At 36.3% G+C, this 72,089-nt stretch overlaps 2 protein-coding genes, 1 long non-coding RNA gene and 1 pseudogene across 3 annotated transcripts; 1 reads left to right on the top strand and 3 right to left on the bottom strand.

The window, feature by feature from the left end:
• Window positions 1-18,597: 18,597 nt before the first annotated feature.
• LOC144441001 (uncharacterized) lies at window positions 18,598-26,374 on the bottom strand. The gene is made up of 4 exons (XR_013481222.1): window positions 26,267-26,374; window positions 21,914-22,344; window positions 20,941-21,084; window positions 18,598-20,477 (listed from the first exon to the last, which is right to left on the bottom strand). It is a non-coding gene; the product is annotated as an uncharacterized LOC144441001 (long non-coding RNA).
• LOC144440746 (perlucin-like protein) lies at window positions 22,283-39,878 on the bottom strand. Its single transcript, XM_078130126.1, has 3 exons — window positions 39,526-39,878; window positions 38,672-38,763; window positions 22,283-22,344 (listed from the first exon to the last, which is right to left on the bottom strand). The coding sequence occupies exons 1-3, from the start codon at window positions 39,876-39,878 to the stop codon at window positions 22,283-22,285; spliced, it is 507 nt and encodes a 168-aa protein (XP_077986252.1).
• A 6,399-nt stretch (window positions 39,879-46,277) lies between these two features.
• On the top strand, window positions 46,278-53,967 carry LOC144440745 (collectin-12-like). Its single transcript, XM_078130125.1, has 4 exons — window positions 46,278-46,325; window positions 52,825-52,877; window positions 53,219-53,240; window positions 53,597-53,967. The coding sequence occupies exons 2-4, from the start codon at window positions 52,830-52,832 to the stop codon at window positions 53,965-53,967; spliced, it is 441 nt and encodes a 146-aa protein (XP_077986251.1). The 5' UTR covers window positions 46,278-46,325; window positions 52,825-52,829.
• Window positions 53,968-56,335: 2,368 nt separating this feature from the next.
• LOC144440744 (peptidyl-prolyl cis-trans isomerase-like) lies at window positions 56,336-60,038 on the bottom strand (annotated as a pseudogene).
• Between the last annotated feature and the right edge of the window lie 12,051 nt (window positions 60,039-72,089).

The raw sequence follows: 72,089 nt of genomic DNA, 5'->3' as shown, positions 1-72,089 counted from the left end.
GTATGTCTGTCTGTCTTTTTGTCTGTATTTCCTGTAAAGACATGTGTTCTAGCAATCAGAAAAATGTATTAGTATGCTCCTAAGATGCTGAATAAAAAGCACAGAAGAAAATAGTTTACCTCTACCCCCTACTGTCAGTATTTCAAAATAATAGCGTATAGTCTTGGTTTTAATGGGGGGGGGAATCATTAATAACCCTCAAAATATTCAATGTCAACATACGTTTTCTTGTTCAGCTCATCCAACTGAATACAAACCCCACCCGTTATATGTATCAGATCATGTTATTTAACAAAGAATGGAACCTTTATGTCATTTTCCGGAAAAAATCGGGAATTTAAAGCCTCCACATATATTAGCATTTATTTTCACATAATTTGCTGAATATTCGAAGTGAACTCAAGGTTTTTTTTGTTAAGAAATATATTCTAACAATCACAAAACCATGTTACTGTATTGATTACATGTGTAGGTGTTGTGTACTAAGCACATTCTTGCCCCTAACCTGTTCACCTTCTACAATCTTTGGATATTTTCCTGAAATCTGACATTTTTAACATGTATATCAAAATTACAAGCTATTTATTAAGAGAAAGAATATTTCCTGTAAAGATATATGCTCTAGCAATCAGAAAAATGTATTAGTATGCTCCTAAGATGCTGAATAAAAAAGCACAGAAGAAGATAATTTACCCCTACCCCTACCTTTGGTATTTCAAAATAACTTAGAGTCTAGTCTTGGTTTTAATGGGGGGAAATCATTAATAACCCTTACTAATTTCAATTTTAACATACATTTTCTTATTCAGCTCATTCAACTGAATAAATAAATTCCCTTTATGTGTATCAGAAAGTTTTAACGTAATTTTGCGGAAAAATTGTCGATTTTTCAAAAATCGGCAACTTGAAGCCTCCAAAATTTTTATTTCTTGGCATGTGTATGGCAAACATTATGTCATTAGAAAGGAAATTTCTTAAGCTTTCCAAATATATATTGGATGATAAAGTCCGTGCTTGCATGTGTTGTATGGAAGACAATGTGTTACCCCTACCCTCAACCTTTTGACGCCATTCCGTGACGCACATGTAATTTGAAATCGAGGCCAAACAGGTAGTGTATCGCAAAATTTTCACTGTTAACATTTTGTTTCTCATTCAGTTAACTCCAATGAACAAAAAATGCCTATGTTGGAGGTTTGGGGGGGGGAGGGGTGCACGGTAACCCCCTCTGTCTCATGGACTATACAGTATCCGGTCATTTCAACCATTTTCCAAGGATGACGTTGGTGGCGCTCTTTACAAAATCTACTGATTTTAATATTGAAATAACAAGAAATGTGACAATTGTTGGCACTATATGTTACATTAAATAAGCTTTATACGTGGAATGGAATACTCATTACATACTTCTATCATTTTTATTCAATTGAATGAGTTTCATGCCAAGAAAATCTCTTCCGGAATCGTACATAGTCAGAAACAAATCGTCCATCCTAACACATTTCATATAATTTTACGAAGTATTAATTGACCGCGTTCAACAGTTAGATGCTATTCCCCAATGTTTTTCTTCGTTCCCCAAGAGGCCTTCTTCACCTGTTTTATGTACATAAAAATATTTCTCGACGAAAATGATCCACCCCGAAAATGATCGGGCAGTAAAAAAGTACTTCTAGCATATCTCGTGTTAATCTGTACGCATACAGAATTTGTAGTGTCGAAAAATGTCAATTTTCATTATCGAACCTCGTAAACTCAAGGTTTATTGGAGTAACGAGAAACTCACGAAATACAATGACGACCCCCAAAGAAAAAACATAAACAAACAAACAAACAACCGGCAAACACACACACACACACACACACACACACACACACACACACACACTTAACGTTTTACTTATTGGACATAACATTTCTTATACACAAGCAGATACTTTCAACTGCATAACAAACAATTATAGCGAGGCCACGTGCACTTTAGATGTAGAAGCAGACGATTAATAATAATACATATTTGTAGACAAGTAAGCAACCATAATGCAGTCATTGAAATCATTGAAGTCCATATGTAAACTTTACAATACTAGCATATTCTTCTACACTGTTAAAGAATAGCAATGCTTGTCATTTTTCAAAGTGGTAAGAAATCCTGCCTGCTGTGTGTCTATTTCTGTGTAAAGCAACATCGGATCCCATGAATTTCTTGGCATTTCACCCTGTATTTGTTAGACTTTTGCTTAATGCTGTTTTGCTTTTTTAAAATATAGAAGAAAAAATTAATTATATATCTCGAGTATAGAAAATTGAAAATTTTTTTAAGAATAAAAAGTTGAAGCAGATGGCATGTGGTACTCCAGCCAAGTAACCGCGCCAAATGCCTAAATTCGGTATCAGACGAGAACAACCGTTTGTAGCACAACTGAACTGCTTTAGGCTTGCCAAAGTGTGTGTGTGTGTGTGTGTGTGTGTGTGTGTGTGTGTGTGTGTGTGTGTGCGCGCGCGCTCTGTACACACAGAGGGGTCAGTGTCTGTGCCTAGAATGCACATGTTAAAACTCTTTTGTTGATGCCATTTAGTCTTACAAGTAAACTGGTCAATAAGCTTATATCTTTCCATTATTTAGTGATAAAAGTACTGTTTCAAAACCCAAAATCTAATAAAATGAGTGACGTCATCTCACGCACCGCACCATATGGAAATCGATTGTGAGCCATTGCACTACACATTACCCACCCTCATCGATGATGGCTCACTTCATTTCTGTCCGCTTACTACGCATATAAACTTGCGCACGTCATGTTGATTAGATAAACTTAATGTCCAATTTGTCTCACCTTTATTTATTAGTTGCTGAACATGATAAAAGTTACACATTAGAAGATAAATCAATACCCAAAAATAATAAAAGTGAACAATAATTGTTTCAAATTTCAATCATGAATGTTTAGTAGATTCTTTCACAGACTTTTCGGTTCAGCTTCTCATCACAAATATCTTATTTCTCTCTCCATATTTTCTTTTCTCGAATTGTCAGTGAATGCCGGAAATGGCAAATACATATGAGAAGAAAGGTGTTCAGAGAATAGGGAGCGCGCGCGCGCGCGGGTGTGTGTGTGTGTGTGTGTGTGTGTGTGTGTGTGTGTGTGTGTGTGTGTGTGTGTGTGTGTGTCATATATACACACGTTATTGGCATGTTGCAACACTGTCAGGAATCGGAATTGCATGAATTCTATGCGGTTGTTTTACTGTTACGTTCTGGGGTTGCATAATGTTAAATTTTGGTGTCTAAGTAGTTATATAACTATCTTTCTAGTGTACCAGGATCTAACCAATCTGATTAAAATCTGATTTTGGGAATGTGGCTGGATGTCTTTATTTACCTCTATTCCCATCGTACTGTGACATTTATTTTGTTCCAGGTGATCACCGCCTTCTAACATCTGATCGTGTGTAATATAGACAATCCATTTAAATCTCAAGAATCTTGTAAGGTTTCTACAACCAATCATTACGCCTCTTTCAAAATCATTCAGAGAGTCTCCGTACATGTACGTGTTGACCTTCATATGTGTTGAGTAAGCTTAAAGGGAGTTCGATTGCCAATTTTTCCAGTGTGCACAGCTGCCAATGTGAAGCTCACCCGGTTTAGCTACTCAAAAGCACACATCACAACACGATGGAAATAGGGGTAAATAATGACATCTAGCCGCTTTCACAACATCACATTTTAATCAGATTGGGATCTAACGAACTTGTCTCAGTTAGGAATTCGCCCCACCGGTATCGTCACTCATACCACAGACAAGTCAAGACCTTCTTACTTGTCTGTGGCTCAAACGTACGCTTTTACACCCAGGCAGAGACACCGCACACCAACTGTTGGGTTGTAAATCAAAATCTAAAGTGTCTTTATTTCTCCAGGTCCCTAACAGAGAAGTTCTAGTTGTCACCTTGACATTATACTGATGTCATCATTCTAAATATAATTTGCCATAAATAAATTATCTCTCACCTAGATTCATTGTTTTAGAAGACACGGTAAACTTTCCACAGAATATTTTAAGATTGAGATTCAAGATCATGCCATATGTAAATTTTCCAAGTGTAAGACAAGCACTATTGGAAAATTGGATAATAATCTGAATTAGATAATCAACAAGTTATCTTGTTTACAAGTACTCATCTATGCTGTTTAATCAAAACACTTGACATTTCTTAACTACTAGAGATAAGTATAATTAATCTAGGATTAGTAGATAAATCAACATATAAGTAAAACACGCTGTTGTTAGCTCCTGTTTGTAAGTAAGTAGCACAAAGGTAAACTACATGTTAATTGGTGGGGGGGTGCCAAAATTCCAAATATCATATTTGTGGATCGTAACATTAACATGAGCTAGCGCCCCAGTAACGAAGTAAAACTACCTCCAAAATTACCTCCACTCCTTTGCATCACTTTATCTGAAATAGACAATTATATATGAAACCATTACAGATGAGGAGTACTTGAAAATATATCTTTGGGGAGGGGTTACTTTTAAAAAGTGGTGTAAGATAAAGGGGCATATGATATAAAGGCATTCAGAGTGGGGACAGAAATCTATCAATTTTGAATCAAGATTGAAAAATTTGTTTACATAGTGTGGCTGGTTGGCTATAATATAACATGTCAACACACAATAATGTGGGAAGGCATGGGGAATACTTCCACTTATTTTAGAAATCAAGAATGGAGTATATTTTAGAACATGGTGTGTGTGTGTGTGTGTGTGTGTGTGTGTGTGTGCACGCGTGCGTGAGTGCGAGTGGGGATGTATTAATAAAAGGGTGTCATGACACAACGTCTCCTTCATTTCATGTTTGTGAATGCAGTCTAAGAAACCATACTTGGTGGTGACATATAAGATTTCTCATGGATTTAAAGAGATTATAGTTAGTCATGAAAGGGGTTATATTTATTAATTATATATTTTTGGTGGAAGGGAGGGGCAGAAGTAAAATTGAATCGTCAACTTCTTTCGTGTTTGCTTTACTTCATTTCATCTTCTAGTTGGCTTGTTTTGTTCAATTTCGTTGTATTCCATTCCATTACGTTTCGTTTCGTTTCTATCCGCTAAATAACATAAGCCATGCCTCCGACAATGTACAGTATCAAAATAACGATATTTAGAGGCAAGAACTAAGTTTATATCCACAAGGATTTGATAATAAACACTGATCTCCTGTATTATTTTGATTCCCAGGATACTGTTCAGCGTGTTTACAATTTGAGAAAAAATATAATCCCCTCGCACAACGCATGATAAACCTACGTTATTTTTTCCGATCCGCAAAATCGCGATCTATAATGAAACTACTCTTACCCTTGTCAGCTGGTTTGGAGGCGGGACAGTCTGCACCATAACAGTCACGTTTCCAAAGTGGTAGCGGCATTAATCCAATTTCTATGGATTTTGAAGAAAACACAAACACAACATTAGCTACATTCTCGCACGCCAGAGCACATACAGTGAATTTCACAATAGCGTGCAGCTTTTCGCTTTGATACAAACACGCAGAAACCAATGAGAAACTGGGTATACTGTAGTTTAAGGGACAAATTCACAATGTAGCACGAGCTCAATAAAAGAAATTCATTCGTTTGAGGCAAAACCCCTCCTCCTCCACCTAAACGAACGTTCACAAGTATGACGTCACAAGTTTATATATGCAGTGAACCACCACTGCAATCTATGCAATTGGGTAAATGCATGATGGTAAAGATGAAGTTCTAACCTTATGAACCTGTGTACTGTCGGTAAACACATCAAATTTCTACCGTAAACCCAGCACTGTATGTCACATTAGAAGTAATTTTTTATCACCTTATCAACACCTCAGTAGTAAATACAGAAACTGTTATCATTGAAGGAGTGAAAGTTTTCGAAACTTGGTTAGAATTGCGAAAATGAAGTTCAGCGCTCGCATTGAAGCCAGACCCCCCTCCCAAAACGAAGGAACTTCGCTTGTTGAGCTCGTGATATGATACGATCGTCCGTAAGATAGTACAGTTTCTTGCTACATTTTGTCTGAGTCAAAAGAACATTTTACGCACCCTTCATGTGTTTGATACTAAGAAATACATTGGTGCCCCAAATGTCGACATGGAGTTGCAGTACATTTAAACTATTTATTTCATTTAGACTAAATGTGGCACAAAATAATAGTCTTGTTACTGAGGTATGGCAAATGTAGTTCTTGTTTTTTCTGTGTGGTTGTATCAAACAAAAAACTGAATGGTGTTGTGAAATTCACTGTATTTCTGCTGAAGCAGCGAAATACCTCTTGTAAGTAATTGTAAAATTACACCAACAGCCATATAAAACCCAGCTTGTGACCGTTTAATAGATACAATTGTTTAACTTTTAATTCGGTTGATTACTCATTTGACATTATCAACTTGATCGTTTCATATTGTTGTCAACTGTAAACGTTGCAGTTGTAAATGTTATAAATGTAAACACGAACGCCTAAAAAGATATTCAATAGAAAACCATAGATAGTTGTCCATGAGTTTATATAAAATTATATTTCCAATTACCCATGCATACTTATTTATTTGTTAATTTCTTTATTTATAACACGGCCGGCTCCCTATGCTTTTATTAGTGCAGGCATAAGACTAGTCTAGCTGCTGGATCTTCGGGCTTTCTTCCGATACGACAAGCGACTGAAGTTCGCTTTATCGAGGGCAGAAGAAATCCCGAAGGTCTAGCAGCAAGACTAGCTTGAGACAGGCGTCATGTTAACGCTTTTAACTTGGAGTCTCAGAGCTTACCTCTGCCAGACGGAGACAAATCTCTGCCCTGCGGAGGCATAGATTCCTTTTCCTCGGCAATCGAACGTCCAGCATTGCAAAGAACAAGGATTACAATAAGAACAGTCTCCACCTTATAACATTTCATCTTTACGGTCGGTCAAGCTATAGCTATCGACAGGTACATGTATGTCTTCTCTGAAATCAAATAAATCAAATTTTGTTACTTAACCGTCATTATGTGTGACAAATTTGTTTCGCTTATGATTGTTGTTGTTGTTGATGATGATGATGATGATGATGATGATGATGACGATGATGATGATGATGATGATGATGATGATGATGACGATGATGATGATGATGATGATGATGATGATGACGATGATGATGATGACCATAATGTTGTTGTTGTTGTTGTTGTTGTTGTTCAGATTTTCCTTTACTAATTTAAAGGGATTTAGGCTGAGTTTGTGTGGTGCTGGAGATGGGGTAATTTTTGCTGCATAAAAAGCTACCAGTATTACACATATGTGTCGTACGTATGAACAACAGGCAGGTCCCGCTAGTAGAAGATTGATTGGGCATTCTGATAGCTGAAGGCACAAATGTGTTTCGAAATCTGTTTGTGCGACATCGAATTGAGTGGTATCTGATGCCGGTCCTAGTCTTAATACAATTGTATGCAATGGATGAGTATTGTCATATCATATAAGTACAGCTTTGTTTCTCATGGATTTCATATACAGATCGTCAACTCCAGTCAATAGTGTACTTCTTATTAATGGATTTCATATACAGATCATCAACTCCAGACAATAGTGTACTTCTTGTTATTTTTCTTGGTACTCTTTAATTACTCGATTTATTTGATTTTGATTCGACTAGGTGATGCTACCACCCCAGCAAGAAATACAACAGCCACTAATAGACTCGACAGTGGCCAGTGGGTCTGTAAAACATATATAACATTTTCTCTGATACACCAAACCTAATATGTAACTTACTCAAGAACTACATTCTTTGCTGACATTTGCGAATTAACATGTTAATGTGGCCACCCCAGGTGACAGTATTTGTTAACAACATACCAAGATATTTGTAACTATCTACTCTTTCAACTTCCTCTCCATTTATCTCTCGCATAGGCGAATGTGAAGTATTCTTTCGAAAATCTAAAATCATTTCTTTTGTTCTCTTGACACTTAATATCAAATTGTTACTGTCACTAATCTATCAACTTCTTGTCTGTAAGTTGTGTCCTGATGCGCAGTGACAAGGCAGTACCGTAGCCTGCGGGGGGGGGGGGCAAGGGGGGCAGCTGCCCCTCTGAGATTTTTGGGGAAAAAGCAAGAAAAAAGGCTACTTTTTGAATACATAGCGATGTTATTAAAATCGTTATTTACGTGACGATTCCTAACATGCGCGATTTAAATTGATGGTTATTGACTGTACACTGACTCCTCGCTATTATGTATCTTATATCGCTATTGTACTCTGGCTTAACTTTGAATTAAAATGTGTCCAGGTGAAAATTGTAACTTTTTGCAGCAAATTAAAAATTCTTTGTGCGGGAAAGTAGTCTTGGTGCAATCATGTATTTAATATTTAGAAAAGTGGCTAATTTACATAAATTTGCATACAATTTACATAATATATATTTTAGCATACGCAATTAAATATCATATGTAAGGCTAGAAAAAATAAACAAGCTGGTCAACGGGCAACCTAACCCATCATATTGGGTAAGTAGGTAGAATTTAATTTTTTCACAATGCTTGACAACGATAAAACAAACCATATAATGATAGCAAAATATTTCAGGTCGAGTTTAGATAGAACTTATTCAGTCATCTTGATACTATCTCTTGCAATTTGTCTGCATAGCTACAGTTAGGAAATGTACACAATTTACGGTTAAACAAATGTTGTATCTCCTCTCACCCTCTCTTCTCAAAAAATGTTAAGCACCGCCAAATGAAACTCAAGCATTATTTTAGCCACCCCTTATGTCACCTACACAAAAGTGGAAATATAAAATTATGTGGTACAATATGATACATTAAAATAACAGTGATAGCCAACAACAATAATACTCTGAATGAGATTAGTTTCCACAGTATGTGGATTTCACACGCATACGGAGATGTCTCTAATTAGGCTCTAACCTATACAGGGAGGTACTTAGCCAGACACCATCCATCCTGTTTTGGGGAGAAAGACAATTATCACCTTGATTGCTACTGATTGGAGTATATAGTGCTCAATCGGGGGTTCAATTGTTTTTATTTTTCGCTTTCGCTACGTAGCGGATGGTAGCGAAGGTAGCAAAGTGAAATGATTGTCAAATTACATTGCCTGGGATATTAATGCGCCATAGATGTCGTAGGAACTACTTTTGCACACATGGGGTATTCTTTAATAGAATTTGTTTCGTGTACTTCAATAATTGTTATTCATATGGCACCTTGAACAGATAGTAAGTGATTTTTTCATTATTAATGAAGTGACCTGTTAAAAGCAATATTTTCTCTCAAAATCTAGTCAACTAGCATGGTGGATGTAGCGTAAGGTAAAGGTAGCGATTTTTTTTTCCAGCAAAAATATTGAAATGTGGTAGCGAAGGTAGCGGTAGGTAGCGAATTTTTTTTCCAGCAAAAATATTGAAATGTGGTAGCGAGGGTAGCGGTAGGTAGCGAATTTTTTTTTCCAGCAAAAATATTGAAATGTGGTAGCGAGGGTAGCGGTAGGTAGCGAATTTTTTTTTTCCAGCGAAAATATTGAAATGTGGTAGCGAAGGTACCGGTAGGTAGCGGATTTTTTTTTCCAGCAAAAGCGCTGAGATTTGGTAGCGAAGGTAGCGGAGGGTAGCGGATTTTTTTTCCAGCAAAAATATTGAAATGTGGTAGCGAAGGTAGCGGTAGGTAGAGGGTAGCGAATTTTTTTTTCAGCAAAAGCGCTGAGATTTGGTAGCGCAGGTAGCGGAGGGTAGCGGATTTTTTTTCCAGCAAAAATATTGAAATGTGGTAGCGAAGGTAGCGGTAGGTAGCGGAGGGTAGCGGATTTTTTTTCCAGCAAAAATATAGAAATGTGGTAGCGAAGGTAGCAGTAGGTAGCGGAGGGTAGCGGATTTTTTTTCCACCAAAAGCGCTGAGATTTGGTAGCGAAGGTAGCGGATTTTGTTTCCAGCAAAATTATTGAAATGTGGTAGCGAAGGTAGCGGTAGGTAGCGGAGGGTAGCGAATTTTTTTTTTTCAGCAAAAGCGCTGAGATTTGGTAGCGAAGGTAGCGGATGGTAGCGGATTTTTTTCCAGCAAAAGGATTGAAATGTGGTAGCGAAGGTAGCGGTAGGTAGCGGATTTTTTTTCCAGCAAAAATATTGAAATGTGGTAGCGAAGGTAGCGGTAGGTAGCGGAGGGTAGCGGATTTTTTTTCCAGCAAAAATATAGAAATGTGGTAGCGAAGGTAGCGGTAGGTAGCGGAGGGTAGCGGATTTTTTTTCCAGCAAAAGCGTTGAGATTTGGTAGCGCAGGTAGCGGAGGGTAGCGGATTTTTTTTCCAGCAAAAGTATTGAAATAAGGTAGCGGAGGGTAGCGGATTTTTTTTCCAGCAAAAGCGCTGAGATTTGGTAGCGACGGTAGCGGTAGGTAGCGGAGGGTAGCGATTTTTTTTCCAGCAAAAGCACTGAAATGTGGTAGCGAAGGTAGCGGTAGGTAGCGGAGGGTAGGGAATTTTTTTTTTCAGCAAAAAGCGCTGAGATTTGGTAGCGAAAGTAGCGGTAGGCAGCGGAGGGTAGCGGATTTTTTTCCAGCAAAAGGATTGAAATGTGGTAGCGAAGGTAGCGGTAGGTAGCGGAGGGTAGCGGATTTTTTTCCAGCAAAAGGATTGAAATGTGGTAGCGAAGGTAGCGGTAGGTAGCGGAGGGTAGCGGATTTTTTTTCCAGCAAAAGGATTGAAATGTGGTAGCGAAGGTAGCGGTAGGTAGCGGAGGGTAGCGGATTTTTTTTCCAGCAAAAGCGCTGAGATTTGGTAGCGAAGGTAGCGGTAGGTAGCGGATTTTTTTTTTCAGCAAAAGCGCTGAGATTTGGTAGCGAAGGTAGCGGATGGTAGCGGATTTTTTTCCATCAAAAGGATTGGAATGTGGTAGCGAAGGTAGCGGAGGGTAGCGGATTTTTTTTCCAGCAAAAGCGCTGAGATTTGGTAGCGAAGGTAGCGGTAGGTAGCGGAGGGTAGCGGATTTTTTTTTCCAGCAAAAGCGCTGAGATTTGGTAGCGACGGTAGCGGTAGGTAGCGGAGGGTAGCGATTTTTTTTCCAGCAAAAGCACTGAAATGTGGTAGCGAAGGTAGCGGTAGGTAGCGGAGGGTAGCGGATTTTTTTTCCAGCAAAAGCGCTGAGATTTGGTAGCGAAGGTAGCGGTAGGTAGCGGATTTTTTTTTTCAGCAAAAGCGCTGAGATTTGGTAGCGAAGGTAGCGGATGGTAGCGGATTTTTTTCCATCAAAAGGATTGGAATGTGGTAGCGAAGGTAGCGGTAGGTAGCGGAGGGTAGCGGATTTTTTTTCCAGCAAAAGGATTGAAATGTGGTAGCGAAGGTAGCGGTAGGTAGCGGAGGGTAGCGGATTTTTTTTCCAGCAAAAGCGTTGAGATTTGGTAGCGCAGGTAGCGGAGGGTAGCGGATTTTTTTTTCCAGCAAAAGTATTGAAATGTGGTAGCGGAGGGTAGCGGATTTTTTTTCCAGCAAAAGCGCTGAGATTTGGTAGCGACGGTAGCGGTAGGTAGCGGAGGGTAGCGATTTTTTTTCCAGCAAAAGCACTGAAATGTGGTAGCGAAGGTAGCGATAGGTAGCGGAGGGTAGCGAATTTTTTTTTCAGCAAAAGCGCTGAGATTTGGTAGCGAAGGTAGCGGTAGGTAGCGGAGGGTAGCGGATTTTTTTTTTCAGCAAAAGCGCTGAGATTTGGTAGCGAAGGTAGCGGTAGGTAGCGGAGGGTAGCGGATTTTTTTCCAGCAAAAGGATTGAAATGTGGTAGCGAAGATAGCGGTAGGTAGCGGAGGGTAGCGGATTTTTTTTCCAGCAAAAGGATTGAAATGTGGTAGCGAAGGTAGCGGTAGGTAGCGGAGGGTAGCGGATTTTTTTTTCCAGCAAAAGCGCTGAGATTTGGTAGCGAAGGTAGCGGTAGGTAGCGGAGGGTAGCGGATTTTTTTTTTCAGCAAAAGCGCTGAGATTTGGTAGCGGATGGTAGCGGATTTTTTTCCAGCAAAAGGATTGAAATGTGGTAGCGGTAGGTAGCGGATTTTTTTTCCAGCAAAAGTATTGAAATGTGGTAGCGAAGGTAGCGGTAGGTAGCGGAGGGTATCGGATTTTTTTCCAGCAAAAGTATTGAAATGTGGTAGCGAAGGTAGCGGTAGGTAGCGGAGGGTAGCGGATTTTTTTTCCAGCAAAAGCGTTGAGATTTGGTAGCGGAGGTAGCGGAGGGTAGCGGATTTTTTTCCAGCAAAAGGATTGAAATGTGGTAGCGAAGGTAGCGGTAGGTAGCGGATTTTTTTTCCAGAAAAGGATTGAAATGTGGTAGCGAAGGTAGCGGTAGGTAGCGGAGGGTAGCGGATTTTTTTTTTCAGCAAAAGCGCTGAGATTTGGTAGCGGATGGTAGCGGATTTTTTTCCAGCAAAAGGATTGAAATGTGGTAGCGGTAGGTAGCGGATTTTTTTTCCAGCAAAAGTATTGAAATGTGGTAGCGAAGGTAGCGGTAGGTAGCGGAGGGTATCGGATTTTTTTCCAGCAAAAGTATTGAAATGTGGTAGCGAAGGTAGCGGTAGGTAGCGGAGGGTAGCGGATTTTTTTTCCAGCAAAAGCGTTGAGATTTGGTAGCGGAGGTAGCGGAGGGTAGCGGATTTTTTTCCAGCAAAAGGATTGAAATGTGGTAGCGAAGGTAGCGGTAGGTAGCGGATTTTTTTTCCAGCAAAAGGATTGAAATGTGGTAGCGAAGGTAGCGGTAGGTAGCGGAGGGTAGCGGATTTTTTTTTTCAGCAAAAGCGCTGAGATTTGGTAGCGGATGGTAGCGGATTTTTTTCCAGCAAAAGGATTGAAATGTGGTAGCGGTAGGTAGCGGATTTTTTTTCCAGCAAAAGTATTGAAATGTGGTAGCGGAGGGTATCGGATTTTTTTCCAGCAAAAGTATTGAAATGTGGTAGCGAAGGTAGCGGTAGGTAGCGGAGGGTAGCGGATTTTTTTTCCAGCAAAAGCGTTGAGATTTGGTAGCGGAGGTAGCGGAGGGTAGCGGATTTTTTTCCAGCAAAAGGATTGAAATGTGGTAGCGAAGGTAGCGGTAGGTAGCGGATTTTTTTTCCAGAAAAGGATTGAAATGTGGTAGCGAAGGTAGCGGTAGGTAGCGGAGGGTAGCGGATTTTTTTTTTCAGCAAAAGCGCTGAGATTTGGTAGCGGATGGTAGCGGATTTTTTTCCAGCAAAAGGATTGAAATGTGGTAGCGGTAGGTAGCGGATTTTTTTTCCAGCAAAAGTATTGAAATGTGGTAGCGAAGGTAGCGGTAGGTAGCGGAGGGTATCGGATTTTTTTCCAGCAAAAGTATTGAAATGTGGTAGCGAAGGTAGCGGTAGGTAGCGGAGGGTAGCGGATTTTTTTTCCAGCAAAAGCGTTGAGATTTGGTAGCGGAGGTAGCGGAGGGTAGCGGATTTTTTTCCAGCAAAAGGATTGAAATGTGGTAGCGAAGGTAGCGGTAGGTAGCGGATTTTTTTTCCAGCAAAAGGATTGAAATGTGGTAGCGAAGGTAGCGGTAGGTAGCGGAGGGTAGCGGATTTTTTTTTTCAGCAAAAGCGCTGAGATTTGGTAGCGGATGGTAGCGGATTTTTTTCCAGCAAAAGGATTGAAATGTGGTAGCGGTAGGTAGCGGATTTTTTTTCCAGCAAAAGTATTGAAATGTGGTAGCGGAGGGTATCGGATTTTTTTCCAGCAAAAGTATTGAAATGTGGTAGCGAAGGTAGCGGTAGGTAGCGGAGGGTAGCGGATTTTTTTTCCAGCAAAAGCGTTGAGATTAGGTAGCGGAGGGTAGCGGATTTTTTTCCAGCAAAAGGATTGAAATGTGGTAGCGAAGGTAGCGGTAGGTAGCGGATTTTTTTTCCAGCAAAAGGATTGAAATGTGGTAGCGAAGGTAGCGGTAGGTAGCGGAGGGTAGCGGATTTTTTTTCCAGCAAAAGCGCTGAGATTTGGTAGCGAAGGTAGCGATTTTTTTTCAGCAAAAGCACTGAAATGTGGTAGCGTAGGTAGCGGAAGGTAATAATAATAATATAATAATAATATTCTTTATTGCCAATCGATAGAATCGAGAGGAATGTGCCTTGGCGTTGCTCAAAAAAACACTCAAATACAGAAAAAGACACCACAAAAGCACCATAAAATCACAAACGACTGATAAAAATGCAGTATTATGACACAAAAATACAATCTTAAAACGCTACATTCAAATGCGACAGTTTTGAACTGCTTTTGGAAAGAAACTGTGTAAAAAAAAAAACGTTTCCCTGAGGGAAGGAGTTCGTAAAAGTGATGCGCCGGGTGTGTTGTATCCTTTTTAATCGTGTCGGATCTCCGTACAAGGCGACCAGCATAAACAGAATCAACCGATGGAACCTCGCACCCGATTATTCTTGAAGCGGTCTTAGCTATTCTTTCAAGACTAATTCTATCCTTCTGTGTCGCATTACCGTACCAGACAGTAATAGAAAATGTAATAATACTCTCAATGATTGCTCTGTAAAAACGAATGAGAATATGTTGACTTAACCCAAATTTCTTAAGTTGCCTCAGGAAAAACAAACGTTGTTGTGCCTTTACCAAAATTGCGTGTATGTGGGTATCCCATCTCAATGTATTTGTATTGTTGAATCTAAGAAGGTAAACGATTCCACCTGGTCAACATGTTGATCATTGATTTTAAGTGGGGCAATTAAACCTGGTTTTCTGCGAAAGTCGATGAGCATTTCCTTTGTTTTCTTAATATTCAGCTCAAGGTTATTATTTGAGCACCAGTCAACTAGCCAGGCCACCTCGGAACGGTAGATGACTTCGTTGCCATTTTTAATCAGCCCAATAACTGTAGTGTCATCTGCAAATTTTACGAGTTTTACAGACTCAGTATGGGAGACACAATCGTTGGTAAACAAGGAATATAACAACGGTGATAGGACACAACCTTGAGGTGCGCCAGTACTAAGAGTGATGGAATATGATGTTTTATCCCCAAGCCTAATGGTCTGTGGCCTATTCAACAAAAAGTCCAAAAGCCAAAAACACAGGGACGTATTAAAATCGAATGATTTGAGCTTCTCAAACAATTGCTTTGGAACGATCGTATTAAATGCTGAACTATAATCTATGAAAAGAATACGTGCATATGTACCAGGTGATTCTAGATGTTGTAGAACAAAGTGGAAACCAAGAGCAACAGCGTCATCAACTGACCTGTTCGCTCGATATGCAAACTGGAATGGGTCAAGAAATGGCTCGGTAGCAGATTTAAGGTATCTTAGACCTTCATGATTACGGAAGTTAGAGCTACAGGTCATGATAATCGTTCAAACATGATCGATATTTTCCTTCTCTTTGGAACTGGAACTATTATGGAGGACTTGAAACATGCGTTTCAAGGTAGCGGAGGGTAGCGGAATATTGTTTTACCCGGCGACCGAAAGTACACCAACACAGAATCAAAAAGCCTCCACCAACATATGTGGTAAAGCCGGATATTAAAACTAGTCCTACAAAAATACATTTGAATTCAATGGAGAATTCTAGAAGTATATATCTATGGTTGTAGTATGGGTTCAGTGGCATCATGGTACAGCTGACATTACATTCGATGAATTTGAGCAAAGAATACTCGAACCACACAATAAGAATATTATATTCTTGGACCTTTTCAGAGATGATATTGTTATGCTATTGGACGAAACAAAAGATAACTTTAAAGTGTGGGTCAAAATTAATAACGATTTACACTGAACTTTTAAGTTTTCGTTTTAAAGTTCGTAAGGGGTGGACCATTTGATATCCTGAGGAGGACTTGGAAGATTTCGGGGGGAAAAACAGATGCCAAATGGAGTTTCTTGAAAAAAATCCGGACCTGAGTGGGTGATGGAAAAAAATGTCTTGGCAGGGAAATGATGCACAAGTTCGAGTGTACAGTTCAACCTGCTAGTACCTCTCCAAATAGGACACTTGTCAGATCATGACTAACATTTTCAAACACATGTCAGGGACCAGTCAGTTTCGTTGGCCTGTGGTACATATATATATTTGTTCTTGTCACTATTTCTTTCATAATTTTTTTAAATATTACTTCATGTAAGGTTCAAACATAACTATACATAAAATTATACATATACATGTATTACGTAGCTACCACACTAGTTTAAGTTCACAAATGATGTTTAAGTTCACAAATCAAGTTTCCGATTTGCATTTTCAGTGTGTCATCATACCACGGCATATATAAAAACTGTCAACGATGTTTATTTAATTGAAAATCAAACATGTATTGAAATATGTAGTTTACTAAATATAATCTGTGTGTGATAGAACAGCATCTTTTTACTCTCCTTATCACCCTGTGCGAAAACCAAACAGAAAATTGTGGCAACAAAAGTTGGTGTTCAACATAGGTGTAAAAAATCCGGATATCTCAAAGAAGGAAAGAAAAAAAAATTGCCAGCATAGGCGAAGGAGAAAAAGATAATTCACAGGCAAGCAGGTGGGAAAAAATATAATAACTCTCCACCAATCCCCCCCCCCCCGGATATCAAATGGTCTACCCCTAACAGGAAACAACGTACTTGGATCGACAAGTTTACAAAGATCGGAGATACAACAAAGGAAGGATACTTGACACAAACCAATACAAAATTAACTGACATATTTCAGGTCTTCCATAAAGAGTATCGATCGTCACCCGATAGATACGTTTAAAGAGTTCTCTAAAGGTGAAAGCCTTAGATGGCGACGTCCGTAACTGTATCAACACAGGGGATTTTGTCAACAAATTAAAAGATTTCGCAAACAATCTACAACGATGTGGATATGAACTGTCTCAGAACAAAATCACGCAAGTTATGTACGAAGTCAATCACAAAGCCAGAAATAATTATCTTCAAAAAAATCCTGCAATGAAAAGCATGTGTGAAAACAAAAGATTTGTTCATAACAACATACAACCCATTCATCAACACAAAAGACCTAAAATTGGCAACCAAAATATGTGAAATCATGTAAAAGAATCGAATAGTTGTTCCCTGAAAAATCACCAATAGCCTAAAAACGAAACACAAATCTTTGTGACACACTAGTTACAAAAACACGAACAACATGAATAGTCAGAATCAACACAAGACATCGGGTTTAAACATTGAAATTTCGGTATTGTTACTACACGCACACATGTCAGAAACATAAACAACATCGAAAACTTATTATTATTATTATAATTATTAATATTATTATTATCATGAATTAACATTATGGTAAATATTGTTAAATGATTTAGGAAGGAACCACACCATGGTTTCGAAACCTATTGTATATGGATCACATGCAAATAATGCCAAACTTTAGATTCACCAGCGTCTCGCAATATAAACATTTAGCTAATATTTACCAACCGAAAGTATTATTTTAACTAATAGCGTACACCATAGAAGTGACGCACATACAGAAAATACTTAAAGTCTGGAGCTACCCCCCCCCCCCCCATACCTACCTGCTTTCTCCAACGCCTTTAGAAACATCATAGTTCCATAGCTACAGCTCGATACAAGAAATATTAGCCAACCAACAACATACAGTACATGCAAGTGTACAATAAAACAACAACAACAACAACAACAACAACAACAACAACAACAACAACACACACATACATACATACATACATACATACATACATACATACATACATACATACAACGTATGCAACACGACCTAGAATACATTATTCCACAAAGTATACACCACGGACACTCGATGAGCTTCATTTTACCCTTGCTTTTGATGAGTAATAGAAAAGCTGGTGATTATTTAATTATGCGTCAAGTTTATAAAAAAATGTTTGATACCTGTGAATTAAATGGAACTGTCGTACATATTCCACTTTGGTAAAAACCCTATGAAAAAAAAATATATATGTGTGTGTGTGTGTGTGTGTGTGTTGTAAACCGTTTGTGGGACTTGTCAATAGGGGCACTTTTCAGCCCAGGTACATATATGTAATTAATATTATACATATTATTAATGATGTATTAATAGTTAATTTAACACTACACTTTTTAGCCGTCACCTACAAGTAATGAAGGGTATATATAATGAACCCATAACAGAAAAACGTTATGTGACACCTATTAATCCACATATATCCCTTTCCCTTATTCGTCTGTGGTTGCCATGCTAGCCCACATAATTGACCTTTAACAAAGGTTCATCTACAGCCAAACATCAAAGCAATTGGCATATTTTTTTTTATTAAGTTGATAGCACAGAGACAGACACTTTACCATCCCTATAACACATACTTTACAAATTGGAAACATTTGTACACAATAATGCATTTGTGCAATGCAGGGTCTCACTTCACTGTACATTGTATGTGTATTCATGGATATTGTCAAGGGGTGAGGAAAGGGTGCAGTTTTGAAAATAATTAGAACATCAGACAATGGTGTTATTTTTTGAGCTTGACAGCAATTTTTATTAGAAAATTTAAAATCAATACAAAATTACAGATGTGTAAACAATGGAGTTTTATATATCTCAAGATGAGTACAAGAAATAAGATCTACAGTCATAAATAAGCCTGCTACTTTTCAATATTAATGGAAAATGTCTTCCTCAAATCATTTGGAAGAAATGGTTAACTTTTCACAACTGATATGTTTCTCAGGAATCATATATATGAAACACTACTATAACAGCCTGTTAAGTCCAATTGTTCCTCTCTCAGAAGTGAGTGACATATCACAGGTAAAATATATTTTTCCCAGAAGGAAACAAAGTACATGACACCAAATATAAAAACAGTAAACCTAATGTAAACATGTCATGGCTTACACCTAGGTACATTAAACCACAGAAAAGTTTAGTAATAATATAAAAAAGGTAAACAGAAAAGAAATGCTGGCATAATCTTGAATAGACAAGTAGCCTTTTCCAGCCTTAAATACAAACGCTACGAAAGCTAAAAGTGGTTGGATATAACATTATCAATAAATATGCCAAGACTTTAATGTGGGAGTACATTACAATTACATATTGTGGTAGCAATTTGTGTCACATGAAACTCAAATTTTAATAGCATGTAAAACATAACATGATAGCTAAGAGAAATAAAAATAGCTCCAATGGCACTGAGGTACAACTGTACTGTTTTCAAAACATTTCACATGGTGAGCCATGCTAGGTATACATGTTAATTTGCTAAACGACCAAGAAGTTGCCTATCTACCCTATTGTAATCTTTGCAAATCATTTGACTGTTATTATGGGTGTGGTCAGGTTGGTAGAAGTATTTGCATAGATTTTTAAAATGTTTACTCATTTGTCTACAAAGTGATGTTATTTCACTAAAACATAATGCCATTTGGCTGTTGCCATGGTTGATTGGGCCAATTTTAATAGTCAAAAGGTTTGAACATCTGCAAAATAAGTCTAGTAGCATCTCACCAAGTTCCAGTCCAAGAACTTCCAAGTTTGTAATAGAAGTTTTTTTTACCAAAAAGACAGATTTTAGCCCCAGTTTCTATATTTGTATATTGGTGAAATCATAATGTCACGAACAAGTCTTAATTTACACCCTCTTGAGAACATTCCCACCAAATTTCAGACCAGACTGCCGAGTAGTTTCTGAGTTTTAGTTTTCTTCTTACCAAAAATCACGTTTGACCAAAACCACACACCTGTGACGCGAACATTTTCATTTGAACAATTTCCCAACTAGACATCACAAGTATATGTCCCTTCAAAACAGTAGGGGCTGGCAGTTTTTGAGTCGTACATACACACACACACAGACACTACTGGCCTATAGCACTACTGAACCTAGTTCAATTGTGCTAAAAAAAATCTGCCAACAAGACCAAAAAAGTATTGTTCCCACCCCACCCCTCACCTAAATCACACATAATGCACAAGTTAACCACTAATGAGCTCCTCAATTGGGGTAGGGGGGGGGCCTGTTCAAGCATGTCTGAGTTATGGCTTTGGACACGGAAAAATCACAAACAAAATGGCTGCTAGGCGGCCATATTGGATAATATCAAGAAACAAATTGACGTGCATATGTATGCCATAGTATGTTGCCCCTGTACTAAGTTTGAATAAAAATTGGTCCAGGCATCTCCAAGAAACAGCTCCGGCTAAAATAATTTGTACTACATTGTTCATTAGTGCATCTGATAAGCAGACTTTACAATTAACATACCCCCCGCCTGGCAATCGCCATGACAATCTTGGCTGTACATGCCATGTGCAATGGTAGATATTATCTTTTCCATATGCTTTTCCCTGTCACTTGACTGGATGAAAAGATACTGTTCTTCTGCTTTCGCTGTTATGATTTCATATGCCAATTCCCCATTGAAAAACATATCTGACACAGCTTTTTTCTGTAACTGTATTTGTGAACCTGTAATTATACAAACATAACGTTTTAACATACAAGAAGTTTTGTGATTTTAGAATTGATGGGCTACAAGAAAATGGATGCATACAGTAACAATAATTGTTGACGTCAACATAGTAAGGAGACTTTTGTCAAAGCTCAAACCAGTGTAATAGTTTAACACAGTTCAATTTTTCTGTAGCACAGATACAACTGAAGTTGTCACATGTTTTATTAATGGAAGTTCCATTTAAAATAAGTATATTGGATTAGAGTATTTCTTTTAATTGCATCATAAAAGTAAAAACTTTGTAATACTTTATGTTTAATATTTGTGTATAGGAACAAAGAATATGGATGCAGGAACACAATCTAGATATGTTTAGTCCCCTGAAGTTTTCTCTGCTGCACAGAAAGATTTCGTAAGAGTTAAAAGAACAATAACTGAAATTGCCATATATTAATACACAAGTTCAATTTCACTTACCAGAAACAACACCGTATTTGTGCAGATGTTGAGGGCTCAGCTTTATTTTGTAAGAAGTCTTTCATTATGACGTCTCCTTTGAGTTGTCTCACAACATCATTGTATGCTTCTGAAAAACCTCTGAAGCTAACCCAAGAATGGTTTCTGAAAAAACAGAATCAGTACAACTATATTAAATACCCTCATATTGAGGAAAGGAAAAATGAAAAATGTGCATACTTCCTCATATAGCTCTCCTCTGTAAGGCACCTATGTCTGCAATTTAAGAGAATGATATAGAGCTTTCAAGTGTAACACAACAATGTAAGGTAATGGCACAATCAGCGCATGGTGAAAGTTCCTGTATGAGTTGAACTTAATACCTGTGTTAATTGTTAACATTTTAAATTTACACCTTTTAAAATCAAAGCACAATAAACATCCCCTATTTAAAAATTCCCAAAGGTTGTACTTGCAAACATTTTTTGAATGTTTACTCACTTGCCTACCTAATGATGTTGTTATTAGACCAAAACATACTACCACTTAGTTGTTGCTATGGGCATGGTCACTGTTGCTATGGCCAAATGTTGCAGAAGAACAATTCTGAGAATATTCCTACCAAATATTAGGTCAATCTGCCCAGTAGTTTTGGAGATCAAGATTTTTGACCAAAAATTCACATTTTTTGACCCAAAAATGGCTCTTAATCGGCTAAATTGCATAATATCCCTAAACAAATTAACGTGCTTATGTATGACATCGTTTATTATCCATAGACTAAGATTGAAAATAATTGGTCCATGAATGTCCATGAATGACTCCGGTCGGACCCACACACACGGACAGAACCCAATCTATAATCCAACCCCCCCCCCAAAAAAAAAAATATCAAAGGTTGCAGCAGGTCTGTAGACACAAGTTGGTGTGTTTTCTTTATGAATGTGCTACAAACGTAAGTAAGAAAGTAAGAAAAGAAAATATAAATACTTACGCAAGACAGGCCATCCATTCATGAAGGGCAACAGCTGCAAATGCCTCTTCAGAAATAGACAGAGCATCTTTTCTCCTGATATCTGATGGATAAAACTTGTGCCCTCTTTTGTCTCCTCATCTTCCTCATCAATTGCAATTCTATGATCTTCGAGCGCTCTTTGAAATATAACCTCGATGTAATTAAACCTCTTGGGCATGTTGACAAGTGCATGATTGATGGAAAAAAATAAACATTGTACCCCAACATATGTTAACATATGCACACAACAATGTCATTATCACATTTTCTTCTAGGTACTTCATATCTTTTGAAATATGGATATTCACCAAAGCATCATGGCTTTTCTTAAGGTTTTGTATTCTTCCATCAGCCTTGATAATGTCCATCTTGAAGTTTTGACCTCTTAGGCATACCTGACAGTGTAGATCCTGAGTGGATAACAAGAGGAAAAACAAGAAAATGCTATATTATTGTATACTTTGTTGAAAAATGGCAATCTATGCATGTCATCAGAAAATTACTGCACATTTATTGTTCATAATTTACAAGTCTGCTGCCATGATGAGTAACATTAAACTGGAATGTCATAAATAATTACAAATATTTAATTTAATCAACTAGTCTGCCAAAAAAGCAAACAAGGAACACATATCATAAGCAAACAAGACATTGTATAATGATCATGGATCTATTCTCTATAGAGAATCATAAACATTATTGGTAATACAATCAAGTGACTGAGGAAGGAACCATATCATGGTTTTGAAATGCATGGTACAAGGGTCTTAGAGAAATCAGTTACTTAGTTACTATACAGTCCGACTACTGTCTTGCCATATTATTACCCATAACCAGTCAACCCATGTATATTCTCTTCAACATAATTAATGTACACTATGAAGTGCCATTGTCACATAAAATAGTTGATGTGAACACATACCAAAAGTTAATTCTGGATTAATTTGTTTCCTGGGACCAGGCCACGGCCAGGATTTTTAGTAATATCAACAGCCTAATTAACTCAACGTACTTAATATACAATGAAATAGCATCAATGCATAAACTATTGCCATGGCTAATAAAAAAATCCATTTTAATGTTATGAAAAACTGTCAATTGGTCATAGGCTTTGTAATTTTTAACATTATAGCTTACACACTAGTCTACATACGATTGCAATTATTTTGAGGACAATAATACCATGCCAGGTCACCAAAGTGTTTCAATTAATTTCGTACACAAGGAAATTAAAAGGAGAGACAAGCCCTGGTAATAAAGTGATTGCCTTGCAACGTGAGTTCTAGAGAGTGAACAGTCTGTACCATGGACCAGTATTGTCACCTGGATATTGTGGAACATTAATTAGGCTGTTCACATTTAACATTTTGTGTATGGCCAGGCCCTGGTCCAAAAAAACAAAACAAGTGTGAACAGTTAATTGTCCTGGGACGCATAAGATTTTGTCCAAGGTGAGAAGCTGGTTTAGGCTACAGCCTGGTCTTGTCCTAGAGTAAAAAGTCAATGTGAACACTACCTGGTTCCAGATGACACCCTCTAATGCTGACCTACAGTATATGTTTACCTTTTTACCATTGTCTAAGCAAAGGCAACAAAGTATCTTGGTGCATATATGAGATCAATACTAAGACAATGAACTATGTGTACATTTCTGTTGTCTTTTAATTTATGCAGGTACTGGTATTTAGGGTAAAGGACACTTACCCACCAGCATCTCCCCATATCATTACCCATAAAAAAAATCAGCCATCAATATTCTTTTAAACATAATCAATGTACGCTATGAAATTCTATTCTCACAAAAAAATAGTTATGACTCCATGGGCATGAGCCCAATTTTTGCTGGTATGACTGACTGTATCTTTTAGTGTGGAGATCTAGAGGCGAGCCATTGACAAGTAATCACCAAAATCTAAACATTCCGAGTTTCTGGGGTTTGGGTTGTTCACATAAATTGAGTGACAAACAATCTAAACAGCTGTTTCCTTGATAAGTTGCCCCCCCCCCTCCCCCCCCCCCCCCCATTCCAATGTGTGGCAATGCTGATTGAGCAGGTCAGACAATGGGAGTTAATTTCACAACTCCTAGGTGACAATGATATAACTCGACACAAATAAGTTTTTACCACATATTTTCTTGGTAATTCGAGTGAAGTAATGTGAAGAAGTGACTCTGTCTGCAGATAAAACTCACTGTACAAGGCGATGACTGTATTTCCTGGAACTGTGTTACACTTTAATTCATGATTTTGATTTTTTTATTCTTCGCGAGGAAAATGTGATTTTATAAACTGATAACCAAACAAATGCGAAACAAATAAACTGAACTGACCACTCAACATGTGACGCTGTGCGTCATACCCATCAGCAGTGATGTCACTAACGCATTTACTTGCAACCAATGGCAATAATACATTTGCTCTTACGAATACGAAAATAGTATGGGGCCCGTTCTGGTCACACTTATGTAGAAATAATAAAACTACTGCTGTAATTAATATTATGCATTCCTTGAATTACTTAAATGTCTTTTGATTAATTTTATGTACCGGTCTTAATTTATGTAGTCTTTAATTAATTTTATGTATTCCTTGAATTAATTTCATGTATTCCTGGAATTAATTTCATGTAGTCTAGAATTAATTTATGTATGCCCTGAATTAATTTTATTTATGTCCCGAATTATTTTTATGTATGTGCCGAATTACTTTTATGTATGTCCCGAATTATTTTTATGTATGTGCCGAATTATTTTTATTCATGTCGTGAATTAATTTTGTGTATGTCCTGAATTAATTTTGTGTATGTCACGAATTAAATTTGTGTCTGTCCCGAATTGATTTTATGTATGTGCTGAATTACTTTTGTGTATGTGTCAAATTAATTTTGCCCCTACAATCCTTTGCGCAAGATATCTTATTCAAAATGACGGCCCACAGCTCAGAGTGGTGCACGGTGCTCGGCAGGTATACTAGATATGTTTTTTTTCTATACAAATAGTGATGGGTATAGAAAAAACCATATCTAGTATACCCCCATGAGTATCTGTTTATTTGCTGGTTTATTTAATTATTCTATTTGTCCCTATACTTGTCGTTCGTTTGCTTGTTCATTTGTCATTTATTTGGTAGTTTATTTTATTTTTTTTTATTTATTTTTTTTGTTTTGTTTTGTTTTGTTTTGTTTTGTTTGTCACACGGTTCCTGGGTCCCCTGTGATACAACATGGACCTGGACAAAGGCGCTTGGAAATTTCAAAACACCAATTGGAACACTTGCGTTCCCTCTTCTACCCATGGCAGAAAATTGCTGATATGCTTCAAGTGAGTGTTTCGACTATTCAGCGAAGACGAAAGGCGCCTTCGTCCAGGTCCAAGTTGTATCGATGTTACATGTTATTTGTATAATATGGGAAGGTAGTCCCGTTGGATTGGGCCCTTCTCTCGCTAAGTCATCCAAAAGCAAAGACAAAGTCCCGTGGCATCAAACATTCGAAACTTAACTTCATATAGATCGTCTGTCGATCCTAAATTCAGGGGAGACAGAAAAACTCGAACAACTGATTTTAGATTGAGCAAAAATTGGTAGAATCCTCCTTGATTTCTTTCTCGAATGACAACCCGCTGAGCATCACTGCGGGCCGCCATTTTGAATAAGAAATCTTGCGCAAAGGATTGTATTTGTAGGGGCAAAATTAATTCAGCACATACACAAAATCAATGCATAAAATTAAATCGGGACATACACAAAATTAATTCAGCACATACACAAAATTAATTCGGGACATAAATAAAAATAATTCGGCACATACATAAAAATAATTCGACACATACATAAAATTAATTCCGGGAATACATAAAATTAATTCCAGGAATACATAAAATTAATTCCAGGAATACATAAAATTAATTCAAGACTACATAAAATTAATCAAAAACACATTAAAATAATTCAAGGAATACATAAAATCAATTGTAGACAACATAACAGTGCATACAATTAATCAAAACACATTTAAATAATTCAAGGAATACACAATATTAATTACAGCAGTAGTTTTATTATTTCTACATAATCATGATAATTGTGACCAGAACGGGCCCCCATAAAAATAGCGTTATCAGATAATAAGATGGTATGCATAAGTTGTAAAACTGACAGGTCAAGTCTCAACAAAGACATAGCTTTTATTTGACTGGTGTTGAAGATGTGTCAAGCAACAAACTGTAATTTTTAGTACAGAAATAGTGGAGAGATGGGCTGGGAGAGCGTAAGTAGAACATAACGTACATACTTACGTGTAAACGAAAAGAGAAATATAAAAAAGTACTTACGATGATATAGTAGAGAGCTAAAACCCGGGGACAAAATGACGATGCAGCTGGAGAATGGAGCTGGCTTTTATCTCGACCTCTGACCTCTGACTTCTAGGATGAATACAACATGTACAACGCAACGTACACGTAACCAGACTCTACATGTGTACGCAACGCAACGCAAGGCCTGTTTACTCATGCAGTGTACTTCCATGGAGAAAATTAGTGCAGAGATACAGCGCGGTTGTAACACGATGTACACCATTTAGTGTAACCGTAATACAGTATATTCAATGTATAATCATTGAATGTGTTGGAATGTAAAAGGGTACGTTTAGAATTTGAACAAGTGGGATCACGGTTGTCTGTTTGTAACGCAAGTGGTGACTCGGTCGGTGTACTTCCACGGCCAAAAAAGGAGTGCAGAAATAAAACACGGGTAACACGATGTACACCATTTATTTTGTGCAAAAAACATGACGGTAATACAGTCTGATGTATAATGTAGATTCCTAAAATGTGTCTGAATGTAAAAGAGTAAGTTTTGAATCTCGCTACCTTCGCTACCCTTCGCTACGTAGCGGAGAGAAAAAATAAAACCAATTCAACCCCATATCTTGCACTAGATGAGACAACTCCAAAGTTGAAAAAAAAATTGAAAATAAGACAGTGTAGGAGGCCATTTAGAGGCATAAAATATCAAACTATAGACATAATTAGTCTTACAATACTTGAATATGGTAATAAAATTCCAGAATTGAAACAATTATGCTATACATTACATATTATCTGGAAGTGTATTTTGTTGTGACAAAGCTGAAAGATATTTTGCGGATGAGCACTTGGTAAATGACTTCTCCTGAAGTTTAATTTGGTTCCAAAAAATCAGACTTTGAGGCCCTATGACTGTTCAGCCATATTGTTACATGTACTATTCAGAAAATAAAAAAGAAATATCCTTAATTTTCAAGTTGAAACAAATGCGAAGCCCGCATGAGGATATATTGCCCATCACCAAACAAATATATGGGTAGGTTGAACAGCTTTTTCATTTTTCCTAAACCTAATGTCACATCTTTCAAAGATATCACAATCAAAGTATAAAAACCCAAACTTTTAAATAAAAAAATAATTGGATGGTGCTTTCTCAATAAGTAATACAACAAAATAATCATTTTCTTTACCTTACTCCCAACACTTTTATGGCCCTCCTTTATGTTGGAACCTAAGGTGAACTCAGTGAATTCTCCTTGTCATTATCATTATAATGGAAATAATTGATGTTTGGATTTTGATGTCGAAGGTACAGCTCTGTTTACAAATTCAGGGCTATTCTTTCCATAGCAAGTTGTCGCTTCAAAATGAATTGCGTAATAACGATGATATAATTATATCAAAAACAACATTTTAACCAAAGACAACGCCGAACACAATTATTGAAAGTGGATCTTAAATTGCGTACCTAGTTTAATAGTTTTTTAAAGGGCCACCAAATATTCCAAAAAGAGGTCTGCCGTTTTATCAGTAAATGTTTTAATATAAGGAACAAGATGTAAATGAGGTCGAGTGCATCTTCGGAGTCACTGCATGCAACAGGCGACCTAACGTTGAACGACTGTTCCTGGTTTTTTTTTGACTTTCACTCTCTGACATTATTGCGACTTGCTATCTTCAAATGAAGGCGACTTTCAAGACTACTGTTACTCGCAGAAAATGCACAGTGCATGTGCACTTCTTTTGCACTTTCCCGCACAAAGAATTAATAAAGTTACAATTTTTAACTAGACATATTTTTTTATTCAAAGTTAAGCCAGGCTACGGTACTGTCATCATCCAAAGACTGTAATTCATTAGTATATATGTTACATTCCATTGTCATTCTCTTCGAAGCGAGTATAGTTTGTACTAAGGTCATTCGTTCGCAAAGGAACATTCATTGGTCACTGTCAGTTTGTCCGTGGATGACATACCCAGTTATGTTTTGTAATCCCCACCAGGTGTCCCCGTACATTGCTTCTTGACAAATAATTCTCTCGTTTGCATTTGTGTTCAAGCTTTTTCTTACGTATTTCTTTTATCAACAGTAAATTCTCTACTTCTCTTTTCAGTTTTGTATCTTCTTCCCTAGGTTATAAGCACTTTGTTTACATTGCAGTAGATGTTTCAAACTGATATGGAACCATGGTTTATTGTTTGAGAAGCATTTCAGAGTCCTTGTAGGTATGCATAGATCAACGCAAAAGTTAACGTAGTCAGTTACCACCTCCGTTGCATTATTAGCATCTTCGATCAGCACCAATAAGCTCGTCCCAATCAGTGCAATCTAGGCAAGCGCGACATATTTTCAATAGACTCAGGAGAGAAGCTCGGCAACGAGACTTTCTTTAAAGTTGGTTTTTTGGCAATTTAATCTTTGCCTATATGGTGGCATCATGTGTAACATACAGTGATCAGATTTTCAAGCTCTACCAATCTACGTGCACAGTAGTCGTGAAAGCACCACAACTACACAGCTACTCCTAACTATACATGGAATCAATAGATACACAAATAAAAATACTTACCAGGTGTGCCAAATGTCGTATTATGGTTCAGTCGGTGTGTTGATTGTGTTGTCGTATCTGAGACCCCTGTATTTATATAATATTCACATACATACACCGACTGAGATCAAAGTGAATTTATTATCCCATAGTACCATTGTGTAAACCCGGCACAGGAAATAACACTGTGGTTTCCTTTTGTACGGAAATCCCGTTAAAGGGTGTCCCTAAATATCCTCATTTTGGAACCATTTCCTATGAGTCAATTAGTACGAAAAGACGCTGACGTTGTCAATTTCAAACGATGACTTTCATTATTGATGAAAATGAAAATGTGTGCAGACACCTACACCATATATATAAGACTTACTTTGGGAGCCTTCAGTAATTACAAGGGGGGGGGGGGGGGTAGGAGGGGGAAATCAGGCTCAAGTCCCGGTACCTTAAACCCTCCACATTCCGCTTTTCTAGAAAATGTCCCTCCTTAATTTCTTATCTCTAACCTATGATCCTCCTTCCTGTTCATAGGTTAAAATACTGTTAGGCTTCAGAAGTCACATCAAGTGTCAATGGACTCGATCCCACCGCTGCCACCACTTCGATAATTCTAAAGGTAGTGATTGTTTCCTATAACTACCACCAATTGAGAGTGAATATATGTATGAAGGCACTTTATTAATTAATACAGTGTTTGAATCTAATTGGCACAGCTAAAGGCCAGAACTTTCAAATGCTAGATGACGGACTACCGACATTATCAGAACAGTGATCAACATTCCTACTTCACCACATTACATCCAAAATCTCACCACACTGTTTCCCTTTCACTACCGTGAGACCTACTCCTCTCCTAACACAAAAACTAACAATTGATTCACTGCAATGGTTTTCAGAAGCAATATGACTGATGTGTCCTACTATTACAGTACATCAGTGGTAGTGGTGAGATGTGGCGACAGTCATGGCAACAATGGGGTGCCGAAACACACAAAATAATGCCACGATAGATAATACAATGTTGTCAAGTACAATGGGATCCTCCCCTAATATTATTTTTCTTAAATATGACCCTCTCCGAGATTTGTAAAATCTACACCCCCACATTCTCCCGGCCCACCCCATCTGTAATTACTGAAGTAGTCCTTAACCTCATATACTACCAGTATATTACAAAGTACATCAGTAATAAACCATAACGAAAACTTCATACCGCTAATTGTCATGGTTTTATCGTTTGGTGAGAGTGAAATTATTTACTTTGCAAAGTGTTTTTATCTCTTGTCACGCGCATATGCAATTCAATTTCCTAAAAAGCAATTCGTGTAGTATAGTGATGTTTAAAGAATGTCGTGACAGAATTAATTACATTTACATAATAAATTAAATAGTTTGTTTCGTGCACACGTCATGGATCCTTTTGGGCCTATTTTGACACTTGGATTTTGCTGTTGTTTCCTGAATGATATGTAAATTACCAGAATGGATTGATCTTTACATTATAAATCATTTGAATTCCAATTTTCTTTCCTATTTGCTATTTCAATTTCATATTGATGTTTGATACCCGCTTGATAATTCCAACAATTCAATCACTGCTCCTGCAGTATAATAAATGCCGAATAATCGTGATTGCGCCTGATGTCACGTTAGCATAAGTTTCATTGCCATAGATGTGTATGTATGTATGTATGTATGTATGTATGTATGTATGTATGTGTGTGTATATGTGTGTGTGTGCGTACGTACGTACGGGCGCGTGCATGCATGGTTGCACTTTACTTTGTATGTATGTATGTATGTACAATGTATGTATGTATGTATGTATGTATGTATGTGTGTGTGTGTGTGTGTGTGTGTGTGTACGGGCGCGTGCATACATGGTTGCACTTTACTTTGTATGTATGTATGTATGTATGTATGTATGTATGTATGTATGTATGTATGTGTGTGTGTGTATGTATGTGTGTATGAATGTTTGTATGTATGTATGTATGTATGTATGTATGTATGTATGTATGTGTGTGTGTATGTATGTGTGTATGTATGTATGTATGAATGTTTGTATGTATGTATGTATGTATGTATGTATGTATGTATGTATGTATGTATGTATGTATGTATGTATGTATGTATGTATGTATGTATGTACGTACGTATGTATGTATGTATGTATGTATGTATGTATGAATGTATGTATGATTTAATGTATTTCGGAAATAAACATAATTTGATATGTATGTATGTATGTATGTATGTATGTATGTATGTATGTATGTATGTATGTATGTATGTATGTGTCTGTCTGTCTGTATGTCTGTCTGTCTGTCTGTCTGTCTGTGCGTGCGTGCGTGCGTATCGTTATATGTTATGGTAGGGATACCCAAAGTTTGTAGAGCAACGGAAACGAAGCATGGGCTGAACTTATTAAGACAGAGTAATTTAATTACAATTGAAAGAAAACTATCTACAATGGAAATGTAAATAATAAACAGAAAATAAACAGGCTTGTGGCACTATTGAAGTACAATTTCTCTTAGCTTGGTCGAGAGGTGAAGTTCGTTCGGCATGCTTGGCTTTGACTGAGGCACACAATCAGAATTCAAGCATGAAGTAAACGAGGAATTTGAGCTACTGAAGTTCAAAACTGCGCAGTCCAATAACGGAATCGACAGAATTCGATGTCGGCCACGGGTCGCCATGGCAATGAAACTTATGCTAACGTGGCAACCTAGGAGCAATCAAGATTATCCGGCGTTAAATATACTGTAGGAGCAGTGGTTGGCGTGGTTGGAATTATTAAGTGGGTACTGATCATAAGTATTCTACGTCAATAGTACATTGTAACAGCAAATAGGAAAGAAAATTGGAATTAAATCTATTAAAGAAATGATTTGAAGTGTGAAATTTTATGAAAATAATCAATTTATTCCGGTAAATTACATATCATTCAGGAAACAATAGCCAAATGCAGGTATCAAAATAGATCAAAATGGGTGCATAGTGTCTGGACGAAACAAACAATTTGATATATATGTAAATGTAATTCATTCTGTCACGACATTCTTTAAACAACACTATACTACACAAATTGCTCTTTTAGGAAATTTAATTGCATATACGCGTGACAAAGGATAAAAACACTTTGCAAAGTTAATAATTTCTCTCACCAAACGATAAAACCATGACAATTATTAGTGGTATGAAGTTTCCGTTATGGTTATCACTAATGTACTTTGTAATGTACTGGTACTATAGTGGTAGAGTGTGTTGTTAAGGTAGACTTTATGAATTACAAATAGAGAAGAATCGTGAGAATGTGGTGGTGGGGGGGGGAGGGGGGGTAGATTTTACAATCTGTTCTTGGAGAGGGCCATATTTTAGAAAATGATATTAGGGGAGGATCCCATTGTACTTGACAACATTGTATTATCTATCGTGGCATTATTTTGTGTGTTTCGGCACCCCATTGCTGCCACGACGGTCGCCACATCTCACCACTGCTGTACTGTAATAGTAGGACACATCAGTCATATTGCTTCTGAAAACCTTGCAGTGAATCAATTGTTAGTTTTTGTGTTAGGAGAGGAGTAGGTCTCACGATAGTGAAAGGGAAACAGAGTGGTGAGATATTGGATGTAATGTGGTGAAGCATGAATGTTGATCACTGTTCATATAATGTCTGTAGTGCACCTGTCTAGTGTTTGGGAGTTCTGGCCTTTAGCTGTGCCAATTAGATCCAAACACGGTATTAATTAATGAAGTGACTTCACACATATATTTACTCTCAATTGGTGGTAGTTATGGGAAACAACCCATACCTTTAGAATTATTGATGTGGTGGCAGCGATGGGATCGAGTCCGTTGATACTTGGACTGATGTCACTTCTCAAGCCTGACAAACAGGAAGGAAGGTCATATTTTAGAGATAAGAAATTGAAGGAGGGCCAATTTCTAGAAAGGTGGAATGGGGAGGGTTAAGATTTAGGTAACATATTGGGGCTGATTTCCCCTACCCCCCTTCCCCTTGTAATTTTTGAACGCTCCCAAAGTAAGTCTTTATCGTGTAGGTTTCTGCTTGGCCGTTTATTCATGAGTTTCTAAAGACTTCATTTATTTCAAATTGAAGGAATCGTGAGACTATAAACCCCGTGCTAATCAACTTTTTAGGAAATGGTTCTAAAACGTGCGGATGGAAAACCACACATTTTGATTTTCATTATGAATTAAAGTCATTGTTTATGTTTGAAATTGCCAACATCAGCGTTTCCGATATCGTGTAGGAAATCAAAGGAAATGGTTCTAAAAATAAGGATATTTAACGATATATTTCATCATTAACTGGGTTTCCCTACAAAAAAATCACACATTGCCATTTCCTATAGATTTTTTAACACGTGTATAATGGGATACTGAATTCACTTTGATTCCACGTATGCATGTGGATATAATATATAAATACAGGGTCTCAGATACGGCAACATAATCCACACACCGACTGAACCACGTCACAACACGGTATTTGGCACACCCGGTAAGTATTTTTGTATTTATTGATTATTCCATGTATAATGAGGACTAGCCAAAGTTGTAAGCTTATAGCACAGGCTACAGGACGAATGATCAACTTTGTTCTCGCGATTTGCCGGAATCCTAGTATTATTTTCTCTGTACTTCACATAAAAGTTCTAAATATGATCAGTAGATGTTTACACTCACAGTAAAGTGTCAGTAGTGGGTTTTCACCTAAGTGTATACGAGCCATAGGTAGACGAACAACAACTGACTATTGATATGCAAATACGAACATAAGCATGAATAGATGACAACTGTAAATCAACATAAACCTTAATAATCTAATTGACAATATTTAACGTCTTTGATGAAAGCCGAAATATGGAAATTAACATTACAAAGAGTAGGTACAAGTACTGGTACGATTTGATTGCTGTTACTGTGCTGCTTAACTACGTTCTGGGGAGAAGTCACCAGCATGTTGAATTCCAAGTACATGTATAACTTTGTTTTACCACTTATTTTGCTCCAGTTTCGCCTCTGACATTTAAAGATTGCCATAAAAGTGTCTTGTCAAAACCATGGAACCAAAACAGAACATAAATAGTACTTTTACCATTCTTTAGTTTCATTTTGAAAGTAACCAGGCCAGACAACCTAAGAATGCATGTGGAATGAGGATTAACGTTACGGTTTATTTGCCGCTAATATTTCGACCTTTTATTTTATTCGTCATACTTTCTAATTATTAGGACAGTAAAATATTAGACGTTAGAATAGTCTCTAAGCACCCTTACCCATCATACATGTCTACTCTTTGTCTTCATACAGTGTAAACTTTATGTTCAGGATGATGTAACATGATACTTCAATGTTTCAATTGACATCTCTTTGCATGACAGCGTCTTACAACGTTAGCCAAAAGTGCGGTGTTATCAAGTTGAGAGAACACCTGTTTCTAAAACCACCGGTCCCTGCAGTGTCTGAGCCAAACCACGATTTTTGATTGGTAGAATCGAATTATTTGCATATAGCATTACAAAGATGGTTTCCATGACGTTAAATTGTATCGATAGACTGATGAGTCTGTATTGTTGTTTAGGTCGTGTTCATTTACGGTTAACGTCCATATCTAAACGATACAAGTACGGGGACCGAAAAATTTACATTGATTTTACCTACGTGGCCACTTGAAGCGTAGAAAATGTGTAACATTTCGTAGCAGAAAGTGGTTTGGGTTTTGGCTAAGTGTTTGCTAGATCTAGAACTTATACTAGAAAAACAACTTTCCTCAGTCATGTAATATCACTTTCCACATTAGGACTTAATGTTTACAACCCAAATAAGAACTATTAGTGACGGACACGCTTACGACTTCCGCGCGTACGGGTTTTGGAGACGTGTCTCCTCTCCCTACTTAACGCAACTTTATTGTAGTATGTGTTTACAGCGCAAGTGATACTTCATTAGTGGAATACGTGATACTACAGACCCTCCAAACTGAGTACTAGTAGTTGATCCGGTCCGTAACCGTCGGTGTACATGCTTAGATGAAAATTAAACCCACTAATTGGACATATTATCCGTGAATTTGTTTTACCTATCAACTTATTAATGCAGCGTTAGTAATCTCTAATGAGACAGTGATAAAGTAGGAAATAGGAAAAAACAGTGAAAGGAAACAATAGTTATGGTGGCAATATCTAAAACTTTATTTGAAATGTACATAAATAATATTAGAAATCCGGAGAATCGCGAGAATAAAATTAATTATTCGTTCTGTACGTTGTGCTTTATATAGGCGATGTTTGGGACACGACTTGACGCTTATAGCAATACACGCCACATATTGTCATTTTCTTCTGTTGTTGTAAGTACAGTTGATGATGTAACAGGGTTTCTCAACTTTTTATTGTAAGCTTGTGGTTAAATAATGTCATCGAATCTTTTATGTTTCAAACCTTGATACAGTGGTTGAGTTCTGACAATACAGCAAATGATGGTAAAATATACTTCAGTAAGTAGAAGACTGTAGAACAATACTAGTAGCTTTTTATGCACCAAATATTACCCCATCTCCATCACCACATTAACTCAGCTTAATATGATCATCATCAACAACAACAACAACAACAACAACAACATCATCATCATCATCATCATCATCATCATCATCATCATCATCATCATCATCATCATCATCATCATCATCATCATCATTATCAATAACAACCATAAGCGAAATAAATTTGCCAAACATAATGCCGGTTAAGTAACAAAATGTGATTTTTTTGATTTCAGAGAAGACGTCTTTGTCGATAGCTTGACCGACCGACCGTAAAGATGAAATTTTACAAGCTGGAGTACACAGTAGCTGTTCTTATGGTTATCCTTGTTCTTTGCAATGCTGGACGTTCGATTGACGAGGAAAAGGAATCTGTACATGTGCCTCCGGTGGTTAGAGGTAAGTTCTGAGACTCGCAGTTAAAAATGATTCCAGTTTCTGCCATTCTTGTTGGTAGACCTTAGGGCTTTCTTCCGCCTTTGGTAAAGTGACCGTCGGTTACTTGTAGTATTATATGGGAAGAATGCTCGAAGGTCTAACAGCTAGGCTAGTCTTATGCCTGCACTAATGAAAACACAAGAAGCCGGCCCAGGAACGAGTGTTATAAAGAAACAAATAAATATGCATGGGTAAATGGAAATATAATTTTAAACTCATGGATAACTATCTATATAAACATGTATATATGTATATACGGGCCTGTATACTATAATGTTGTGTTTGTGTTTTCTTTAAAATCCATAGGAAATAGGAGTAATGCCGCAACCATTTTGGAAACGTGATTGTAATGGTGGCGACTGTTCTGACAAGGGTAAGAATAGTTTCATTTTATAGACCGTGATTTCGCGGATGGGAAATCAATGAAATTAACATAGGTTTATCATGCGTTATGCGTGGGCATTATAATTTTTCTGGAATTGTAAACACGCTGAACTGGGAATCAAAATAATAATAATAATAATAATCCTGGGAATCAAAATAATACAGGAGGGCAGCGTTTATTATCAAATCCTAGTGGACATAAACTAACATTTTGCCTCTAAATATAGCAATTTGATACCATACATTATCGGCGGCATGGCTTATGTTATCTAGTGGATAGAAACGAAATGAAACGAAATGGAATGGAATACAACGAAATTGAACAAAACAAACCAACTAGAAGATGAAATGAAGTAAAGCAAACACGAAAGAAGTTGACGATTCAATTTTACTTCTGCCCCTCCCTTCCACTAAAAATATAATTAATAAATATAACCCCTTTCATGACTAATTATAATCTCTTTAAATCCATGAGAAATCTTATATGTCACCATGAAGTATGGTTTCTTAGGCTGCATTCACAAACATAAAATTAAGGAGACGTTGTGTCATGACACCTTTTTTATTAATATATCCCCACTCGCACTTACGCGCACTTACACACGCACGCGCCCGCATGCACGCACTGACACACACAGACACACACACACACACACACACACACACAATGTTGTTAAATATACCCCATTCTTTATTTCTAAAAATGTGATGAACGTATATCCCCATGCCTTCCCACATTATTGTGTGTTGACATATTATATTATAGCCAACCAGCCACCCTATGTAAACAAATTTTTCAATCTTGATTCAAAATTGATCGATTTCTGACCCCACTCTGAATGCCTTTATATCATATGCCCCTTTATCTTACAGCACTTTTTAAAGTAACCCCTCCCCAAATATATATTTTCAAGTACCCCTCATCTGTAATGGTTTCATATATAATTGTCTATTTCAGATGTAGTGATGCAAAGAAGTGAAGGTGATACCTTGGATTGGTTTTCTTCCTGGGGGCGCTAGCTCATGTTAATGTTACGATCCACAAATATGATATTTGGAATTTGGCACCCCCCCCCCCAATTAACATGTAGTTTACCTGTGTTCTACTTACTTACAAACAGGAGCTAACAACAGCGTGGTTTACGTATATGTTGATTTATCTACTAATCCTGGATTAATTATACTTATCTCTAGTAGTTAAGAATTGTCAAGTTAATCAATTAGTACTTGTAAACAAGATAACTTGTTGATTATCTAATTCAGATTATTATCCAATTTTCCAATAGTGCTTGTCTTACACTTGGTAAATTTACATTTGGCATGATCTTAAATCTCAATCTTTAAATTATTCTGTGAAAAGTTGAACGTGTCTTCTAGAACAATGAATCTATCTAGGTGAGAGATAATTTGTTTGTGGCAAATTATATTCAGAGTGATGACATCAGTATAATGTCAAGGTGACAACTAGAACTTCTCTGTTAGGGACCTGGAGAAATAAAGACACTTTAGATTTTGATTTACAACGCAACAGTTTGTGTGCGGTGTCTCTCTCTGCCGGAGTGTAAAAGCGTACGTTTGAGCACAGACAAGTAAGGTCTTTACTCGTCTGTGGTATGAGTGACGATACCGTGTCATGACACCTTTTTATTAATACACCCCCACTCGCACTCACGCGCGCGCGCACACACACACACACACACACTTTACACATAATAGCTTAAAGATTTAACATATACCTACGTACAGAAAGCAGTTTGGAAGACTAGCATAGTCAATTTATTCACACTACAAAGAAAGCAATAACGTCAAATGAAAAGAAAATGAAAATGACTCTATGGACGTGAAATGAAAGATACAAAGAAATTATAATGAACAAGGCCACATAACTAATAATAAGGACAGTTTGCTTGTCATTAATCTGTCGGATAACGCTGTATTTGTTTCTGGTACGGTGTTGGTGATGGTTCAACTACGCCATGTCAGTACAACAACATGTGTCTGTAAGAAAAATGATGAATTGTAAATTATGATATCAAGCCATAACACATTAGTTCCATGTCTGATCATCATGTCTTTCTGGTTGATTTTCTGTCTACCCTTCCTTGTCACTACATATCTTTCTGTCATGCTCGACGTCAAGCCATATCTCTGTTTACCCCTTTATCCACTTATCTACATCTAACCATCAGTCTATACAGCACACAGTCATTCAATGTTTCAGTCTATACAGTGTACAGTAATTCAATGTTTTAGTCTATACAGTGTACAGTGTGATTCCACGCACTACAAATTATCGCCTACCGGCTCGAATTTGTATTAGTCCGCGGAATCACACTCGGAGCATTATGACGTAAAACTAACATTGATTTCATGGGATTATATATAAATACAGCATACAGTAATTCAACGTTTCAGTCTGTACAGCGTACAGTAATTCAACATTTTAGTCTAGCACGGAAGACCTTTATCAGAAATACTTACTTGGTATTTCACATATGATGCCCTTCTTTCGGTGGTTACAGTATTCATCGTCCCATTCTCCAACGATGCCACCGTGTCTGTTTGGTTTAAACCTAGTCGTATAAAAACAATATAAAACAGCGTCATCTATCAAGGAGTGAACAAGACTGACAGTTTGCAGTCGAAAGCTCTCAGCTAATCAACAAAACGAAAAGATTGTTCCAGTTGATAATGGTGTTGTGATCTGAAGTGAAGCAAGAGATCAATATTCTGTGATATTCTCTTTATTGTACAGCGCCATACACGGTGGTAGTTATGTTTCGATTTCTCTAGGAAAGTCTTCAACACTGTGTGGCGCCATTCACACACGCCGGTACTTGCATTCTCCCTATGCTGTATATTCATGTTAAATTAATTCTCTTGAATGAGAATGACAGTACATCGTTAAGTATCAGTTGACGAGCTAAGCTTGCTTCTCGTGTTTGGTAATGAAATAAATTACAAGACAATTTACAGCAAAAAAATAAAAAATAGATAAATAAAATTACGGGAAACTATCCACATGAATGCAGTAACCTTGTATCAAATATGTATTACAGTACTCTTGCCGTAATTGAAAAAAAAAACACTTCGTAAATGAAGAAGAACATTTATTGAAATATTTTGTTTCACTTTACAGACATTTCTACAAAATAACTTGGCGTATTTTACAATTTATCTCAACAGGATGATACGCACAAAAATAAAAAAAATCCCTACTTTAACTGAAAAAACACATTATAGAAATACAATTAATCAGAAAATATTATCAGGTATGTGAATTTAAAGAGAATATGAGAAGACAATAACACTTATCAGAATGTAAGTAAACTTACCATAATTGTGCACAGTCCTGTCCTTTAGGATCCTTCTTGGTGTTATTGTCTGGTTCGCCTTTAGCCCAGTTGGTATAGGGATTATCACAGTCGCCAAGTGGTTCACCGTCACCCCAGACATAAACACCCTCTTCAGCAATATCGTTCAATCCAATCCAAAAACCACTTTTAGCTATGCAACTAGTGTTGTACAAGTGTTTGTCTATTATCAAATTAACTACGGCGGTGTTACTAGCGTTTGTCTTAAGATTAGCGAGACTGCCACCATATTCTGCACAAATGTCATCTGCCGCCTGTCGGAGGGTCTTTCCGGCGTCCGGTTTTGGTTGCTCACAGAAGATCTCATATTTCATACAGGAACAATAAAGCTCATCTATTGAGTAATATTAAACAATAAACATTTACTCGTGTCAGCTTCAAATTTGATATAACACTAGTTAGTTATTAATATTAAAGTTAAGAATGATATCTAGAAGCTAGTTCTGGTGATCGATATGACAGATCTGAGGGGGAGAGAGTGAGAGAGAGAGAGAGAGAGAGAGAGAGAGAGAGAGAGGGAAGGGGGAGGGAGGGAGGGAGGGAGGGAAGGAGGGAGGGAGGGGAAGAGAGCGGGAGGAGAGAGAGGGAGGCCAGGGAGAGATAGAGAGAGGGGAAGGGAGAGAGAGGGGAGGAAGAGAGAGAAGGAGGGTGGGAGCGAGCGAGCTAGGGGGAGATAGAGGGAGGGAGAGATAGACAGAGATAGAGAGAGAGAGGGGGGAAGAGAGAGGGCGGAGGGAGAGAGAGATAGAGACACAGACACACCAACAGACCATTAATAAAACCTGATATTAGGGGAGGTAGCATTCTAACAGTTTATGAACGTAATCAAGAATAAAAAAAGAAGGGGATTGATTCTCACCTGGACATGTATCCTTCGAATTTTGTACAGCCACCCGATGGAAAGATAGAAAAGGAAATAAATAGCTCAAAAAACAATCACAACTATTCAACGTAGGAAAAATGCATAAATTTGATCATTGTTGACTTGTTTTCCTAGGCATATAAGATGATGTAGCAATTGAAACCTTTTTATGCGATTCATTTTCTGGTAGTTCATGGGGTGATGGTAATAGAGATACTATAGGTAACTCATGGGGTGGTGGTGGTGGTGATGATGATGATGATGATGATGACGATGATGATGATGATGATGATGATGATGATGATGATGATGATGATGATGATGATGATGATGGCAATGCTGATGTAATATTTAAAAAAAAACAGTAAAATGAACCGACCTCTTCTACCCCAAAAGTAACAACTGCAGCACAAAGGGTTAAGAAAACTAGCTTAAAAATCATTCTGCCGAAAATAGAAAAAAGAAGAAAAAAGAAGAAATAAGATTTTGATGACAGACATATTATTAAAGCTGTACTTGCTGCAACTGGGACGTTTTTTCCGTGTACAGTATTTAATCACTTGAGGGTAAACTATTTTTGTAGCTGTACATATATACATCAAATTGAACTGACTTTTGGTCCTTATTGACTTTGGGTCTGTCTGTCTGTCTGTCTGTCCGTCTGTCTGTCTGTGTATCAATGTTTGTATTGTAAAATATATGCATACAGCTACAAAAATAGTTTACCCTCTCTCTCCCTCTCTATCTTTCTCTATCACTATCTATCTCTCTATTTCTCTCCCTAGCCTCCCTCTCTCTCTTCCTCGCTCCCTCCCCCTCCCCTCTCTCTCTCCCTCCCTTCTCTCTCTCTCTCTCTCTCTCTCTCTCTCTCTCTCTCTCTCTCTCTCTCTCTCTCTCTCTCTCTCTCTCTCTCTCTCTCTCTCTCTCTCTCTCTCTCTCTCTCTCTCTCTCTCTCTCTCATATCATAAACATCTGCATAATATCGACCACGATTAACATGTACAATGTCTAATTATTTGTATTTAAACAATTTCCAGTGAATACACTGTGGTTGTCTGGTCGACAAATGATACTCCAGTTACAACTAGTACAGTTTTAACATGGTAACAGATTCAAAACCGAGCTTTCGTTCTAAATTGAAACTTGCCACTACACTACCAACATATTATATTGGCAACAACTAATTAACAGATACTATGTCTTTTTTAAGTGACTTTAGTGAATATATCTTTGGTTATTTCATGAAAAGTGTCCCTGTTGCAGCTAGTGCACATTTAAAACATTCGTAGATAACTGTTAATATTACAATACACTTTGAATGATTCCTTTTTTGAAACACCCATCACCCCAACGCCACACTCACATGAGCCTAGCCTCGGAAGAACCTGATGCAATAGCAATTGTGCATGTGCAGAGGTGAGAAAGGATGAGGTATGTAAGCATATCATAAAATAGGTAATAACTAAGTTGGAAAAATATAAAATTAATGAATAGATGTCAATAAATCCTAATTCCGAAGCGCCCGATTACGCCTTATGCTCAACAATTCGAAATTTAAACTTGTTATGACCGTGATAAATTCCTTCAGTTTTTCCAACTCCTCTAACCAGAGATGAACCTAATAGCATTCAAGATTTAATATGTTAAAATGCCTTTCGGACACAGTTTAGAGTTTAATCTTGTTGTATTACATCACCCTGAAATATACAGTGTAACACTTTAAGACATTCTGTTTGCATAATATTTCATTTTGAGTAACCATTTAACAATATCGAGACGTTGATCACGCTGGCTACTGATACTACTTTTAATAGAATTAACTTACCTTGTCTTATTGTTGACGCTTACAGAATTCAATACGCCTTTCTGTCCCCAGGTCTGTGATAAAAGTTTTCAGTTTAACCAGTTTTTATAACATGAAATAAGCCAGGGGTGTCACTTTTGTGGTGACGAAAGTCCAAAAATGATGTTGTTATACATGGCAAGTAAACTATTTGTTTAGGTACGTACATAGCAAGACCAAAGACGAGCACCCCCGTGTCAATTGTTGAGTAATTGAGGCAAATGTTAGCTCTACTAGATAAACACTTCAAATATTTGCAATTCTGTAAAATGAAAATAAAATGATGACAATGTGCGTGGAAAACGTAACACCTGTGTTATTAATATTTGATTTGATTGAATTACACATTTCAAATTGACACTGCATATATTTTACAATACAAAAATAAATACACAGACAGACTTACATACATACATACATACATACATACATACATACATACATACATACATGCATAAATACATACATACGTACGTACGTACGTACGTACATACATACATACATACATACATACATACATACATACATACATGCACGCACACACGCACGCACGCACGCACACACACACACATACATACATACATACATACATACATACATACATACATACATACATACACATACATACATACGTACATACATACATACATGCATACATGCATACATGCATAAATGCATACATACGTACATACGTACGTACATACATACATACATACATACATACATACATACATACATACATACATACATTTATACATACATACATACATAGACACAATGGCAAGTTGAAATTCACAATTATGAATAATAATAAAAACTGTGCCGTAAAGATTAAAATGTGGCAAAGATATTAAAAATAAAATATGTCTATTATATACTGTAGTTTCGAATGATGAGAACCACCATATCTGAATAAATTATCTTCTGTTTGATGTGTTCAAAAAGTAATCACAACAACTTTGACTGTTACTTGAAATGTTATATACTATTTTCGACAAAGAGAAAAAAAAATAATTTTGCTATTTAGTTGTATTTCTTCATCAAAAACTTGCTCTCGGTATGAAAAGATAACTGTGCAATAATAGTCAATCAACAAATATTTCTATTTGCAGAGTCAAACTGTCTTAAATCAAATCGAGAACGACCTGTCGTAGCAATTGCCACGGGGTATACTAATACATGTGATATGATGTTAGCCTGTCGTATACGTCTATGACAATACTGATGGTATACTAGTACATGTGATATGATGTTAGCCTGTCGTATACGTCTCTGACAATACTGATGGTATACTAGTACATGTGATATGATGTTAGCCTGTCGTATACATCTCTGACAATACTGATGGTATACTAGTACATGTGATATGATGTTAGCCTGTCGTATACGTCTCTGACAATACTGATGGTATACTAATATATGTGATATGGTGTTAGCCTGTCGTATACGTCTATGACAAATACTGATGGTATACTAGTACATGTGATATGATGTTAGCCTGTCGTATACATCTCTGACAATACTGATGCTATACTAGTACATGTACATGTGATATGATGTTAGCCTGTCGTATACGTCTCTGACAATACTGATGGTATACTAGTACATGTGATATGATGTTAGCCTGTCCTATACGTCTCTGACAATACTGATGGTATACTAGTACATGTGATATGATGTTAGCCTGTCCTATACGTCTATGGCAATACTGATGGTATACTAATACATATGATATGATGTTAGCCTGTCGTATACGTCTCAATACTGATGGTATACTAGTACATGTGATATGCTATACTGTCGTATACGTCTCTGACAATACTGATGGTATACTAGTACATGTGATATTATGTTAGCCTGTCGTACTCGTCTCTGACAATACTGATGGTATACTATTGTACATGTGTTATTATGTTAGCCGGTTTGAAAGGCCCTCACTCACATAACAAAAAAAAGAACGTAGGAAAAGAGATGTAAATAAAGAAATCGCGCCAAGTTCACTTCCAATCCTCACATTTTAATAAATAATTGGTACCATAAGGGCCTAACTTCAACAATGTCATTTAAAGAAAAAAATGTCAAAAATCGTGTTTTCGGCTCTAGGCACGTATGGCTCTAAGACAAATTTAAATCATGTTTTTTTCTTTGCTCTCCGTTTTCACTCAGAACAATTTTGGTGAGATAAGAAAAGAAACAACAATCATAACAGTCATGTCATTGGGGTTTTGAGAATTATTTCGGGTTAGCGCCATAAGGAAGTTCCCGGTAATACAAGTACGGGTTGGGTTTATGAAAACTTTGGTTGGGTCAGCCCTCAAATTAGATGGAAGCGCCAACAACACTCATCTACAAATCCGTAACAGGTAATGCATCTTCGAAATTCATCCTCATAACACAAGACATAAACGTAACATAAATGTAACATGTACATCCCTACAGTTAAAACTGAATATGGGAAACGGACATTTCACTACAGTGGTGCTGTTCTATGGAACAATCTACCCCTATCAATAAAATCAGCTCTGAACTCATCGATATTTAAAAGACATCTTAAGAATGTAGTATGGTAGTAATTGGATATCTTTAAAGTACACTGTTCCTTATGTTTCTGTGTACATAATCTTGCAACAAATTCCATTGGGAGAACAGTGCTTGAACACTGAAGTGATAAATAGATAAATAAATAAATGACCTTACTACAAAAATGCCTTTTGAGAAAAAGGACCAAAAACTCATTTTCGACAATCCATCCGTAAGTCTCTATGTCAAATTAAAATACAGTGTTTTCTGAACCCAGTATCTGTCTCCACTCAGGACAGTGATTGATGAAATTAAATAAGACTAGAAAACAGCAAACTATCCGAGTTAGAAAATGTCACCAGGGCGTTTAAGAAATAAATCATTTGTAGAAAACAAAAACAACAACATTTTTTTACCAGGCCTTTTTAACCCCCCTGAGCCAACTTTATTTCACGTGTTTAATCTCGTTATCTTTCAGAATATAGGTTTCTCTTTTCTGACATCAGACATTACACATGATTAAAATTAGAATTGTTATAAAAGTTAAAAATTTTAAAAATGAGGTATGTCCTCTGAGCATTAACCCCTTGATTTGAAGGAATACCGTCAACTATTCTAAGTTTTAGATAAAAAAAAATTTTTTACGAAGTCTTTGATATCGAAGCGATAACTGTAAGAACAGGTCACCGGGAGTCATGTCCGGTTATAGAAATAAAAAAGACGTGTTGTAGTCACGGTCGAATAACGGTTTACTGTGTGAGTATGCATTGTTCATTGTTTGCAGAGTAGCATAAAGGAACTCTCTCATCAATGTGAAAATTGGTGTTTTAATTTGTACAGGTGATCTTTATTACTATTTACTGTATCTTTTGAAATTTTATCTCTACTAATGGGCTCACTTTCGCGACCGCTTGGTTTGTATTTTGTCGATATTTGTGGACACATGACAGTACATGAATGTATTCCTTTGTATCGTGTAAATATGATATGAAATGAATATTACATTCAATACTTTGATATCAAACAAATGTACCGGAAATCTACTAAACACCTGGTTGAATTCCCATTGCGATACATGACGGTATTGACATCTCAAAGTGTGACGAATTACTTTTGCTTTTATTTTCATGGGAATTTTTCAATAAGTAAAATCTGGCATTACTTACATTTTTGTGTTTTCGAAGAGCATGGCAAATTTGAATTTTCCTGATATCATGAAATAATTATTAGTCTCGATGACGGATTTCTAGGAGATGTGAATAAATACGAGATAATACGATGACGCAAATTGAAAATTATTTTAATATTTGACTGTAATTGACAGATACAAGCCTTTTGGTACGGGGGAGTTAGTCCTATTTTAAAGTTGGAGGGCATCTGCATTATTCTGAAGAGTTCTCAGGATCACAATTACGCGAAAGGCACCCCCGTTCAGCATAGAATCGATATAATGGGCTCATCTTGGTACTGATACATCCACAACCGCTGAGTTGAGGGCAGAGTTTCATCAAAGAACGAAGAAGCCAACACACTAAGGTAAGCTTAGCTTGTATGTTTGCAATATCATTATACGTTAACGTTATTGGTGTTGTTACTGTCAACCGAATATATGATAGTGTGGTCATTAGTCTACGGTAGAACAAATAGCATAAAAAATTCTTTTTTTTTGTCTTTTTCATTCTTAATTTCCTTTTGTGCTTCCTTTTTACGTATGTATGTATGTATGTATGTATGTATGTATGTATGTATGTATGTATGTATGTATGTATGTATGTATGTATGCATATATGCATGCATGTATGCATGTATGTATGTATGTATGTATGTATGTATGTATGTATGTATATGTATGTATGTATGTATGTATGTATGTATGTATGTACATGTATGTATGTATGTATGGATGGATGTATGGATGGATGTATGTATGTATGCATGTATGTATGCATGTATGCATGTATGTATGTATGTATGTATGTATGTATGTATGCATGCATGCATGCATGCATGCACGCACGCACGCACCTACCTACCTACCTACCTACCTACCTACCTACCTACCTATCTATCTATCTATCTATCTATCTATCTATCTATCTATCTATCTATCTATACAAATATATCATAATTATGCATGTATATATAATGTACTAGACAGTATACTGTTGGTTTTCAGTAACATATCTCATTTTCCTTCTCAATATTTCAAGTGTGCAATCTTTGTATCAAAGAAATGGTAAAGTATATTGTTCAGAAAATACACTGTAGTCTTTAAATATCTATCTAGGCTTATATTACCACTGTGTAATGTAATTTCTAACACTTTACAAAAGGGTCTTGTCGAGGTGGGGGATTGGCTATGTGCTAATGGGCTAAGCCTTCACATCGGGAAGACCAAATGCATGATTATATGTAGTAGACAAAAAGAAGCTCATTTAAATACTACCAACTTATTAGAACTCAGTTTGGACAGTCAGCAATTTGAACAAGTTAATAGCCTCGATCACTTGGGAATTCACATAGACAAAAATTTGAACTTTGAGGCACATATTAATAATATTGTCAATAACATTAATAGAGGTCTTGGTATTCTAAAGAGAATAGCGCCAATGGTACCTCTAAATATTCGAGTAACCATTTACAATACACTAGTTCTTCCATATATTCCACATAGACTTCTGAGGGCGCTGTTTGCGGAGCAACATGTGGTTTGCAACCGCTCTGATTTTTCAAATGTTATTTGGCGTTTTGAACACTTTATAACTGACAAAATATGAAATGTGGTGACTGTGACAACAGGAAAGGGTCAGTGAAGCTACGTCAAGGTGACTTGATGCTATGTGGTAAATGTAACTCAAAAAGATTTGGGAAACCAGTGACACGAAGTGACTCTGCAGAGGGCAAGATGGCCGCGCCGAGACTAGGTGATGACATCCCTACTACAGACCATTTCCAAAGATTACTACAACCTATCATTACGCAGCTTACAAATATTGCTACCGACATACAAGAAGTTAAACTAACGCAAACTGAGCTGAATAACTCCATGGACTTCTTCAATGCAAAATACGAAGAAATGTCAACTCGTGTGGAAACCATAGAACGGGCCAACTTAAAGCTACAACACGAAAATACGCAACTGAGCCAACAACTGAAAATAGTCGAAGACGACCTGGCCAGCCTTAATCAGTACAACCGCAGAACAAACCTTGAGGTGAGCTGTGTACCAGAGAAAGATGGTGAAGATGTTATCGGTACCGTGATATCAATTTTCAAGAAAACAAACCCAGCAATAGACGAAAATGACATCGACATTGCACATCGCAACGGAGTTCAAAACAAACGTGGTAACGCAGCTGCAGCTACAACACAGACACGGCCTAGACCCATTATTGTGAGGTTTACTACAAGAAAGTCAAGAAATGAAGTCTATGACAACAGAAAGAAATTAAAGAATACCAATGCCAATGATTTTGGTCTGGATAGCACAGCAAAGATATATATTAACGAGAATCTACTACCAGCTACACGTCAACTACTGTATAAGGTGAATACACAAAGAAAACAAGCACGATATCAGTTCATGTGGACCAATAATGGTAAGATATACGTGAAAAAGGATACTCAGTCAAGACCATTGATTATATCAAGAGAAACAGATTTATCCAGAATTATGTGACACTAAACTGTGAACGTTCGAACCATACATTGCTTACTGCCATCTGCTACCAGTATCTCCCTATTGCAACAAAACTTCCAGATGTTGAACACAACGCATTTTACCATCTACAGCTGTTCATGAACACTATACACGTACTTAGTTTTACATAAAATATGAAGTTCAATCACCTCTTACACAAAGACTTGTACCACAGACTGGGTGAGGTACTGAACATAAACTTGCAGAACCCTACTTACTGGACAAAACATTTTTGTTGGAATAATCCATATTTAGTAACAGTTATCATAAACTACAGATAATAATAACAACGATTTCAATGATTTATTTGATGTAGGCTATTCTTCATTGCCACCGACCAGTTTTGATGACCATTATAATGTAATAACGAACCGGTCATTTTGTGTTTCACATGTTAACATTAGGTCTTTAAATAGAAATTTTGAAGGTTTAAAATTGTTATATGAAGATATAATTCAGTCTAAGTTTTCTGTTATTGGTATTTCCGAGGTTTGGGGTACATCCAATTTAAGTACTTGTAATTTGAAAGGATATACATTTGAAGTAAACTGTCGTAACGCAGGTCGGGGTGGTGGGGTAGGGGCTTATATACATTCATCTCTTAATTATAAATTACTTGAAGTAAATGTCATTCATTCAGAATCTCTATGGTTGGAGGTACATACTGGTAATGGAAATGCTATAGTTGGTATTATTTATAGGAAACCAAATACTGACATTGTAGAATTTCAAGAGGAGTTGTTAAATGTACTGAGGAGATTTAAGTTAGAAAAAAAACACTTTATCTTAATGGGTGATTTTAATGTTGATGCAAATAATAGAACTAGTTCAGTAAGTATTGAATCCTTTCTCACATCCATGGAGTGCCTTTGTTTCCATCAGTTAATTTCCACACCAACCAGAGTGACAGACTCATCTGCAACAATTATTGATCATATTTATACTAATATAAATCAGTATCAAATCTATTCTGGAACATTAACCACTGATATATCAGATCACTTCCCTATTTTTGCTTTAGTAGAAAACCACCCTATTAGAATATCTCATAGACAAAAAATTTCATTTCGAAATTATGATCATTATGACCCTTCTCGCTTTTGTGATGAACTTGCAAATGTATCCTGGGAAGGTGTCTATGATTGTACTGATGTTAACGCTGCTTATAACAGATTTCATTTAATTTTTAGTAGGATTTGTAACAAGCATGCACCAATTACCACAAAAATAATCAGCAACAAAAAGGCTAGGAAACCATGGATCTCTAGAGCCATTAGGAAATCTATCAAAACTAAACATAAACTTTATTCTAAGGTTTTAAATTCAAACTTTGATGGTGCAGCTGTTGATGTGTACAAAAAATTCAGAAATATGCTATTGTCTGTAATTAGGAATGCCAAAAAGTTGCATTATAGTACTGTTTTTATGGACAACAAAGGCAATTCAAATATGACTTGGAAAACTATTAAAGAAGTACTTGGAGGTCAAGGAAGAATAGCTAGGAAAACTTTGCCTGATAGTCTGCATATTGTATCAAATGATTCTAATGCCCACATCTCTGAGATCAGTGATATTGTTGAAGCTTTGAATGACTACTTTGTCAAAATAGGTCCTAATTTGGCTAGTAATATTAATTCAACCAATCATAATTTTAAAGACTATTTATCTACTCCTTTAACTAATTCATTTTTTATGAATCCCACTACACAAGCTGAGGTCTATAATCTCATAAATTCATTGAACATTAAAAAGGCGTGTGGTCATGATGATGTACCAGTTAAACTTCTTATTAATGGAGCAGCAATAATATCTAAACCTTTAGCTTATATTTTCAACCTATCTATTTCTTCAGGAATCTTCCCCACAACACTTAAAATAGCAAAAGTTACACCCATCTTTAAAAAGGGAGCCACTGATGACCCTGGCAACTACAGGCCAATATCAGTCTTACCTCTTTTAAGCAAAGTATTAGAAACCATTGTAAATAATCGTCTAATGCATTATATAGAAAAAAATAATATTCTTTACGAGCATCAATATGGGTTTCGCAAAAAATATAGCACAAAATTGTCCCTTATTAACCTTGTCAATTATCTTATCAAGCAGATGGATGAAGGCAGAGTCACTCTTGGCATTTTTCTCGACTTTTCCAAGGCTTTTGATACTATTAATCATGAAATTCTTCTTTCGAAAATGGCCCATTATGGCATTAGGGGATTGCCTTTGAAATGGTTCACTGATTATTTATATGATAGATACCAATATATCCATGCTAGTAGTAACACATCATCTAACCGTATTATTCAATGTGGAGTGCCACAAGGTTCTGTCTTAGGTCCCACTTTATTTTTGTTATTTATCAACGACATTGCTTCCTCATCCATTTTTTTCCAATTCAGATTATTTGCAGATGATTCTAATTTATTTCACACTTTTCCTGACAATCATTACAATATAAATTTATCTAATGTTGATGCCCACTTAAATAACGTATTAAAGTGGTGCAATGTAAATAAACTTACCATTAATCATCTCAAAACAAACTACATTCTATTTAGAAATACTAGGAGAAAAATATCCCTTGAAGGTTCTCTCCACATTAGTAGTAGGGTTATTGATGAAGTGGAGTCAACAACTTTTGTTGGTGTTATTTTAGATAAACACCTAAATTGGTCAAAGCATATTCAAATGGTAAACTCCACTGTTAGGAAAAAAGTTGGTATTTTGTTCAAATTAAGACATTTTGTACCTAAAGATATCCTTATTCTGATATACAAATCTTTTATCCAACCACACATCACCTATGGTATTGAAGTATGGGGATCTACATATTCATCACATCTGACATGTATTCACAAGTCTCAAAAAATGGCAGTCAGAGCTATTACTTTTAGTTGTATCTCTGCACATTTTAACAATTTATTTAGTGAACTTCAAATTCTTGATATATTCAAATTACATAAACTCCAACTTTGTACTTTCATGTATGATTTATTAACCAACAGGTTACCTCACCGTTTTACAGATTATTGCACTCCACCAGTTCATGAATATAGTACTAGGTTCAAGGGTAGGAGAAATCTCCTTCTACCTAAAGTAATCACATCCATAGGCAAGTTTGCAATATGTTTCACAGGTACGGCCTTTTGGAACAGTCTACCACATAGTATTAGATCACAACCATCTAGAACTTCATTTCGTGATTCACTAAAAAACTCACTCATTAAAGACTATGTCCACTAATTGTACATTTTGTATTTAATTATTTGTTTGTATTTATGTTATTTGTATCTGATATTTTCTTTACGTGTACACTGCCCTCTAGTTGTTTTGCTTTAGTAACGTTGTAACATTCCAGTGTCTACGGTGTCAGACTCGACTAGCATTATGCTATTTTTCTGACTCCCATTACCAAATTATCAACCTGTATTTACTTTATTGTGCAAACTGTAAAAAAATCTTATATATGGTAATAAAACAAATCGTATCGTATCGTATCGTATCGTATTTCGATTATCGTAATATTGTGCGACTATTTTGCGGCTGCAGCGGCTGCAAAACCGTGGCATGCGTATTATTTTTGAAATGTCACTATAGAACACACAGTGCTGATATGTTAACACGCCTGAAGTGGATGTCAGTGAAGCAAGGATTTTACTTCTGTAAATGTGTTTTAATGTATAAGATCAACAATAATCTAACTCCTCATTATCTTAACAGTTCAACCAAAATAGATAAAGTTCATAATAACAGAACCAGGGCTAGTGCCAGAGGAGATTTCTATCAGAATGACTGCCATAGAAGTTCTTTGAAATATATGGCATCCAATATTTGGAATAGGATTCCCAGATCTATAAGAGATCTGGAATCTCTGAATGGTTTTAAACAGATATGTGCCCGACACGTACTCGATGTTTTGTAATCCTTTCTTGAACTGTATACATGTTTTAACTCTTTAGCGACAGTACTCGACTTTGTACTCTGTTTTGTTTTGTTTTGTTTTGTTTTGTTTTGTTTTGTTTTGTATTCATCGAGTTACTTATTACTTTGTGTGTTATGTACTTCTTAAAGATATTTCTATGGCTCCATGAAAAAACAGCCACTACTTTGTAGAAAGCTGATTGGATTCGAATAAAGAACAAGAATAAGAATAGTTGGTAGATGTGAAGGGTTGACCAATAGACCCTGTAGTGGTGTTTTAAATTTAGAATTCGTTCTTTATGATTAAGTACATAAGATAAACTAAGATGATGTGAGTAAATAGCAATATTGTAGTAAGATAAATGGAATATTGAAACAGATCAGTAAATATTTGTGATGATTCTTTTTTTCCAGACAAAATGGAGTTCAAATTGCTAGCAATATTAGTCTTGGGGATATCTATAACTGTGAGTATAGTTTGGTGTGTTACTTCACAATGTGGTTCTCTAAATGCATTCATTTTTAACTAGCATGCAACTTTAACGAGTCTTTGACTAGAATAGTGCCCTAGGGAAAATATAAATACGAATAGTATCCCGTGTCTATTCAAATCGAGACCACTATGGGTCACTTCTTCATACCACGTGACACGATCTAAGCCAATGACACGTAGTTCAGTAGTTGAAATAATACGTTTGAATACGAAAGTTAAGTAATAACCACTGCCATTGAATAAGAGACTCCTAATATCATGAATTCTGCCCAAAAATGACGTCACAGTTATTTGTTTCCTTCTTTTTTTTCAAAGCAAACGTACGGCTACAAGCCTGGTAAGTTAGACTTTTCTCTAAGTTACTAGGTATAGCAAGTGACAGTCACCATTCATGTACATGCCAAGTATGTCACCATGATATCAAGTTCAAATCCGAATTTAATTTAAAAATAAATAGTCAAAAAATATCCATGTTCTGCTGTACATGTTTTCTATGCATGTATGCTGACATCTATGAGACCTGGCATGTCCAATGAAGGAGGAAACGCCCTTGGTGTACGCGGTATACAACCATGAAATGAATCCTCAAAATGCACGTTTACGAATGCATTGATTTCCTAAAAGTGTCGTGTCTCCCCCCCCCCCCCCGGGCCCCGTTAATATTTGTCATTTGATGTGTAATTTTCTCAACAGTGGCGAGTGTCTGTTTGTGCAGGAAATTTGAAATCTACTGCGAAAGGCACCAACCATATATTACAGGACGCACCTTACAGGAAGGCGCTAGTGATCTCTGTGCTAGTCGTGGTGGCCATCTTGCCCATATCGACAACAAGGAACTTCACGATGGTATTAGAAAACGTATTAGTGAAAAGGGGGCTGATGGGCCACCTTGTATCGACAATTTCGGTTTCTGGACTGGTATGAATGACATCGAGTTTGAAGGCGATTATGTATGGACTGACGGAACTCCGACATGTTATATTGGCTGGGCAAGCAATGAACCAGATAATAACACAAAACTCGATACTGCAGACGGCCAGGATTGTGCCCAACTATGGTATTGAACTATTCATCTATCACTATCAGTCTCACTGTCTATCTATATCACTCTCTCAATCTCTGTCTTCCTGGCTTACGACTGTCTGTCTGTCTGTCTGTCTGTCTGTCTGTATGTATGTATGTATGTATGTATGTATGTGGGTGGGTGGGTATGTATGTATGTATGTATGTATGTATGTATGTCTGTCTGTCTGTCTGTCTGTCTGTCTGTCTGTCTGTCTGTGTCTGTCTGTCTGTCTGTCTGTATGTATGTATGTATGTATGTATGTATGTGGGCGGGTGGGTGGGTGGGTGGGTGGGTGGGTATGTATGTATGTCTGTCTGTCTGTCTGTCTGTCTGTCTGTCTGTCTGTCTGTCAGTCTGTCTGTCTGTCTGTATGTATGTATGTATGTGTGTGTGTGTATGTATGTATGTATGTATGTATGTATGTATGTATGTATGTATGTATGTATGTATGTATGTACGTACATTTGTTTGTTTGTTTGTTTGCATGCATGTATAACCCATCACTAGTCGTTAAAATGTCTTCTGGTTTAGCGAAATAAGAAAGTTACTAAAAAGTTAAGGGACCATTTTACATGTAAATTAAGGGCAATATTAAGACATTAAAAATACTATCATCTATATTTTAGTTATGTTCGATAAGACCATGAAACAATTACACTTTTAAATGTACCAAAATGAAAATATCCTGCCATACATGTTTTTTTGTATTGGTTTATGGTTTATGGTTTATTACCTCTAGAAGGCACTAGAACATTCTTCGCTTATGTATTTCTCCTTTTCCGTATTTCCTTTTATAAGATAATTATGTGAGTCCCACTAGGATGTATATAGCCCATTTTAAACATGGATGGCGTAGTATCAATAAAATAATCCATAGACAAAGATTTGTTTTATCAATTGACAGAGAGTTGAGTCAAAGGGCAGCAGGAATGTTGTTATCATATGGAATACTGATAAAGTCACGTGACTTGAAGCTAGTTTTATGCCTTCGATTTTTTGTAACAAGAGAAATCCACGAGACTAAGAGAACAAGTGAATGTTGTTGCTATATTTCCAGTCAACAAAGTAATCAGTTTACCAAAGTTCGGTTGACAATTGTTATCAGAGTATGTTATTGGATTTATAGTAATGTGTTGTTCCAGTGTCTGTATCTTCATGAAACTCACGTGTCTTGTTTCGTGGTAAGGGAATACAAATTTATTGATTGACAGTACCAAAGGAGTAACACTGTCTGTGATCAGATAGTATGTATGTTTTAACAAGTTGAAAGTATTGATGGGGAGAGATCAAATCTATTTATTGAGATACCAACCAAACTAAGAGTGAAACTTGTGTTATTGTTTCTTTCAACAAAGCAATTGAGGTTTGAATTTTCAATCAAGTCGCCAACGATAGTTTTGTAACTATGATTGTTAACTGGTGCAGATATAGACGGCACGAAATGAAATCCAGCGATCAGCGATAATCGGATGATGTTTTTTTCCCCGAACAGGTTTAGGTTTGGCGAAGAAGGCTTAACGGATGATGAATATTGTGATGTACGATCCAAGGGAATAATTTGTGAAATAACAAGTAAGTTAGTATAAAATATTAAATATTGAAGAATTGTATTTGCAATTCAATTCTATTTTATCAAATGTTACTTTAGTAGTCTTTGAATTAGGTCACAGAATAATGAATGTATCGAAGAAAAAGGCTTTCACTTTCATAATGATAGTAGTAGTTATCATACGTTTGTGACAGTGAAAATGCTAACATGCTATCGAATCAAGCCTGTATTATGCCTAACGTCACAGGTATGTTTAATTCAAAAGATCCTCATCAATAACGATATGCTTATGGGTGAAAAATCAAAGTAATATTTTCTTTTTGTTAATTATGTAATGTAATGTAAGATGAAACCTTCAAATGTGTCACATAAAGATTTTACTAATAATCTCTCTCTCTCTCTCTCTCTCTCTCTCTCTCTCTCTCTCTCTCTCTCTCTCTCTCTCTCTCTCTCTCTCTCCCCTCTCTCTCTCTAGGTTCATGTTGTTGCAACAACTTCATATAATCAAAATCTCCAACTCTATCCCACAACTTTCAACTTATCATGACGCGATTCGTTGATTTCCTGTCCAGCATTTTTCTTACATGTATCTACTCTTAGTCGTTTATCGGCATGTGTAATTTCAGACTTGTCTTTTCCCTCCAAATAAACATCGATGTTCAGCAGTAAAGATTTTGTGTTACTTCTTTGAATGTGTTTTAGATATATGCATGTCTCTTCTGGTTAATGTGGTGAGTCACGTGACCTGGTCATGCGAGATAGAGCTATAATTTCACGAATTTGGCACAAAAGTAAAGGTAGTTGATATATATTATATTTAATTGTACCCGAAGTTTCTCGTTCTCCCCTTTGTTACCATTCTATTATTCTGGATACGACCGCGGAATCCAAGCATTCGGCTAACTAGAATAGACACAAACTAAAACTATTATTGCGACATGTTGATATATGCAATTGAATGGACATTGGTTACCTATTCTCACAGCAGTAGCTTGGTGTTTGTGACGACTTCATTTCCACGATCGTGTTGTGTATAGTTTTGGGGGATTTGTGTGACATTATTGGCACAGGAATAGTATTGCTATCACAAACTTGAGTAATCTGCCACATGACCATGTTTTAGTTTGTGTCTATCTTAGTAATCTGAAAGGTTGGTTTCCGGAGCAGCACTTTCTGTAGATAAATCTATCCTAAGACTGTTCTTTGCTATAGTATATTGCTAGTGTACTGTATTGTTGCTACACAACGTCAAACGTTGATCGATGATCCAGAGTATGTAAGGCATATACAGAACCATGGAGGGCGTCATTCAACACGGTATACGCAGTTGTGTTGGAGGTGGATGTGGGGGCTTTCAACCATCTTCAACAGCTAAAGATGCGATATCTATTGACCCCCCTCTGTCTCTCTCTCTCTCTCTCTCTCTCTCTCTCTCTCTCTCTCTCTCTCTCTCTCTCTCTCTCTCTCTCTCTCTCCGTGGTCGTCCTGTGTCTGTACCATTACCGCCGATCCCTTGGAGTATGTCAAAGCCTTCTTCGATGAGACCGACCCGAACACCACGTGCACGAGTTTACCATCAAAACTGTGAATTTTGTGGAAATTAAAAGTAAAAAAATAAGCGTAAAAATTTACGGTTTTTAGGAAATATAACAAAAGCTCTGTTACTGGGACCATGTAAATTGTAACTGTTAATATTTAACCTACGCAATATTTTCAAGCAGTATTATTAGACGTTGGTGGCGTCCTTTGAAATAACTTGAAAACTGTTATTCGGGGGAGTATGATACACGATCGAGGCAAACAAACAAACAAACACACAACCACGCCATTTCTTTCCTATCATTGTAAAATCCTACATTGGGACGTTCTTTGCACACTTTTGTGGGTAAAAGGGTTTAATATATAAAGCAATTTTAATGTGCGAAAATCGGTGATTGCTATTCACCAGCCTTGGGCTGAGAGGGCGCTGTGTCAAGTATGAAGTACATGTACATCTTTCATCACCTAAAACTGCATACATCAGCTTTCTTTTGCGACATTGAATTATTTGTGAAAGTAAGATGATGGCACGGTGCTGGTAACTGTACAACAGTACCAAAGAGAAACACTATTGAAAGGTGTTCGTTTCCAGATCATGACAATAATTGAGGCCTTACCTGTTAATTATGTCGTCTGTTATGAAAAACCGTGATCCATTCTTGTTTGGTCCATGATTCGCCATAGATATAAAAGTTAAAACCTGTAATGATGGAAGATAAATCAAGATTATTTAAAATATCGATTAAAGTCTCCACCATCTAAAAGTGACGAGATTTCACGAGAGTGAACTGTTTCGTTATCTATCAGGCCTACTTCACGGTGACCGGACCGTGGCACAAATTAAGGCTGAGCGAATGAACGAGTTGCCCTAGTGAGCTGACGACAACATTGCTAATGATATGAAAACTTAAGTTTAGTCTTACAAGCGCATCACGAGGAGACATTTCGGGTCAGTAAAGTTCTATGTGATGTAAACCTCAAATAACAGTTACTCTACTTACAAACAGATTTGCGCACGCAAAATTTGCGTTCAGACGAAATTATTCAAAATGACATTATTATTTAACTCCAAATAACTACGTCATCGAATTATTTACACAAGTCACCATTATAATGAGAGTTTAAAGTTCTACCATGATAAAGTCTCTGAACATAATCTAGTAGCGATGAAGTTTTTTTTCATGACTAGAATAATATAAATAAATTGCGTGATGACACAGAGTAACTGAGAAACCTGTAAAAATGTGGACAAGATTCCTCTATTGAAAATACATGTATAAGATTCTTAACTGGACCAATATGTTTTAATTCAAAGTTTTCGTTTTCAAAATAACCTTCTTCATACATGCTTATACCTCCTGTGTCGTCATTATTGGTGAAATCGCCACCCTGGCAGAAATGTCCAGGTAATATTCGATTGATTATACTTCCTTTGTAGCCAAATCTTTTCTCACAAGTACACAGAACTCGAGAATTTTCTGTTTTGTGAAAATACGAAATCACACGATTAATGAATATTTGGAGCCGTTCCCGTGTTAAATACTTCGTAAGATACATCGTGTCGGGGCGCCCCCACCGGTCATACTCTTCTCTAGGCCGATGTCAGTGGTCAGACACGACGTAGAGTGTTCCTGAGTAGTATATTAAAGTATGTGTATGGTAGCACATGTAAACATGAAAGAGAGGAAAAGAAACACGAAAGTCTTAATTCCCAAGTACAGTTATGTACGTCCATAGACACTGAACCCATGAGGGATGGCCCTCACTGGATTTCTTGGGAGACAAGTGTTTATATGCTTAAAGAATTAATTATCCAGTATATATAAATAAAGGTTATAGACTCTCTCACCAGTCGTCGGGAGCATCGCTATTAGCTGTTTTGTATGTACCAATATCTACCGCATAATTGTACCACAATATCCTTGTACTGTGGGCCCTCATCGACTCCACAGGGCTAATCATTTGTTGGGGCATCGCAGTAAAACGCTAACAAATGATTAGCCCATGAAGTTGAGGGCCCACAGTACAACTATGCAGTAGATACGGTACATACAAAACAGTCCTTTCAGCGATGCGATTCGCCGAGGACTGTGAGAGAGTCTTGTAAGTCCAATGCCTCGTTTTTCCACAAACGTTATTAGTCAAGTACAATGAACCAACATTTATAAAAAGGACAGATATGAACTTGAATGATCACGTGATTAAATATCAACAGCAATGTGTCAAGAATCACTATACATTTTTCCTACTTTAGGGGTCACATAGTACATACTCCTGGCCATGGTAGCCTGGATTGTATATACCGTTAGCTCTGTACAACCGACATTTGTAATAATTGCCGAAATTTGTAATAACCGAAATTTGTAATAAAATTGCCGACATTTGTAATAAATTGCCGATATTTGTAATAAACTGACGACATTTGTAATAAATTCTGTGAACGACAATTGTAATAAAAATTGCCGATATTTGTAATAAATTTCAGAAAAAAATGTGTAATAAACCTGTCGAAATTTGTAATAAAAAAAAGGTTAAGGGGGTTCCTTGTACAACCGACATTTGTAATAATTGCCGAAATTTGTAATAAACCGAAATTTGTAATAAAATTGCCGACATTTGTAATAAATTCCGGACATTTATTACAAATGTCGTCAGTTTATTACAAATATCGGCAATTTATTACAAATGTCGGCAATTTTATTACAAATTTCGGTTTATTACAAATTTCGGCAATTATTACAAATGTCGGTTGTACATAGCTCTCATACAGCGTCACGATATCCCTTCGTATCCACCGTAAGCGTGGCTACGAGAAATGCGATATAACACAACCGCCAAGTAAACAGGATACCACGTACCAGGGGTATGTAATATGAAGAAGATATAAATATTCATAAAGTATAACTAAATGTATTATACATTTTCGTTACATATACACTTTAATATTGATTTCCAATAACATTATTATTCATACCTGTCATGCTTGTCAATTTTGATATATTTTCTTTGCTGTTTATTTTTCGTAAGAACGAAATAAGAATGAAATCATGACCAAATAAGAATGAAATAATGGTTAAATAAGAATGAAATCATGACCAAATAAGAATGAAATAAGAATGAAATCATGACCAAATAAGAATGAAATAAGAATGAAATAATGGTCAAATAAAAATGAAATAAGAATGAAATAAGAATGAAATAAGAATGAAATAATGGTTATATAAGAATGAAATAATGGCCAAATAAGAATGAAATAATGAAATAACGATGAAATAATAAGGACATAAGAATAAAATAATGATAAACTAATAATAAAATAATGATGATGAAATAATAAAATAATAATAAAATAATGATGAAATAACAATGATAGAATAACGGAATAAGACGGAATAAGAAATAATGCCACTGAATGATAAAATTATATTGAAATAAAGGTAACACCTAATTTTGGCGGGTATCTCACCCCATACGTGCAGGGCCAGGTCCACCTTTAGACAAGGAAGTTACACTGTGTACACACAGAAAACTACGCTGCCATGCATGTGTTATTTCTATTTTATCAACTAAAATAGTATTCATGTATAGAGTACAAAAGTCACGACGACTGTAAACATTGACACATTTTTGGTTATAGATTTCTACATGGGGTTTCTATAAAGAACGTATTTCAAGATGGTATTGTTGGTTTATAAGCCATGCAAATTTCCTAACCACTAATATAAACCTTGCAAGTCACGCTAACATTAGTAGACAATCAAGTTACTACAGCATGACATGTACAAAACATTCTGAAAAAGTCGACAAAATGTGAAACAAGCTTGAGCATTCTCTAACAAACCCGAGCTTTGATTTGAATCCAACAAAAAAATAAAATATAGATTACAGAGCTCGTACTCAACAAAATATTCATATCGACTTATTTCATAAGCTTATTCGATTATACACTGTAGCAGTTTAAACTGTATAGGACAAGTAATCACACGATTTTATGCAATGACATAGCAAGATTACGTCAGGATTTTTTTTTAAAAAGACGACTCTTATAAACGTGTGTCTTATGAAAATTTTAAAACGAAACATATTGGTAAACAAATAATTCAAAAATTATAAAGCCCTGGAGTTTGGAAAGGGATGTGTAATAATGTAAATAAACATCTTTGAAATGTGTGTCAGAAACACAAAACACGAAACGTTTTAAGTAATGATGTAGAGTTAGGCAAGATACAGAGGTTGTACAAATATAATAGCTAATATAAAGTTGTTATATATTTAGTAAAATTCAAAATTTCCATTTTTAGCTGTTTCTATTTTCATGATATTCCGCGATATCCGCGCCTAACCGAATCGCGCGCTTATTGATTTCGCGTTTATGTTCCAACATCATGCACATGTTCCAAATGTTCGGTAAAGCATGCTATTATCATGTGTTCACATCAATGGTATTATCAAATTTGGATTTTTCTTTTCGCAAGATAACGTTTTGAATGTATTTAGTACTGATGATTAATTGCTTGTTGATATCATTTCGGCGAAATTCTTATTTTAGTAAAACATATTATGATAATTATGTTTCATGCGCGAATAATTTAGATTTTCTGTTTATTGGTGTATGTCATATTTTGATGAAGGTATCAATGGATGTTTTACATGAACCATAACATAGCACAAATTTTTTATGTAGGTTTTATGTGGTTCTTAGTTCTGATATGAAATTTGCATAAATAACCATTTTTTGGATATTTAGACAATATATTTAGCTTTCAATACACGTTTTAAATTTCAGATAATTTAGTATATGCATTGATGATAAAGAAGTGCATCTGTCCTTCAAAGTCTGTTGATGTAGCTTAATCAATTTTTCAATTAAGGGGTACGTGATGTATCACAGCTATAGCTCAGATTTTGCATTGCACCGTAGTGTGTAGGAGCACAAATTTAAGTTTTTCCCTAACGGGAGGCATTCAGTTTATTTGATTTTAGTAACCACATGAGCTCATTATCTCAACACAGCTACAAGTAGGTACATTAGTCTGAGCCAACATTCTAAAGTTAGTTAGTATGTAATGCAAACGTCCCTGATAGCACTTGACAAAAAGAAAATTTCACGACAGTTTCTATAGTAACTGTCAACCTGTCAATTTTATATAAACTTTGCTGACACTTCGAATTCACTGTGTTCATTATAAGTGACATAACTGTATATGTATAAAGGTAAACAACTTAGTCGATTTCTCATTTAAAACTATCCGATGCTAGTCTGTAACATTGGTTGTTTTATACTCGTGCTATCCTGACAGAAATGTAATATAACAGAGTTATATTATTTAGATTTCTGTTCTTCCTCTTTTCATTTTGTCAAAGAATAGTTTATTAACTCTCACGTTAGTCATAAGACGGATTTCGGGTATGAAGACGGGAACGTTAGTCGTCGCAATCGCGATATGTTTCGCTGTGGCAGGTAAGTAATGGCTTCTAAATTAATCTGACTTTATTGTTTCAGTTTCCTGAAAATGCAGATACAGTTGCTATTAAAATATCTTTGCGATTTTTGCATGTACTCACAATCAAGGTAGAAAGTAGCGCATAGACGACTGGTATCACTTAAAATCTTTTGAATAAATAAACAGCTTTCTGCAGGGTTGATCCTGAAAGATGAATCCTTGAGCATACTTACGGGAATTTTTCTAGCTCGTATTGCATGTTATCTTGCTGCCAAAACCAATTGATTATTCTACCTGGGAGTTTAAGCTTTTACAGTGAATTTCACAATATTGTTCATTTAGTCTCAATGAAATAAACTATTAAATGTACTGCAACTCCATGACGACATTCGGTCGCCAATGCTTTTCTTTATATCAGCAATCTCATGAAGGGCGTCTTTGAGGTGTTCATTTGATGTTTATTTCGTGGCCTGTACTCATTCAGTCTTGCTATGTGAAAGTGTAGCATGTCCAGTTTCTTATTGGTTTCTGTGTGGTTATATCAAACAGAAAAACTACACAGTATTGTGAAATTCGCTGTATACGATTTCATTTCCTTGTCCAGTGACTTTCCGATTGTCACCGAATAAAACAAACAAAAGTACGCCCCTTTCTGTTGCAATGAGGTTAGGTGTCAAACATAAACTGACACATGCCCTTCAGCTGCTAAGTAGTTAGTTTTTCCTCCTGCAATAAATAGACTAACATTCGATTTAAAACAGTATTTCGACAAGAAACATTACTGCATTTCGTCTCAGATGTTCTGTAAGATATTACACTTGTGTCAAGCTATCGGACACGACTCACATCTTTACTACTCTATGGGCCTGTGCTTGCAAGATCAAAACAAATATTCCTTGCCTTACCAACTTGTTCCTAAAGAATCTGTTCCGATTTGTAATTTATCACAGAAAACCAGAATAAAATAACAATTAATCGGCATTAACAAATATGATCACAAAATATTCATTATAACAGAAGTTGTTTTTACACTGTTGGAAAATGCTACAACGGTACGTGATCATGAACGCACGAATCCTGCAAGTTTGACAAGTGTCAACTGATAAGTCCATGTGATGCGTGTAGCTTATGACAAAGTTCAAATGAACCTCTTTCACCCATTGCATCATGTTTATGTCATGCGACTTTTATTTTTGACTACATACCAAGGCCACACTTCTACTCGTCGTATTTATGTTGTTGTTCAAATATTAGATTCAGACGTATACGACAAAATATTTATTAATGTGTCAATACGGACAAGAGCACTAGGGTAAAGCTACATATTGTATTTACTAATGGACCAAAGGATGTATTTTCGATTGCTTTAAGCTTTAAGTTTTAAAAAAATGAAGCTTCATTATGATACTATTTTATTCATCAATCACTCATTGCTTAATGTATTATCAGGAATTTTGAAGCGACGTCAAGTTGAACAATTTTAAGGGAACGCGAAAACTTGAACATATATTTATAATTTGGACTAGAGGGAGAATGTACATACATGTATAAAATCTAATGTTGTACGCATCCTCAGATCCCTTTAGAAAATACGGTGATCTGATATTTGGTATTTTTGCACCTTTGTTTAGTTTTGCTTGGCACTATAGGAATTCCCCTTTTTAAGTTTGAGGAGTGTTACATAGGACATTTTGTATCCTGTTTTACAAGTTGTTTAAAAAGTATTGATCCAACTTAGTGGATGAGAAATAGAAATTCAGTTAGATTTGTAATGATATAATTTTATTTAATATTTAAAGCAACTTTACTATCGGCTATTTCATGATCAATGCTTCATTTCCACTGTTGGATAATTATGGCAAGATTTTATCAACCATATTTATATCTCTCTTTGTGATAATAGCTATTTCCACAAAACAGGGGATTTTTACCTCGTTTGCATACTATAACACCTCTTCAGCCAACAAAGATTGGTCCAAAAATGCTCTTTTTGGACGTTATGCAAGTTCACTCAAAATGTGATACGGCAATATAAAGTTCTAAAATGGATACAGACTGATTTTGTTTAGTCTACGTCTACAATTCCCATTCAAGAGGACTTGAGCACAAGTTCTTTTCTTTGCTATCAGAGTTTATCATTGGTTGGCCTGTCGTTATTGGTTTTGTCTTTATACCAGAAAGTGTTAGGACATTTCAGAGACGTTTTGGCAAGTGATTCTGGCTACTACTGTGTACAAGTGTATTGTCCCTTATTAAAACCAACTATATCCTAATGTATGTAAGCTAACTTCCCAATCACCCATACAATACAGACTTTAATATGCAGTAGTATGAAGAAGGTATGGGGCTCGAATGCCAAACTCGGTAGTACGTGCAAAATGGGGCCTCCATACCAGAAGTCCGCAGTAGCATGTGGAAGTTATGACATCCCCACCACTACCACACGTTTGGTGAAATTATGGACATCCCCACCCCAACTATACAGAAAATATCAGAAAAGCCAGCTCGTAGTGAATACCATTAAGAGACAGATAAGGCTGGTGGAATGTATTCGGGATGAGACACACGGACGTGCAAGTTTGCCATTTGAATTGAATGAAACTACCATGCCCACAAACACAATCAATATATGAATAGTTATTTGTGAGTCATTAGTTAGTCATTTATTTTGAATATTATTTGTTTTCTAATATACAGGTAATCCAAGTGCAGCTACCGTTCATCCATCAACCATCGGTGAGTTTATGTATATACTGTTGAGGTATATTAATCAGTCAGTCACGCTATCTAGAAATAATGGATATAACAAAGTCATTAATTGGTAGACATTCACACTCAACTAAATGGTTGATTGACTATCGAAGCTGAGCACATAAATAAACCACTTCTGGTTGCTGTACTTCATTATACCACTGGACAATATTACAAATCAAACCTACTTAAAAACTATAAATCACAATTTTAGAGAATCTATTCTACAAATGGCGGTGCAAACCTTGGTGTTTAATTGATGATTTCATTCTGATATGTATGGCCAGTGAGACTAGTGTGTTTGGTTAGCGACGTTCTGAAATGTACTTGTCTCTTAATCCTAATGTGCCTGGTGTTTGGTTTATGACTCTATAATCTGAAATATATGGTCCGTGACCCAAGTGAGCCTTGTGTGTGGTTCACTACCCTGAAATGTATGGTCTATGAACCTACAGTATGCCTATGGTTTGATTGACGATCCTGTAATCTGAAATGTTTGGTCCATTAAGTAATAACTGCTAATATTAAGATGGTCCTATTGAATCAAGTAGTAATTATTGATCTATAACTCTGTTATGCATTCGTTATATAATAAGCCTTTAACTGAGGCAATAATCTGGATTTGACTTTATGACTAATACAATCTTTATATCTTTCAAAATACGTTATTGAAATAGATTACTCGCATAATTTATACAGAAGCGCAAAGCAATAGACTTCTCAAAAGCTTCGGCACTTTTTAAAACCATGATGTTTCTGTCTACAAGTAATGAATTTATGTTTTGGATTTCCAAAATTATCGAATACACTATCAAAGCATACATACTTTTTTATTTCATTTTAGTTCGTTATGTTCTCTTCATTTTCTTCTCAAAAAGTGAGCAACAGTTCCTACATATATGACGATATTCTTGTAAAAATACACATGACCTGTAATTCAATGTAACTTACTCCTGTTTTTCTACTTTATATTTGTTATTCGTCAGCTCCAACACCCAGTGGTAATCCCTGTGGTTTTGGCAAATTTACCTGTACAAATGGTACATGTATTGATGCTTCCCAATACTGTAACTTTGCCCGTGACTGTCCAGACAACTCGGATGAAGTCGATTGCCGTAAGTTAAACACTTCTTGCAATTTATGTGGATCTAGCAATTATACCTGAAGTCGCACAAAGAGAAAACATGACACATTCTCTTTACAATACTTTACCAAGTGGCATAGTATAACTTACTGAGTTTGATATTGAATCGTGTGTTCCGGTCATTTTCGTTCTGTCTTCCAGATACTTTTATTTGTTTCCTTTCTTAAGGAAAGTTTACATTATGCTTTTGTCGATCTCTTTTTATCGTGTCTGTGTTTGTGTTTGTTTGTATGTCTGTCTCACCGCACATCCCTCTAACACGATATCGCAAAAGTAATTCCAGAATTTCTAATGGAACTTGGAACACATAGTCCTTATGTCGAATTTAATAACTTATAACATTTGGGTAATTATCATATCAACATTAATGAGTAATTAGCATAGTTATTGATTTACAGTAGTTAGGCTATATTTTAAGAATACACACATCAAATTCAATACATCTTAGTACATAAAACAACCATAGTAAAGAGCACATGTAAAGATTGCATGTGTAGCCTATAGTTTTAATGATTCACTTGCACAATTAATGATTTTGGTATTATGAGGGTATAGTTTCCAATTCCATATAATGGTACATGTATTGATGATAACAAACCCATGTGGTTGATATAGCTTGTTGGTGTAATTTTTAAATGTAATTAGCATTTTGGATAATTACCAATTGTTTTCATAATTAGGCAATATCCATTGATTGCAAACTACGAATTGCATATAAATCGGTTCATACATTGATGATAACAACGTGTATATGTCCTGTGGAGCTTGTTGATGTGCCTTACATTTTTAGTTATTAATTTGCAAAAATGGTAACTTTCTGTAAACAGGCAATATCTTATGTTTGCAAACTTCACATTTCCTATGGATTGGTATGATTAATTTGCCAGTTACAGGGTATATCATGTATGACAGATATAGCTCATAATGTTGCATTCCAACAATGTGTGTAGTAACAAATCTCCAAAGGCTTTGTCCTTACGGAAGGCATTCAGTTTACATCTGGCTCTGACATTGTATGTGTAAGTCATATTTGCTCTACATTATGTTAAATATATTGATCTGTTTTATACATAGCTACAACATGTGACTTTCAGATTAATGAGTGTGGATGGTCTGAAGGTACTCCAAATGATAAGTTTAACTGGCACCGAGCACGTGGTTATGATACACGGGTAACACCAAATCTAGCTCCAAGATATGACCACTCCTCGAAGTCTTTATATTGTAAGTATTCTTTTGGGCCAACATGGCATTATCCTAAATTACTGTCGTGGAATTGATTGAGCCTTATTTAAAGTAAAAAATAATAATGGCATTATAACCAAATAAAATGGCTACCCATAACTCTTAATTTCACCTGACTAGTATTTTGTGAATTTGACATTGTTCAATATGAGAATGTTGGTACTTTTGATGGAAAAGAGATTGCTATCATTTCAATCTCTTGGTTTTCATACTGAATTTTGTTATTATATGGCAAAGTTTCTGAGACGTTTGGAATACCTGTTTCCTGCTCAGTAAAATGGCAGTCAACATGGGAGTCTCATCCAGTGGGGTGTGTTCTAGTCAAGAGATAAACATTTCAAATCATTTAGACTTGTCATGTTAAATGCAAACTGGGCATTGCATCTATGGCATTGCCATCTTTAAGTAGACTTCTATTACTATCTTCTAATGTTATTGCTATTTGAATTTGCTGAGACTAATCTGGCTATCGTGATGCCTTTTATATAGTATTTTGATATCCAAGTTCTTTATTCTAGCTTATTATTCCTACATTTCAATGGTTGGTACCTACGTCTACCCATACGAGAGGGCAGAATACTACAGTCCAACATTCTCAGTGGCAGCTTCTAAATGTAGACTTGATTTTTGGTGGTACCAATATGGCGTATACACGTCTTATTTTGAGGTTTGGATCAAAGCAGCCACTTTAACAACTAAAGTGTTTTCATTTTATGGCTCTAAGGGTGAGCAATGGAATAACCTGCTCATTGGAATTGGGAAGAGGACACCATGGCAGGTTAGTTATCTAGTAATACCAATCCAAATACGATGTTGAACACGTACATTTTCTGCAGAGTCGATGATGTCTCTTCCATATCATTTTTACCTTCCGTAAGGGAAATTTATATTTTATGGATGCTTGTGTTTGTTTGTTTGTTTGTTTGTTTGTTTGTTTGTTTGCGTGTGTGTGTGCGTGCGGGCGGGCGTTTGTATGTGCGTGTGTGTGTGTGTGTGTGTGCGCGCGCGCGCGCATGTGCGTGCATGCGGCCGGGCGGATGGGCAGACGTGTGTCTGTATGTCTGTCCGTCTCTCGGTATATTTTCTCACAAACGGCTGACTCAATCAGACAAAATTAGGTGCACATATTCTTTAGGGTTATTGCTAGAACTTATTAGGTTTTCGTAAACATACGATGAGCATGATTTCATCCAGACCTGTTTCTGTACTGTTTACGGAGAATATCGACTACTGTCTAATTATTTGTATTTTAATAATTTTCTCTGAATATATTATGATTGTCTGATCAAAAATTAATACTCTGTTTGCAACTAGTACATTCTTACATGTGTAACATGGTGAGAAATTCAAAACTGAGCTTTCAATCAAGATTAAACCACATTACCTAAAGAAAATATTGACCTCTAATTAACAGAAACAATGTCTTTTTATAAATAGTCGACCATGTTTTACTGAACATATCTTTTTTTAATTTGATCCCATTTTAACTCGTGCAGCTTTAATGAATTGTTTGTATAAATTACTGATTTTTGATAATGACAACAATTACTGAAGCCTTACGGAAGATATTCTGTTTAAATCTGTTTTACGGATGTATTTCAGCGATCAGTATTTTCGACTTTGATTTCTAGGTTATATTTAAGAGTTTTCGTTACGCTGGTTACAATGCAGCGACGGCGGTTGATGACATACAATTTGTTGATTGTTCTCTACCACGACCTGTTGGATCATGTGACACTTCTAGAAATTTTTGGTGCACGACCACAAGAGCATGTGTCGACAAATCTGCAGTTTGCGACATGGAAGATGATTGTGGCGACAATTCAGATGAACAGCATTGTGGTAAGTTTAGTTAAGCGACAAGTCAGATGAACTACATAATGGTAAGTTTAGTTAGGAAACAGGTCAGATGAACTACATAACGGTAAGTTTAGTTAGGAAACAGGTCGGATGAACTACATAATGGTAAGAGTTAGGAAACAGGTCAGATGAACTACATAACGGTAAGTTTAGTTAGGAAACAGGTCAGATGAACTACATAATGGTAAGTTTAGTTAGGAAACAGGTCAGACTTCATGATCGGTTTGATATCAATGACAAAAACCTCTATAGTCATCCAATATCTCATACATAGCATCCTGCCCAATAATAACTTTGTATCATGAGCAGTTACAAAATGTTCTATACATGGTTCATTTTCATGTCAGGTCGCTTACATCATAACAGTTAGGGGCTTACTCATTTGCGTGAACAATTTAAGGTACATGACTTCTCATTCCTCTAGACGTGGATAAAGATTCAAAGCCACGAATCGCCCCTAGACTACATATTATATAGCTTCGTTACCAATGATTCACGCTAGTATATTGAAAATATAATTGCGCAATATCGATCACCCATTTCTTTAAAACTATCACATTTCTTACAATTGTTATTACTGCTAGATTTGATTTTATAATCTCAGCCTAGAAACTCTACCTCAGTGACATAATATAATAAACCATTCACGTGTTGAATGAGTTGTTAAAATTTGTAATGCCTGAGTTGTTAAAATTCCATTATTGAAATCGCCTTTCCAAATGTTATAATGACGTATCAAGCCCTAATGATTTTAAATCCAAAAGGGTTATATGTTATGAATTAATTGTAATGCCATGACAACAGAAATAATGTAGTGATCTCACCGTAATACTATATTCACAATACGGTGAAAACAGTTTACTGGGTCAGGCTTTATATTTACACATTAGCAACGGGAACCATTCGTGAACTAATATATATATGTTCAGACTCCCAGGGGGTATTAAAGTCCGTCGCTAAATCATTTTGTGTTATCAAGTTCGTCACTTAGGAAGCCTTCAGTAATTGCAGGGACGTGGAAACTCAGGCTCGGACTGTTGTGTAAAATGTGACCCTGCCGTCATGCTAACAACTGGCCCTCTCTTAACTTTCTTTCTCTATAAGATGACCCTCGGTCCTGTTAATTTAAAGTAGTTAAAAACATGGGTTAAAATGCTGTCATAAATGAGTCCCCGAATAAATGTTAGGGACTTAATAACACTACTGCCATCATGTTGAAAGTTTTAAGGTCTTTAGTTATTTCCCAATATTACCACCACGTGAATGTGTGTAATGGCACTGCACGTAGTAATAAATACCCGATATCATTGACTGAGCCAAAGGCCACTACTCCCAAAAATTAGATTTGCACACTCACGACATTGTCGAGACTGAAGTTAAAGTTGACACGGATTAGCCTAAGTATCTTACCCAACTCTATCCGATGTACTCCTTTTGCGACCCACTTCTCTTCCTGCATCACAACTGACAATTAATTGACTACATGAGTGTCAGCAGTTATTTGGTTGATATGGGCTGATGTTATGGTACTTAACCCTAACCCTAAACCTAACCTTAACCCTAATCCAAGTGGCAGCAATGGACTTGGAACTGTTGTCAGTAATGGGGTGGCACCCCCCCCCAAAAAAAAATAAATAAATAAATAAATAAATAAATAAATAAATAAAAATAAAAATAAATAAATAAATAAATAAATAAATAGATAAATAAATAAATAAATAAATAAAAAATGCAAAGATAGACATTACAAAGCAAAGATAGACATTACAAATCCGACTATTAAAAATGCCCCCCCCCCCCACCTTTAAATACAGAAAACTCCATTATATATTTATCATTTATTTTTTAGGATCTTACGAAATGTGTGACTTCCAAACTGGAACGTGTAGTTGGACACAGGCCGTCGGTACAGATCATTTAACATGGATTCGTAGAGCTGGTATTACTTCGACAACGTATACCGGTCCCTCCTTTGATCATACTTATGCAAATACTTCAGGTAATTCATCAGTCTTTAAGTATTGAAGTTTTCATTTAAAACATATTACAGATACACTTGACATCTTTCACGTTATATGATAGTCAATCAGTCACTAATGCAAATCAAAATAATTATTTAGCTCCAAAAGCTAGAGCGAAGTATAGTGTAGACATGACACTGAACAAAGGTCAGTTGTGACATCAAACATTAGAACAATGTTTCATAATAAAGCATACCTTACTTTAATGGATACAAGTATTCTGTTTGGATAGCTTCAATAACTGTACATGTATTGTAATAAAATCATGTTGACTACAATGTTGTCGACAGGTTATTACATGTATATTCAGGGGTACTACGACTACTATGGGGAAACTGCACAGTTGGTCAGTCCCATATACAAAAAAAGCGGAGAGTGTAAGGTAAGCTACTCTTTAGACCTTAAGTGATAGTAACGTACTTTGCTAGTAGTAGTATTAAGTGTCACATGTCAATGTTGTACAGATGGACAGTGTAAAGCAAGTCTCTACAATAAAATCACACACACGACCTTGACCACACCAAATCCAACCACGCATGCAATTCAGTGCTGCACAACACAACACAA

This window comes from Glandiceps talaboti, chromosome 10 (genome assembly GCF_964340395.1).
Source record: "Glandiceps talaboti chromosome 10, keGlaTala1.1, whole genome shotgun sequence".
NCBI lineage: Eukaryota > Metazoa > Hemichordata > Enteropneusta > Spengelidae > Glandiceps > Glandiceps talaboti.
This window is presented reverse-complemented; position numbering and strand designations above follow the sequence as displayed.

Bases quoted from the DNA above. Each gene is read 5' to 3' on its own strand.
- LOC144440746 (XM_078130126.1), bottom strand. From the start codon at position 39,878: ATGAAATATGAGATCTTCTGTGAGCAACCAAAACCGGACGCCGGAAAG. The intron at 38,764-39,525 runs GTAAGTTTACTT...TTATACGACTAG, and splicing joins CAGGACTGTGCACAATTATG to GTTTAAACCAAACAGACACG. The intron at 22,345-38,671 runs GTAAGTATTTCT...TTATCCACTCAG, and splicing joins CATCATATGTGAAATACCAA to GATCTACACTGTCAGGTATG.
- LOC144440745 (XM_078130125.1), top strand. From the start codon at position 52,830: ATGGAGTTCAAATTGCTAGCAATATTAGTCTTGGGGATATCTATAACT. The intron at 52,878-53,218 runs GTGAGTATAGTT...TTTTTTTCAAAG, and splicing joins TCTTGGGGATATCTATAACT to CAAACGTACGGCTACAAGCC. The intron at 53,241-53,596 runs GTAAGTTAGACT...TTTTCTCAACAG, and splicing joins AACGTACGGCTACAAGCCTG to TGGCGAGTGTCTGTTTGTGC.